Raw genomic sequence first — 72,089 nt, 5'->3', positions numbered from 1 at the left:
AAGATTTATTTCTGGAATTATCTATCAGGGTAAAAGGGAAAACCACACAGTTTGGAGATATTGCTGTAGGCTGAAGTAGACAGCCCTGGCTGTGTTCCTCACTGAAATGAAGAAAATTTTATGTCTATCTGAACTCTTTTTTGCCAAAACTATTATTCACATTGGGCACAACAGTACAAAACGCCACTACCTCTGCCCTCTGTTACCAAGTGAACATAATCACCTCTTAGAAACAACTGGGAAAAAATAACATGCACACATATCTATACCACTACCTATATGTATGCCTATAGGCCTGTATTTATTCCTAGCTCTTTATGTATCTCTATACCCACTTCCTGGGTTAGTGCAAACAAACCTCACATCACAGCTGACACAGATCCGTGCCGTAAATCAAATCTCTCCTGATGGGAGAGAGTTTTTAAAGTCCTTGCCAGGAGTTAGTTCGAGAGACAAACGGAGACTTTCAGCCTTCACTGCTGCTAGATAGTTGTTTATTAAGTCTTATCAGAGAAACAGAGTCACTAGCGTGACCCAGAGCACAGAGCAGAGAATGCAGGAGAAAGCATAATTATCAAGATTTACACAGCTTTTTAAAGATAATTTAACCAATAGTTACTAAAAATGTATATTATTTTCACTTTTCTACCAATTATTCAGTAACACAGCCAGGAACTGCAGAATTTTTGTCCAATCATCCCAAATTACTTTTACTGCAGAATATGGAGTAGTAGAAGAAGAAGGTTTAGAGAGCAACAACAATCCTCCATTTTGATGGGTTTTGCTCTTATCTATTTACTACAAAGAGAAGCCCAAAACCTCTAAGTTTTTCACCCTGTGGCAATCTTACATAGTAGTCTATCACCTAATTCACACCACTGTATTTTCTAGTTCTTGTCCAATAGTTGGCAATTTTTTCCATGGTCGAAGGTCAAAACAGTGTTGTTCAGGGGGGTAAAAACCCTTCAAAACAGGCAGAGAAATATTCTCTGCACTCTGGGTTCCTACAACAGCTGTACTTGTAAGTCCAGTGGAGGGCCTGTACGGAAGGTAGCAGTTGGAAACAGCAGAGCTGCATCCAGGGTAAACAGACTCAAGCTGGAGGGAACAGCAGCAGCAATGCTCTTGCAAGAGCTGCTCATAAGCTGAGGCAGGAAACTGTGAAGGGACAACTTGTTGCTGATTCATGGAATGACCTGAGTTGGTACTGAAAGGGAGGGATCCGTTCTAGAAGTAAAAGCTCAAGAAATAGTGACCTCCTTACTCAGGAAAAGAGGCAGGTCATGAGGAAGAAGAGGCATCTCTTTTCTGTGTTAGAGAAACTTGTGGTGTGTGGCATAGGCTGCCTTTCAGAGAACTTTTCAGGCATCATCTCTTTTCCTGACCATGTAAACCACCTCTCTTCTTGCTATGCCTCCCAACATCTCTGTTAACATTGATGCCACACACCGATATATGCTGATAATGCGTTGAATTGCTACAAATCGTTCCCATTATGCTTGATTGTAAATCACTGGTTTTACTTGTCAAGCTAGTGAGAAATTGGGATACAAATATTTTCTCTGCCTATGTTCTTCCACAAAAAAACCTCTCCAGCAAGACCTGAACCATAAGCTTTAAGCATATAAATGCGGAAGGAAAATCACAAGCTTGTCAGTATTTGAGCATATTAAGAACAATCGGCTCTCTTGCTCCTTAGAGACTTTGTACTTGGAGAAATTCTGTGTACAGTGGCCAAACCCAATTCTGATGAGAGAGAAACTAATTTGCCTGCAAGATAATATGTCCTGTGAAGCATCTAAAAAGGATCAAGTGAAGGAAAGTGAGCCTTGAAAGGTCTGCAATTTCAGCCTGAGAAAGCTTGCAGGAAGGACAAACTTTAGTTTTGAATCTGCTGAGTGTGAAAAATAGAGCTGTGACTCACAGAAGCGTGCTCCTGTGAGACTTCTCTTCCTTATTCTCCCCCCTTCAGGTAGAAACATTGTGAGAGAAAATTTCACAAGATAAGGTAGAGAAGCAGTGTTCCTGTATAAAAAATACTCATTCAGCACATCAGTTTGTTTCAATAGACATGCTGTGGACTCTATAAACCTCATCACATAATCTCACAGCACTGCAGAAAACGACAACAAAAGGATTACACTTCTACTAAGCATCCATTAAGCTTATAATTCTGCTTCCTTAGGAGCAGGTTAGCTGGTGCTCAAAATGAAAATGGAAATAATAAGGAGGACAACCAAGGTTGTCTTTCAGCCTGTGAAAATCCCAACAAAGAAAGAGCTCTAAGTAAAACTGAGGCTGTGTGATGGATCTCAGGCTCAAGAGAAACCTTCAGTCCAATGAAGCAGAGGATGGAAAAAGACAAGTCAGTGGCTCTATGCATAATTTCCCACAACACACAGCAGAAACATTAGCAGAAAGCAGAAAGAAACCATTTCTGACTGAAAGCATTTATTCTAGAAATGATGGAGAAGGAAAAATAAAGATCACCACCATCATCTTTTCATCACAACTTCACAGAACAGATGTGCCTTTAAAAGTGTAAACAAATATTCTCAGTTCTGGAATTGGGAATAAGGTGGAGATTTGGTCATCTACAGAGAGGCATAATTCATCTTCCTGGGGTCAGTTCCATTTAATACTTTTAACCAATGATCTGGACTCTTTCCCAAGATTGCAAAATTGGGTGACTTCAGCAGCCACAGCCCAAAGGAAGGCTAAAGTGTAACCAGAGCCATAGACTAGGAAGGACAGTGACAATAGATCACCATGGAAATAACATCAGCTTTGAAAAACAAGGGGACATAGTTTACGCTGGTGTAATGGAACGGCTAGTCATTTTCAGATCCAGTGTGGGATAATAATGGAAGATTGATGTAGAGGATTATAGACATGCTCCAGTGACATGCAGCTGGGGTGTAGAAAAAGATGTGTATCATACAAATCTTTCTTTAGCTTCCTATATTTGACAAGTAGAACATCTCTGTTTAGATAACACAGGCCTTTGGTAGATTCAGTGGTGCTCTGCTGCACATGATTGAGATTACTATATTACCACAGGCCTGGGCCCTAGGGTATATCACCGTGTCCCGCAGCCATAGGGAGGAGGAGGAGAGAAGATCCAACATGCAGGAATTGTGCACCAAGATTTATTCATTTAATTATTTCACAAACTCTTTTACAGACTTTTTTCTTCATAGTCTAATTGGACAAAGGATCAGCCACCCCTTGGGGTGATTGGCTAAAATCCTAAAACATCCATTGTCAAAATATTTTTCTACTATACCATAAACAAGACTTTTTCAAGGTTGCAGGTGGCTTGGTTGTTTACATACTCTGCTACCTCTTCTGTGAGAGAGAGAAGTCTCTCATGGACTTAGAAAATAGCAAGAAAATCCTTGCTAGCAGCATTTTTGTATCCACATTACTGCCCTGCTCCAGAGAAGCTCAAAGCACAGTAATAAAATACGCCTGCACAAATCGCTGACAAAGAGATGAAAACAGCAGGGTTGGTGATCCCCTAGCATGAACTGAACTCAGAGGTACCTGTATCCCTGGATGTCTCTTGTCTGGGTGTTGTTTTGGGGATGTCCCAGATGGTAATAAAAACGGATTCACTCTTTGCATTCCATCTGAGGTTTTCTGGTGGTTCCAGTGTCCTGCCTGTGCTGACTCATGCAGCCATTATAACTATCCCAGCTATCACTTCACAAACCCTCTGCTCAAGGGAGAGGCAGCAGCCCTGCAGTGAGTCCATCCAGCATTACATCTCTGCTCTGCAAAGGACTCCTGTGTGGAGTCCAGTGGGGCAGCAATATCTGCTGATTTCAGAAGCTGCATTTTACTTGGGAAGGTCCAGGTGTTAGGAGATACTTAGCACAGCAACTTAGCACTTAGCAACTAATCAAATTTAAGAACTGAGTTAGCAGCCCTGTGATACCGCCAGCTGTTCATCCTTGAAAAAGTATGTTACACCTCTGGAGGCAGCACCACATTCCTCCTAAGAGAGATGCTTCAGTCCCCTAATCATTCTTGTAGATCTTTGCATGGAGCTTCAGGAGCTCCATGTCTCTTTTGTACTGAGGAGCCCAGAACTGGACACAATAATCCAGATGTGGCTCACCAGGGCTGAGCAGAGGGTCAGGATCACCTCCGTCGGCCTCCTGGCAGAGCTCTTCCTAATGTACCCCAGGACACCATTGGCCTTCTTGGCCACAAGGACACACTGCTGGCTCATGGGTAGTTTTTTGTCCACCAGGACCCCTAGGTCCTTTTCTCAGAGCTGCTTTCCAGCAGGTCAGCACCCAGCCTGTACTAGTGTTTGGGTTATTCCTCCTCAGGTGCAGGACCCTGCATTTGCCCTTGTTGAAATTCAGAAGGTTCTTCTCTGCCATCTCTCCAACATGTCGAGGTCCCTCTGAAGGCCCACACACCCCTTTGAGGTGTCATCCACTTCTCAGTTTTGTATCATCAGCGAACTTGCTGAGGAGGTATCTGCCCCCTCATCCAAGTCATTGATGAACAAGTTAAACAATACTAGACCCAGTATAGAACCCTAGGTGACAGGCCTCCAACCAGACTGTGCAATGGATCATGACCATCTAGGATTTGCCATTCAACCAGTTCCCAGTCCACCTCACTGTCCACTCCAACCCACACTTCTTGACTTTGCCCATGAGGATGTTGTGAGACACAGTGTTGAAAGTCTTGCTGAAACTGAGGCAGACAATATCCGCTGCTCTCCTTTCATCCAGCCAGGTGGTTGTTTCATTGTAGAAGGTCATCAGGTTGGTCAAACATGACTTACATTTAGTGAACCCATGCTGACTACTCCCTGATCACCTTCTTGTCATCCACATAGATGAAGATGGCCTTCAGAATGAGGCACTCCATCACCTTTGCAGGGATCAAGGCAAGGCTGGCTGGCCGGTCAGCTGACTGGTCCTGGGTCCTCCTTCTGGCCCTTTTTGAAGACAGGGGTGACATTTGCTATCACTGAACGTTTCCAGTCCACAGGCACCTCTCCTAATCGTCATGACCTTTCAAAGATGATCATGAGCAGCCTGGCTATGATGTCCACCAGCTCTCTTAGCGCTCAAGGATGCATCCTGTCAGGGCCCAAGGACTTGTGGATGTTGACTTTGTTTAGGTATTCTCTGACCCAATCCTCCTTAACCAAGGGAAGGTGCTTCTCCCAAAATTCATTTACCCTGGGTCTCCTGGGTCAGAGATTCCTGAGGGCTGCTCTTATCAGTGAATATTGATGCAAAGAAAACATTCAATACCTCTTCCTTCTCTGCATCCTCTGTTACCAGGGTCCCCTTCCCATTAAATAATGGGCCCACATGATCCTTTGTTTTCCTTTTGTTATTGATGTATTTGAAAAAGACTCTGGGCATCCTTGGCCAGATTTACTTCCAGGTGGGCCTTGGCCTTTCTAGCCTCATTTCTACTTACTCTGACCATTGCCCTATATCCACTGCAAGTAGCCTGACCCCCCTTCCATCTCCTGTGTATTTCTTTCTTGTACTTTAGTCATGACAGTAGTTCTTTATACATCCACAGAGATTTCGTGTGCCCTTAGACTGATTTCTTCCTCACTGGGATTGTCATTGAGCCTGAAGAAAGAGAACCTTGAATATCAATCAGCTCTCTTGATACTTCTTCCCTGCAGGGGCTGCTCCCATGGAATTCTTCCAAGATCCCTAAAGATGCTAAAGTTAGCTCTCCTGAAGTCTGTGGTCATAATCTTGCTCTCTCTCCTGCTACTTTGTTCAGTACTGAACTCTACAATCCCATGGTCACTACAGCAAAGGCTGCCTGCAAACTTCATGTCATCAAGGCCTTCCTTGTTGGTTAGTATAAGGTCAAGCAGCACACCATTCCTTCTGGGAATCTCCACTACTTGTGACAAGAAGTTATCAGTGCTTTCCAGGAACCTCCTAAACTGTTCATGCTTGTCTATGTTGCTTCTCCAGCAGATGTCAGAGTAGTTAAAGTCCCCCACAAGAACCAGGGCTTGAGACTTTGAGGCTGCCCCAAGCTGCCACACACTTCCTGCTTAGGTGGCCTGTAGCAAACATCCACAACAGCATCACCCTTACTATTCTAACCCTTTTATCCTAATTCTCTGTTCTGGGTTTGTTTCTTTCAGTGATTTTTTTCCCCATCTGCTACCTGGAAGAAGGACAATGGAGTGGGGGTGTGGGGGTGTGATGGTATTGCCTAAGAGACAAATGGGGCAATTAGGAAAAAATTATGTAGCTAGGTGTCACAACATTCCATTGAAATGGCTCTGGCTGGGGGCAAGAAAAAGGTGAGGGGGGTACCCCGCAGGTTTTGGCCAGGGTTTTGCTGAGTGTGGTTTCTGAGTTCAGGGGAGGAAGGGGCTGTTTGCCTGCTTCCCTGCCACCTGACTACTCAGCGCTCAGAACCAGCGTGTGTGGTGCCGAAACATTGGAACCGGCTCTTGCCAAACCCTCTGCCCACGATACATTGCCGCAGCCACTCCTGTGTGTTGGACTCCAAGATCCCGGTCTGCTGTGGTTTTCCTGCACTGCAAGTCTGCTTAATTTTTTGTTTGTTTGGTTGGTTGGTTTTTTGTTTTCCAGCTGTTGGGAGAGGGTCCAGAGCCAACGTGTGGGGTGACCCCTTATGGGCCACCTCTGCAGGGTAACCCTGCAATCATGACCAACTGGCACCCATGACTTCCCAGCTCAGCCAAGCTGCCATTTAACCTCGTGGTCTCCTATCGTGCACCGGAGCACCCCCTGCAGCTGCAGGGGAATCATCGCACCTGCCCTGCCCAGACGGGAGCCAACAGCGCCCCTGCCAGCTGTGGCCGCAACTATAGCAAAGGGGAAATGGCTTAAAGAACAGGAAGAGACTGTTTATTGGGGTTTCTGGTTTTCTTGGTTTGTTGTTGCTGCCACTGTTGTTGTTTGCTTGCCTTGTTATACACATACATACTAGTAAAGAACTGTTATTCCTTTTCCCATATCTTTGCCTGAAAGCCCCTTAATTTCAAAGTTACAATAATTTGGAGGAAAGGGGTCACATTTTCCATTCCAAGGGAGGTTCCCACCTTCCTTGGCAGACACCTGTCTTTTAAACCAAGACACTCTCTCAACCTGCTAATCATCCAACCCAAGACAGAGGTCAATACATTCTGTAGGAACCCAGGGTGCTGAGAATATTTCTCTGCCTATTTTTAAGGGGTTTTACCCCCCTGGACACCACTGGTATAGCTTTAAACCTTGGAAAAAATTACCAACAGTCAGACAACAGCTAGAAAAACACAGTGGTGTGAATTAGGTTATAGACTACTATGTAAGATTGTCACAGGGTGAAAAATTTATAGAGGTTTTGGGCTTCTCTTTGTAGTAAATAGATAAGAGTAAAAAATATCAAAATGGAGGATTGTTGTTCTCTAAATCTTCTCCTTCTTTTGCAGTAAAAGTAGTTTGGATTGATTGGATAGAAAATTCGCAGTTCCTAGTCATGTTACTGAATAACTGGTAAGAAAGTAAAAATAATGTACGTTTTTAGTAACTATTGGTTAAAATGTCTTTAAAAGGCTGTGTAAATCTTGATAATTGCTCTCACTTCTACTTTTCCTCCTTCCATGCTGTACCTGGGTCATGCTAGTGGCTCAGTTTCTCTGATAAGACTTAATAAATAACTATCTAGAAGCATTGAAACTACAGAAGACGTCTCGTTTTATCTTTTAAGCGCCTTGCAAGGACTCTCAGCAAATTCTCTCCCATCAGGAGAGACTCGACTTATGGCACAATAAAGTGTCACATTCTAAGTGTTGCCTGATGTAAAAAGCAACTCCATGACCACACCTTCCTGGTTTGAAGTTTGAGTTTATTCAGATTCAATTCTTCTGGATTCTGCCGTGTTACAAAATGTACATCGACACAAGAAATTGATATAACAGTTTTATTTAATGCTGCAGCATTAAGCAAGCAAAGCATGTTTGAACAGCCAGTGTTTTTTCAGCTCCAAGCCAGCTGTCTGTGCAAAAAGGCTTCCAAAGAGCCTTCATGCAACAGCACTCTTGTGAACAAATAAGAAAACCCGGGGGGTGGAAATCCACACAGGAAATAGCTATGACATACAGCGAATAAAATACTTCCACATCACAAAAACGGTGACTTACATGACGGGATGATTAACACTGGTGCTGCTGGGCTGTTCCACTACTGGTTGTACTGGCTAGAGGAGAACAGGGAGGAAAAAAGGAAGAAAAACTGAGCCGGCAGAGGGCATTGGTGGGGCAGGGGTGGGGCTAGAGGGTAGAGGCGGAAGAGGAGGAGCAACAGCTCTGATACTGCTTGTCAGGCCTGCTGGGGAGCGCAGCAATTGGATGGGACTGGATATAGTATGGTGGCCAACATGACCACCAACACCTCTCAGCTCCTGCCGCTTGGTAACCAGTGTCACCGCGATGTTCCCACACTCACTCAGTGTCTGGTGGGCAGGGAAGAGAAGGGGGAAGAAAAAACAAAGAGGCTGTGTGTGGGTACCTTTGGGTGGTGTGAACGGTGCTGAAGCTCAGTGGGAGGTTCCTCGCCTGGCCCCTGCCATAGGGCAGGGGCAGTGGACAGGAAGGTGGCTTTGGCCATGGCTGGGGCTGAGTGCTGGTACTTGGCCATGTGGTCATTAGCCACAAACTGGCAACAGTAAGTGCTCTCACTGAAGTGTACATGATCCTTTCATGTTAAAATCATTGTCCGAGAAATTTGTCTACGTACTAGCAGCAGCAGAGTGTGCAAAGAAACTTCTTCCTTAACATATATCTTTTTGTGTCTTTTTGATTTTATTTTTTTTACCCGTGACTGTGGGAGTTACTTTTTGTCATCACAATGTCAAGGTTTTTGTTCTAAAAATAGGTACACTCTATAAAAAGCATCTTTTGGTTTTGTTTACAGAGCTTGTGGACAAATGCATGAGTTCATGCATTCATATTGTGATGAGTGATAAAAAAATTTTTGGAACACTCCTAGGATCTGATGATTTTGTCAGTAACCTTTGATGGAAAGAGTTAAAGCCATCCACTTTATGCTTTGGCTCAATTCACTAAATGCCTTTGACATATTTGAGTACATTAGCTAGAAGCTTTTTGTATGGCTTAGTTGTAATTTTCTGATATTTTTATTTTATGGAAAAATTCACAGTGCAGTGTAAAACTAAAATAACTAAATGTTTTTACTTTAAAGTGCTGGGCCTTATTTTCCCCGGAACTGGATTTTCAGATATTGTATTAGAAGATGTTACAGAATTTTAAGTATTACTTCTGCCTCTTGATGCTATTTAATGCTTGGTTTGCTGAGGAAAATGATTGTGTAAGACCTATAAGAAAGGTGGACTTATATTTTTTGAATACTTACTAGCTGAATAGTTTATGCTTTGGACATAAATTACAGAGGGGGATCTCTTCAGCCATGCCACAGAGTACTTGTTGCATGATTTATATGTGTAATCAGGTTCCTAATTTGTAGCCTTGATTTTGCATGGGTTATGTGTTGAATTTTCCAGCAGTTTGTTTGCTTTTGAAACTTCCCTTAAAGTCTAGGCAAAGATTTAAAAGGTAGCAGACTTAAAGAGTATTACCTTGGTAAGACGTGTTGCTATTGAAAACATATTTTGTGTACCACTGGTATTCAAGAAATTTCCAGGATTTAGCGGGTGAATCTGTATGTTTGCGTACTGAGACAAAAAGTGCTTTTTAGTTGCTAGGTAAGCTTTTTTTTACTCAGGTGGTCCATTTATCAAGATTATGCTGCAGTATGGCTAATTTATTTGTTAGTTCCAATAGCTGTGATCTTAGAGATTTGTTTTACTTCTGTAATACAAACTGGGATCATTGTACCTGATTATGTGTTCTTACTTTTTCTAATGCTACTTCAGTGAATATCACCTGAGGGCAGAAGAATAACAAAGCTAGTCAAGATTTTACTAAATGGAAATAACATAACAAAGTTAAGTCATCACTGTTAAAAGACTGTGCATTCATTTTCTGTACCTGTAAATTGAACAGTAACTGAGTTCAACTACTTCAAGATGAGCTTTCCAGACAGTTTTGTTACATAAGCTATTTTCAAGTAGCTTCCAGGGCATATGATTCTATGAATTATCCTGAAAACTGACCTTGTTGCCTTACTTGGTAGATTTTACAGTTAAAAAAAAAAAAAAAAAAAAAAAAAGGGAAAAAAGAAAGGAGCATAGCCCTAATTTCATTTTATTGAATGTTTTTCAGGTTTTCAGATGTGCAGGGAATCACTGATCTCACCCACTCGGGTGCTTCATACAGCAGCTTCTAACTGCTGTTTGCCTGCATAAGTATGTAGATGGAATACATCTACATTTCATTTGTTATCTTATGTATAAATGTGTTTGTAGCAGTTTGGGTGCTTACAAGCTTGTCAAGTCATTTGGTGATTATGATACCATGTGATACCCAGAGAGCTGAATCTCTACATACTCTGAAAAAATAAAAAAACTAAAGTTCTGTTGATTATACCAAATCAGAAGCATTATGATTTTTAGTTTATCATGTGCTGCTGTATGTAGATCAATACTGAAATAGTAATTAAATATTGCAATTTTGCAATTGCTGAATTCTGCAATTTCCTAAATGCCACAGAAGCAAAACCACAGTAGTTTTTTTCTTGTTTGCATAGATGGCTTAAAGTCTGGACTTCCTAAATAACAGCATTCCTGATTTGTGGGCAGAAGAAAACTGTCTTGAGTCAAAGTCAGCTCTGTGCAAATGATTTTGTTCTCTTACCTATCTTGTACCTCTACACAGTGTGTCTGAGCAAGTGCCATCTTGACTTAATTTCTGAGCCATTTTCTGCTTTGTTTATTGTTCCCCATCCATGAAGGATAGTGCATGTTCCGGTTTCTTGTGTGGGGTAAAATTGCATTAGACTTTTTCTTACTTTGGTCCCAAAAGTAGCAAATCTTTGCCTCAAAATGTTCAGCTGATTATTAAAAACGTATCAGTAAAAGGAATGGTTATCTTTTTTTCCCTTATTCATTGTTTTTCTTTTGTATTTCTGTTCAGTTCTTTACTTTCTTCACTGGAAAAGTTTGTGCTTACTGCCTGCTGCCTGTAGAAGGGTTCAGGCTCTTAGTTTTTGGGCCCTGCTTTACAACAGAAGTTGGAAAGAGGAAACCAGCTTCTCAGTATAGCAAGTTTGGGGAAGAATCAGCAGTAGGAGAAATTCTTTGTGAAAGGAAATGTGTTCTTTGTTGTTTTGAAAATTATCTGTGGTATTTCCAGATATAATTGTATCCTTGGAGTGAATAGCAAAGAGAAAAACAAAAATGTGTGTTTCCTAGGATCTCCTTTGTGTTTTGTTAAACTTCCTCTGTATTTTGAAGATTCTTTTTGGTATGTGCTTCTCTGGAAGTGGCTGACTTCCTCTGTTGTGATAAGAAGATAATGCTGAATCTAAAACCCAGTTCTGTGGTCCACTCTAGTCTTCATCTCCTAAAGTGTTGTAAAGCAAGAATGTATGGAGTTTGTAAAGCTCAAATCTATGGCACTAATGTAAAATTGTCTTATTCTTTTATAGCTGGTTCCTGGAGGAGAAGCACCTGAAGTATAAACTGATAGAGTTGTCATCTATGAAGATGTGGTTTTTAATATGTAAATCTAAATAGAGCTTCTGTGGTGTGGGTTTTGGCGTGGATTGTTTGTTTATTTTATTTACACATTTTGCAGTTGACATTTGATAAACAACAAGGATTTCCTCTTCAGGAAAGGTGAATTGGTAATGCTGACTTTTTAAGTTGAAATTGTGACTCTCTTGGAAAGACACATTAATCTGTTCTGAATAAAAGACTTTATTACTTACTTACTGTGTTCTGTTGTGTAAGTGCACAAGTTGAATAGTTTTATAACTGGTGGATGAAAAGGAAAAATAATAGTTATGTTTCAGTTGCTGTCAGTTTTCAATTTTTCTACATCTGTTGCATTTGATTATAGCCCAAGTCTATATAAATGAGCCAAGAGATCACTGTTCTCTGGGGGGCAGACAGATAATCTGAATCATTTGTTTAAATGCAGCTCCAAGCTATGTCAGCTCTGGTTCTGCCAGCCGAGAGATTGAGCCGTCTTGGGCTTCTTTTGCTTGGTAGAGGTACTTTCTAATAGTAAAGGCACTTCAGTGGTATTTGGCAAGTGAGGACAAACAGGCTAGACCTAGTTCTTGTTCAGAAGGTTAAAAACTACAAAAGGCTGGTATTCAAATTTCTCATTTCTGTCAGTGGTGACTCAGCTTTCACCACTAAGTGGTGTTGGGTATACTTAATTAAATTGGGAGATGCCTGTGCCCACTTGCCTAGTTTGGAGTACTCCTTTTAGTGTGAACTTTTTTCCCGCTGTGTCCTCCTGTGATATAAATTGGACATACCAACTACTATTTTAGGAGAATTTCAATAAAGTGAGGAATGGCCGTTTTTACTTTGTCATGATTGACAAAAAATAACAGGTTCTAAATCACATCCATTGGAGCTTATGCTTCCACAATACACTGCTCAAGTGATTTCTGTATGTAAATACCTTTGCAGAGGAATCCCAGCTGCCTGCTGGCAAGGGGAGTAACAGCATGGACTCAGAGACAGGATGTTCTATCTCTTGCCTTCCCATCAGCAGCAGAAGAAAGAAGAGTGGTCCATTACAGAGCACACACTGAAGCTATGCACTTTGATTCCTGTCTGAGTGTACCATCATATTCTTTCACTGTCACAGAGTCCACTTGCAAATCTTAAGATGCTCAGCATTTGCTGCAGAAAAATAAGAACTTATTACAAAAAAAGATTGTGCTGGGTATCACCTTTTTCCAGGCAGCCTGTAAAAACCCATATTAGTGCTAAGGCTTTTTTCTTTTAAAGCTGTGTGCAGCCTCATTTTTTTGCACACTCCCAGCAACCATTGCCTTTATTACAATCCCTCCACAAAACACAGCAAAGAGAAATCAGTTGCTAGATTTTACATTCAGAGAGGAGGATAGCAACTGCCCCATGCACACCAGGGCAATGAGCTTTCCTTTCAAACTCTATGTACCTTCATATTCTTTCAATCTCGCAGACATCTTGTGCCCTTCCTAAAAATATCCTGTAAAAATCTCCATCACAATTGACGTCAACTGAGAAAACTCATTCTGTCTGTATTTTTAACTCACACCCCTTGAATTGCACCACACACCCTGTTCTCTGCCTTCCTTCTCATTTGCAGCTGTGTGTTCTGTAGATAACAGGCTGTGAGGAAAAAGAGTAGTCCAGCCACTGTCAACAGTCCTGAAATAATTTCTTTGTGAGCTGTACCTGCACACTCTTCTGTTTAGCTTTTACTCTCTGTGAGATTGAAAGAATGTGATCATACATGTATTTTAGAACTCTGGCAGTGCTTTGGAGCTATGCACTTCTCAGCTGAGTGTACCATCATAATCTCACTGTCATACAGTCCACCTAGCAAAACTGAAAATGCTCAGCAACTGCAGTAGAAAAAAGCACCTTGTATAGTCTCAAGTAAGGACAGTAAATGGTCATGATTTGCAGCTGAAAAAATTCTTACTTGCAAAATTTAGTGTCTTAAATATGAGTGAATGGTATAATTTGAACAGTTTCATTTATACAAGAGGAATTTGACAGATAAATTTTATCTTCTGCTAAGATTAAGGTAACATTTCCTGAAGACAATGAGTCTCTCCTTCATTGAGGAAATGAAACACATTGATTTTGTATACAATATTAAAACTTCTGTAAAACTTTCAAAATCATAATGGCTTGTCAGTTTATGGTTGTTGAGCCTGACACATTAGGTGATGTCCTGTGCATTTTGCATGCTTTAAAGTCACGCACAAGTAATTTTATTGTTTCCTTTTTATTTCTAAAACACCTGTTCATCAAACCATATAAGCACAGAACTAAATCTCATCTTCTGTCTTGTTGCTATAAACTATTGTGTTGCTGTAAAATATTTTAGCTGACAGAAACTCAAGCCAACAGCTTTGTACTCCTACTTGTATATGTGATTATTATGCAGTTGCTCAGAACAAGTTAACAGGCAAATGCATGCTCTAGCTACACAGAAGGCACAAAGCACCTGGCATTTTCCTATCAGTCACTGGAAGAGGACAGATTCTCCCAAGTAACTCTGTCTAATATAGAGATAAGAGAACTTGGACCCCTCTCCCAGTAGGAGCAACACTCTGTGTTTCTGCAGTGAGTGAAAACTGCTTTAACAAGATCCTTTTCTTTCTACAATACTTGAAAAAAAACTCAAAACACAATTTTAAAGCTAATAAAATTGATACCTTGCATTCGGACCGCATTCAGGTAGCAGTCACACTCCTCTTGCAGCCCACGACCTGTACTCACACCATGGTGCTCTACACGCTCATTGTCTGTCAGCTCTCTGTACTGTTCCTGCACTTTCAGTCCAGCAGTGGTTACAGTGTCCCTGTGTCACAGAGAAAGGCTCCAGGAGAGAAGAACTTCTTCTGTTACCCCTTCTCACAGCAGCCTTTTGTTTGAAGGCACGTTCCTTCCAAGCGGTATGGACCGTCCCATTTTTTCACTCTCGCAGAGACCAGTTCCAAACCTTAGAACCACTGCCAGCTGCTCCCAAGCAACAGGGCTAAGAACAGAAGCCCACCGACGGCATTCACCTTGCCCTTCGTAGCCTGTATTCTGCACTCACCCTGGGTGAGTTCTGCACTTCACTTTTCCCCTCGGCTATGTATGAGAACCCAATACCCTTTCAGTCTCACGCAGTCCGAAGTGGCCGTCTGGCTCTCACTTAGAGAAACGCGCCAGCACAGAAACGGTCACTGCACTAGTGCTCTTGTCTCCAAACTTTCCAGCAAAGCGCCACAAGCTGGACCTCTGCAAGACTGAGGTTAAAAACTGAGTGCTTTAAAGTCCAGACCATCACACTACGTGTGAGGTTTCCAGATTGTTAAAAGGACAGTGAGTGGCACCTCTTTGTGGTGCCAATGGAAGTTTTTAAATGTCAGGAAGAGAGTAAGGTCAGTGAACACACTCTCTCTCTCTCCCTCTCTCCATTTCTCTGTGTGAGCCGTGGCTGGAAACTCTTCAGTTTAGATTCAGGCTGCCAGAGTGCCCAAAGGCCATAGTAGGTAGAGCTGTGACGGAAAGCGCATAGCACCAGTCTCTCGTAGGACTGGCGGTGCTGTCAGCTGAGAATGATTTTCCTTGCTCAAGCCTTACCTGGCACCTGCTGAGCGGCTTCACCCAGCCTGGAAACCAGTGCCTTCCCTTGTTACAGTGGGGATACTGCAACACGCCTATATCAAACCAGGAGTCCCGTGGAAAAGAAACATATATATGGACAGATTCTTGCTAGATGTTTCAGAGATGTTTATTTCCCCAGCCGCATGGCCGGGCTCTGCCGAGGAACTGCTACAGTCAGGACCCGAGCTCCTTTTGCCCGCGCAGGGAAACACAAACCAACCACTGGGGAACGAGGCTGACCAGGGGCAGGGAAACCCCGTGTGTCTGTGCCCTCAGGGCCCCTCTTCCCAGGGCTACATGGCGGGGGAGGGACCCCGACATTCCCTCAAGCTCTAGTTCCCTCAAGCTCTAGTGCAGTCTCTCACTCTCGCAAATCCCCAAAAGCTTAAAACATTCAGCAGCTGCATCCACGCAATAAGTCCTACGGACTCTGCAAGGCGCGCAGGTGATTCTCCCTTTTCTGCTGCACCACACGTCATCTCAATGCCGCAGAGACCACAGCAAAATGGCACATTTCCACTTGGAAAAGCAAAACACGCCAAGGCAGAAAGCATTAGCTAACAAGCCTCCTTGGGTTTTCCTCTCAGCTTTTCATCTTTGGAGCAAGCCCTGAATCTACGAACTTTGATTCTAAGCCAAATGCCTTGGCATATTCTCAGAGCCTGATATGGTCACCGCTTCACAAAAAAAAATGTGTCAGAAAAAACAAAATGTGTCTGTCGAAACATGCCGATGCACTGCGCATTCCTTCACAGTCCATCGTACCACACTATACTCTGTCGCACTTTCTGACACTATCTATACCGAAGTTTCCTGACATGTCTCGGACAGAGAACCGTGCCGAACACTCGTGGCAACTTGCCCTTGCACCACCTACCAGGGCCAGTCCTCTTTCCTTTACGAAGCTGCAAAGCGCTGTCAGATGGCGGTGCTGTCTGCCCAGTCCTGGCGGCAGCTCCAAGCACCACGGCGTGCACTGCAAGTCTCGCAAGGAGCAAAGATCCCAATGGACGTCTCGCACAGAAGAAGGTGCCAGCACAAAAGCATGCTCTTCACCACCCCTGCTCGTGGCCCAGCCTGTGGCTGCTGCGTTAAACGTCTTGCACTTTGAAAGACTCCTCCAAGCAAGGGCTTCTCCCCGGGCAAAGTTCGCTGAGCAAGAGCTACACGGACAGCGTGCACTCTGCGAAACCAAAAGGCTTTATCCCTGGACCTTGAGCTGAGGAAAAACCATGCACAGCACACGGTGGCTCTGTGTGCAGTGTGCACGCTGAGAAGCGGCAAAGTGGATTGCCGTGGCTGGGCTTCTCTTGCGTCCACACAAAGCAAGGCAAAGAACGAAGCCGCAGAGCACCGGGCTTGTGTGTGCAGCGCACCGAATTGCAGAAGTCCAGCGAAAAGGAAAGGGTGTCCTTGTAGCTCGAGCTGAGCAAAGAAACCGTGCACGGTGCACCGTGGGTGGGTGCAGCATACATGCGGAAAGGCAGCAAAGTTCACTGCCGTCGCTGGGCTTCTCTTCAGTCCAGACTACTTAAGGCAAAGAATGAAGCCGCAGAGCACCGGGCTTGCGTGTGCAGTGCACCGAATTGCCCAAGTCCAGCAAGGGCTCGTTCACAATCCGAGTCAGCTGAGAGCATTCTCACTGCTCCAGAAAGGAAGGCACAGCCGTAACTCTTCATCCCACAGCATGGACATAGGCACTTTCCTAGTTGTTCAGCATTGCAGAGTCCCTGCAGCTAGAGCTCACCCAGGAGCAGGCGTCAAAGCAGAAGGCTTTCCTAAAGCACGCCTCTCCAAGCAGCCTTCGGAAATCTCAAATCACACTGTGGCTCCGTGACTTTCTTCTAAGACAGACACCCGCCTTGCTTTCACTCTCGCAGCTCCCTTGGCAGCCTCCAGCAGCTGCTGTCCTGGAGAACGGCCTGAGAAGTAGAAGCCAGTGCTGGGCTGCACCTTCGCCTTCCGCACGTAAGCACCCCCAGACTCACCGGTACACTCTGTTCTTCCCTCCTCCACTGCACGCTACCATCGTGTTCTCCGAAACTCGGAGACTGAAGGGAAGTGCAATTGCTTCCACAGAGAGCTGCAAGAGGACTGGACAGCAGCAGCAGCACGGGTAACTGCCGTGGAACTTCCTCCTTCCCAAGGCTATAACGTGAATTCTGCAGGCAGGAGAGTGGCAGCCACGCTTACCTTGCAGCCTGTACGACGAGCACGCGAGCCTGGCGCTCTGCAGCTTCGTTCTTTGCCTTTTCGAACACGCTGTACCTTCATTCTCCCGGAGGCGGATGGTCATCTGCTTCTCGCCCCAAGCACTGTGCCCAGCAGCGAAGGGCTGCAGTGCACTGCTTCTGTCGAAACTTGCGTGGGCCATGCCCCTTTGCTTCTAAGCGCTACGTACCACTGCATTGTCAGTTTCTTAACATTTGTAATTTAAGAATTTATACATATTTGAAATCATACAAATATGTTCTAACCTTCCCAGTTCTGCCTCAGAAGACTTCAAAATTATTATAATTCAGCTATTTTTTTTATTTACTATTTAGTGAATTAAAGAATGTTGACAAAACACAAGCAAATGCTACATAAGGAATTATTAAATCCCCCTTCCTAAACCAGGAGGGGTTTTTGCAGCCATAGACTGCAAATAGGACATGAATAAAATGCAGAAAAGCCCTCTACCAGCTCTCAAACTAAAGTGCTGCTCAATCTCATGCCATATGTCTTAAGAAGGTATTTTATCTTTGCCTCACTCCACCTATTTATAGCACATTCTGCAATCTCAGACGGGGGTGCAGAATGTGATGAAGGCAATTTAGTCACTAAAATTCAAAGAAAAAAAAAAGGCTACTTGGATTAATGGAACTAATTTTGAAAGAGAATTAATTTCTTTTTAATCCCACCAACAGTAAAGCCCCAGTTTCTAGTGTGTGTCAAGATTACATTACAACAGTGCTGTAATCTGTCTCCTAGAAAACAGAGCATAGCCCTGATGTAAAGATATGTTTGCATGAGAACATTTTGTATGGAAATGTTTTGTGTGTTGATTTGTATCCTAAAAACTAATCCTTCATAATGGATAAAATTATCCAGCAGAGTAAAAATATTAATGTAACAAAAACTGTCTAAAGGAGCTACAACCAAAGAAGCCTCCCCGAAGATACCTGACTAAGACTTGAAAGTTTAAGTTAAACCACTAAGATTGGATAAAAAGAAAACCCATTCCTTAATCATCTCAGGCCTAGGAAAACAAACAAACAAACAAACAAGGCTGAAAGAGGAGAAATACCCATAGGTAATGAAATAACAGATCAAGTAGGAGATGTTGAAATTCCAAAGAAATCAAAATGGGCTTCCCCACTGATTATTGAACGCCTGGAAGGGGCACAACCAGAGTCAGTTAAGCAATATCCTCTCAAGCATGAAGCACCAGTAGAAATAAAACCAGTAATTGCCACATTTATTGATCAAGAGTTGTTAAGAGAGTCTAGGTCTCCCTACAATACCCCAATTCTACCAATACAAAAGCCAAATGGAAATTATCAATTAGCTCAAGACCTGAGAATGATAAATACAATATCAAGAACACTGTGTCCTGTACTAGCCAATCTTTGCACTTTACTTACAAAATTACAAAGTGACTGGGTGTGGTTTTCAGTTCTAGATTTAAAAGGTGCTTTCTTTTGTCTGCCATTAGTTGAAAGCAGTCAGGAAATTTATGCCTTTGAATGGGAAAAACCCCAAAACAGGGAAAAAAGCCAGCTTACATGGACCCTATTGCCACAAGGATTCCAAAAATAGCCCCACAAGAATTGGAGATCATTAGCTAAAGAACTGGAAGCCTGGACACCGCCACTCTGGGAAGGTACACTTCTGCAGTACATTGATGACCTACTAATAACAACAAGAACCCATGAAGACTGCAAAGAATGAGCTGTAAGTCTTTTAAATGTTCTGGGACTAAGTGGATATAGGCTCTCCCCTGAAAAGGCTCAGCTAGTCCTCCAAAAAGTAAAATATGAACTGGCAGGAGGAGAGAGAGCCTTGGAAAATAACAAGAAAGAGACAATTTGTCAGATGCCCCAGACAACTACAATAAAAAAAACCAAAACTAAGAACTTTTCTGGGAATGACAAGACAGTGTAAGTTATGGATCTACAGCTATGGACTAATTGTGAAACTCCCCTAAAAGAAACTGAGGGGACCCACCTATACTGGACACCAGAGACTAATAATGCATTTGTAACTCTGAAACGTGAGTTAATGCAAGCTCTGACATTGGGCATACTGGATGTCATTAAATCTTTTCTGTTGTTTTCACATGAAAGGCAAGGACCGGTGTTGGGACTTTTGGCACAGAAGCTAGGACCGTACAAAAGGCCAGTGGCTTATTTCTCCAAGCAGCTGGATGTGGTCAGCCAAAGACAGTCCGCCTGCCTGTGTGCAGTGGCAGCTGGGACCCTGAACATAGAGGAAGCCCTCAAGTTCACAATGGGCCAGCAGATAACCGTTTTTGTCTCACATACAAAGTCAGCAGTGCTCACACAGAAAGGAAATCACTGGTTGACCCCATCTCACTTTCTCAAACACCAAGCTGTCCTAACAGAAACAGAGGATGTGAGTATCCAAGTAACTAACATCTTCAATCCAGCAGCTTAACTCCAAGGCAAGGCCGCTGAGGAGCCTGTACAGCATGACTGCATTGAAACCATGGAGGCAGTTTAGCTGCCCAGACTTGAAGGACTCTCCACTAGAAAACACAGACAACTGGTTCACTGATGAAAGCAGCTATGTCAAGAATGGTAAGCCGTTTGCTGGCCATGCAATTACAAGCACAGACGTTGTCATTGAAGCAAATCTGTTACCTGTGCGGACATCAGCTCATAAGGCTGAAATAATAGCCCTAACTGGAGCCTTAGTATCAGCTGAAGGAAAACCTATCAACATTTGGACTGATTCAAAATATGCTTTTGGAGTAGTACACACTCCCGGAGCTATTTGCTGTCGAGAAGGGCCCCGGCCCTGGCCGCGCTGGTGGCGAGGTGGCTCTGCAGCCCGCAGGCAGCCCCAGGGCTGTGCAGCCATCTGTAACGTGCGCTGGGAGCCGCCGGGAACTATTTTACACCTCCCGGGGGGCTGGGGAGGCGCACGGAGACCACGCAGCAGGTCGCTGCCGTTAGGAAAAATTAATCCACAATGCCTCAGGTTTATGTCCGAAAAGGAGACAGAAGAGTCCTGCAACATTCTTCGACTACAGGGAGAGTCCATGGGGCTTTTCCCATGGGGTCTCTCAAACAGTTGTGGGATACAGCCCCCTTTTGATGCCAAGTACCTGGCCAAAACGCCCTCTTCCTTTTTCCCACTGGCTGAGGTATTCGGGAGGTACAGACTTCCCGAACTGCCTACTCTATGCCCGCCTCTAATATGCACCCCTCTTTTGGCATCAAAAAGAAAGAAAAAGAAACCATTCCTAATTCTATTAAGTCTTTGTTGCCTTGCTCTAGGTTCAGGAATTTAACACGGCCTTGATTAATCAACAGTCTCTGATGATTAGTAACAGTTCTAGAGAACTAATAGTTTCTTCTGTTACTTCACTACCCATAAGTTCCTAGCCTTGTCTACAGGCAGATTCATACAGTCTGTTTGCAAAGACTCATCCATCTCATTCCTTTTAATCCCTCCTCTTTTTATTTGATCTGTATAGGAGAAAGTTTCACGAAGCATGTCTGGACGTCAGGCGGCTCTCTTGAAAGCTGCTTATTGCATAGGCGAAGTTACAGCATTTCAGGGAGTGGGTATCCAGAGCCAGCCATAGACTTCCTTCTTTGGCCCAAAGTCCCGTCCTATTATGGACGTCACGTCGGGTGTTGACCCACCACTTAGGTTCAGCTGGGCTAGCCAACCATAGCCACTCTTCAGATCCTCCTGGCCCTCCACAGAGCCAGCAATTGCTAAGGTTAAAAACTTTTGCTACTTCTTCTCCTAAGGCCGCAAATTGATTCTCCCACTCCTGGCCTAAACTTAGCTGACCATATAAAAGTAGAACTATTAAGGAAAATATTTTAATAATGTGATCTAATTAGCTAGTCTAATTTTCCCATTGTCTTCTGCACCACCTGTGGCAATTGAAGACACAGAAACTACTTAACATAAAATAATCCAGCAAGTATTAGCCCCCCAGTGAGTGGAGATTCTAGAGGAGGGATGCCCACAGAGACTATTTCAGCAGATGGTTTGTGGGTAGGCACGCAGGGCTTCCATGGATGTCGAAGCACTGGCTACTGCTCCGGCCCACTCTTGCAGAGTGTCAGTTACAGCCTCCCAGCCTTCTCCTCCAGCTGAGATGTCCAAATCTCCGAGGCTTCAGAGACCTTGACCCAAGTGTTCAGCTGTCTTGATGGCTGTTTCTGTCGTCAGTGACGCTTGGAATGGGCCACGCCATTTCACTGCCACTGGCGCTTCTTTCTACTCCTTAACTAGGACTCAATCTCCTGGTTGGATGTTACAAGCAGCAAAGTCCAAAGGCGGGGCTTGTGCCAGCTGAGCTTCCTGTTGAAGGGGTTTCACAAGAAGCAGCATCCTGGCCACAGATGGTTTTAAATATACATCACTTACCTCTACCCCCCAACTAGGTTGAGATTTACCAGGGTAATTCATAACAACAACTGCAAAGGAGATAACCGAATCTCTCTTCTAAGTCGGGCCCTCATACTCGCCAAAGCCAATGGCCAAAGCCCTACCCATGGCATCTTGGTTTCTATTACCAGCTTCAAAAGGTGTTTATTTCTCTCTTCATTGTTTTCTACCCGAGCCGAGCTCTGGGGGTGCCAGGGCCTATGGAGGTTCCATTGTATTCCTAAAGAAGCCAAAACCCCTTGAAGGATCTTTCCTGTAAAATGAGTTCCCCTATCTGAGTCTATTGCTTCTACAATGCCGTATCGTGGAATTATTTGTTCCAAAAATGCCTTAATAACTGATCCTGTCCTTGCTGAAGCAGTTGGAAATGCTTCTGGCCACCTTGCTAGCTGACTTACCGGAAGATATTAAGCCTTCCCACTTGAGGCATCTCAGGAAAATCCTCCTGGCATCTTTGGAAGGGACATGCAGCCCAAGGCCTCCCTCCCCTGGCAAGTTACTTTGTAACTTGGCTGTTTGCTCTAGCACAGATCAAGCAACCTTCGAAGCTCATTTTGCCAGTCTAAAAAGACCCACAGCAACATGTATCATGAGGAAGGCTTCTGCCAATACTCAGGAAGTGAAAGGACTCTCTTCACGGAGTTGTTTTAATATTGGTATGGCCAAAGGTTCTGGTATCTCTTGTTTGCCATCCTTTGTAAACCAATTATTGCCTTTTTTCTCTGCCACATGACTTCTAACTGTATCTCAAACTCCTCTTGTAGAAAAGACAGCTTCCCGGGCAGTGATGGAGTCACTGGGAGCAAAGGGGGCATCGTGGAGAGTTCTGGCAAAAGTGTTGCTTTCTGAGTTTCTTCATCCACCAAAAAGGAGACAGAGGCGTCCTGTAACATTCTTCAACTCCAGGGAGAGGCCATGGGGCTTTTGCCATGGAGTCTCTCAAGTGATTGCGGGATGCAGCCCCCTTTTTATGCTAAGTTCCTGGCTACAGCACCCTCTGAGGTACTCGGGAATTACAGACTTCCGGAACTGCCTACTCTATGCTCCCCTCTAATATGCACCCCCCTTTTGGTATGGAAAAGGAAGAAAATGAAGCTATTCCTAATGCTATGAAGTCTTTGCTGCCTTGCTCTGGGTTCAGGAATTTAGTAGGGCCTTGGCTGAGCAACAGTCTCTGTTGATTAGTAACAGTTTCTAGAACTAATACTTTCTTCTGTTACTTCCCTCCCTGTAAATTCCTAGCCTTGTCTAAGGACAGATTCCCACGGTCTCTTTGTAAAGACACATCTATCTTACTCCTTTCACTCCCACACCTTCTTGGTGGTGGGACGGCTCCCCCCGGCACAGCACCTGGCACAAAACCCCCGTATGCACACACACCTCACACACACACACACCTGCACTTACCCTGCACTCCGCTGCACACACGCTCCCCCGCACACTAACACCCCCCTCCACATCCCCACCATGCTATTTGCAGTGGCCCCGCCCCTGCCATCCAGGCCGGCTGGCAGCACCCACTCCTCGCATGCTTCCCCATGCCTTGCATTTCCTTGCTGCCCCTCTGTAGCCTTCCCTCAACCTGCCTTTTCTCCCCTGCCTTGCATTGACCATCTCACCCATCCCCCATCTGACTTCCTTTCACATTCATCTAGGCCTGGCCTCACCTTTCCTTTTCCTTCTAGGACCCTCATTGCCTTGCTTTGCCTTGCCTCGCAAAGCCACCACTTGCCTTGCCTTGCCCTTGAACCCCTCCCTTGCCTTGCATGACCTTGCTCACCTCTCCCCCACCTGGAATGCAAGACCCCTTTTCAATGACATTTCCTGGCCTTGCCCTGCCCTTTCTGCTCCTCCTAGGAATCTCAACGCTCTCAAGCAATCTCCGGTGTTTCAGGATCCCATGAGAGGAAGACCAGGGGAGGACGCATGTTGCCACACTCATCTCTATAGGCAGCCTTTGTCTGGGAGCAATCCTTGCATGTCTTGAATCTTGGAAGGGCAATTCACATTTTGCCCTTGAGCTCCAGGATCAGAATGAGAGTTCTTTTGCATACAAAGGAAAGCAGGTAGCTCAAGTCTTTTAGGTGCAGAGGAGAGATGACCCACGCGGGATCAAGGCCACACAGAGCACTTGGTCCGGGCCACTTTTGTGTACCAGCAGTCCTTGAATGTACTTCTCACCTGCCTTGCCTGGCCTTGGCAACGTAACAGTTTCCTTGCCTTGCCCTGCTGGCTCTCTGTAGCCTTGCATTCCTTTGCACGGCCATGCCCCGCCCTTGACCTGCCTGCTGCTTTCCTCCAGGGCCTTGGCTTGCCGAGCCCTTCTTGTTCTGCCTGGCCTAACCATCAGTGGACTTTCCTTCCCACGGCCAGCCTTGCCTCTAACTTCTGGACCTTCTCTTGCCTACCACTCCATTTGCTTTCCCCTCGCTGCCCTGGCCTTGCCTACCTCTCCCTTGACTTACCCACAATTGCATGCACTTGGTTTGCAGCACCTTGCCTGCATAGAAGGCAAGGGAAAGAGTGGTAGGCAGGGCAAAGCAAAGCCAGCAAGTTGGAGGTAGTGTGAGGCAAGGCAGACGTAGGCAAAGGAAGCAGAGCAAGGATAGCTTAAGAAGAACTAGACAAGGTACTGAAGGCAAGGCAAAGCCAAGAGACTCAGAGTGCCTTTCCTTGGGAAGGCAAGGACATAGTGCCAGTGTTGCTGGAGCAGATGTTAAGGTACCATGGGGAGGAACAGTCCAGCAAGACATTTCTCTTCTGGCCCCTGTGCGTGTAGGGGCAATTGTTGGACATACTCAATACTGGAGGTGGATCAGTCGCTGGATGTGTTGTATTTTGGAGGAGGGGATGCCGTTTCTTTGGAGATGGGCTTTTAGTTGCTCTCTTTGGCAAGGAAAGCAGGTTTGCATGTGCACATCAGGTGCTCTTAGGGATTTTAAAGGCTTTTCCCAACAGGCAGAGCTCTCTCTGGGTTAGAGCTGTTGAGCTGTCGGTGGGAATGCAAAGGCCAAGCTCGTGAGCCTTTTGTCCTGGTGCCTTCAGTGTGTGAGCAGTCCCTGGTGCCGGTGTCTTTGGATCCTGACTCTGGGAGAGGGAAGGCTTAGGATGGTACCTAGAGCTGAGAAGGAAAGTGCTGAGAACAGCGTGTGTGCTGCTAGTTTGAGGGGTGCAGGTGAAGTTGTAGGCAGCAAGAGCTTCCTCAAGCTGGCACTGTTTTGAGCTCTGTTTTTGCCAGATGGTTTCAAGTTGGTGGGCAGAATCTGCGAGAGGGAAAAGATTTGTTTAGGCCAAAGAGGTTTGTCTGCCTCTTGGAGTGTGGTGTAAAGAAGAGTGTGCTCTTGGAAGGGGAAGATGAGGGCAATCTTTTTGTCCTGACACCGTTGATTTGTGTGCAGGGCCGTTTGCAAGTTGCCTCTGCCCTTGGGGTGGTTTCGAGCTGCGCCAGGTGCTTGGCCTTCTTTTGCAAGTCGTCAGCGCCATCGTGTGGTTGTTTCGATGAGCGCTGACAGTGCCCGGCAAAAAGCCAAGCGCTTGGCTGGCGCGGCCCCAGTCGTGTGGGAGCAGTTGGTGGAAGAGCTTCGCTGTGCATCCTGCCTCTTGGAGACATAAAAGAATGTGATCCCGGGCGTAGCGGGGAAGCAAGAGGAATCTTTTCACTGTTGGCCGTGCAGTTTCTAAGCGGCAAAAGTAAAGGCAGTTCCAGCACGGCCTCTTTCTTTCAGAACCTTTTCTGGGCCATCATGAACATGCCCAACATGTAACTCGCACCCACTGAACTGCATCAAAGGCCCTGGAGATAGGCACTTTCCTTCAAGCTCTATGTAGCATCCTACCCTCCACCTCTCGCGGATCCCAAAGCCCTTCCAAACATTCAGCAGCAGCACACAAAGAACAAGTGCTAGAACAAGGTGTTGGCATTCATACTCCTTTTAAAGTCCGTAAACTAGGCGAAACATTCCAGTGACCAGCACTTTCCTTCGCAACTATATATAGAGCATCATCACAATCTCTCCAAGTGGGTAAGTCCACCCTTGCAGCACAGAGTTTCCAGCCAAAGTTCGGACTGAGAGATGGGCCAGGTGACAAAGCATTTGTTGACTATCTCTCTTCTCCGGAACACTTGATACTCACAGCGCAATCAAGTCCACACACCTTCAGTGTGGCCAAGTTCAAGCAGCTAGAGCTCACAGAGATGGGAGAGTGAGGACAGAACACGTTCCAAAAGTACCGTGTACTTACAGAAGCATTAAAACTGTGCACAGCAGTCTGCAGCACTGTAGCTTCCTTCTCCGACAGATGTGCCATCCCATTGTTGGCTCTCGCATCCCAGTTGCTAGCTGCTCTCCTGAAGAAAAGAACTAGAAGAAAAAGCCAATCCTGGGCTGCGTCTTCCCCTTGCCTCACGTAATGCCACCTAAACAAACCGTGGCACGCTCGACTTCCCCACTCCTTGGCATAGACTCCTTGGCATGTGTTCTGTGCATCTCGGAACCTAAATGAAAGCGCCAGTGCTTCCAGGGGTGGTTGGAAGAAGAGAAAGCAGAAGCACAAGTAAGTAGCAGTCGTTGAACTCCCTCCTTCTCAATGCTATGGTGAATTTGGCAGAGGTGAGTGCCACCTACTCTCCTTTCTCAGTTTGTATGCTGCGGACAAGAGCCCAGCGCTCTGCTCCTTCGTTCGGCCTCTTAAGTAACCATGTGGCACATTCATTCTGCCGGAGTCGAGCCGTCGTCTCACTTGTCGCACAGAGCACATTGCCGGCAGCGAAATGCTCCAGCCGACTGCTTCTGCCGTAACACGCCTGGCCTATGCACTTTCCCTCGCAGCGACGTACACCAGCACATGGGGTCTTTCCTGTCGTCCAAATGTAAAGGGTCTCAGCTGCGTCTGGCACAGAGAACAGCTTTAGGTCAACAAGCTCAGCCGGAGCTTGCCCTGGACGCGTGGAAAGCTGTAGATTTGCACCACCTTCCGGCGGCAGCCCTCTCTCTTTTACAGCCCGCACAGCGCCGTCAGATCGCGGTGCTCTCTGCACCTTCCTTCTCGGGTCCAAGTAGCACGGCGAACCTTACAGCCTTGCAGGGAGGGAAGACGCGGATAGGCGTCTCGCAAAGAAGAAGGTGCCAGGACGCAAAGATGTTCTGCCTTTCTCCTCCTCCTTGCCCGAATTGCCGTGCTGCGTGGAAAGTCTCGGCCAGCGAAAAGCTAATCCAGCAAGTGTTTCTCTCCTGACGCATTTCGCTGAGCGAGAGCTCCACGGACACTTTCGACGCTGGGAAACGGCAAGACAACGACTGTACGTGGAGCTGAGGGAAATCCGTGCACAGCACACTGTGGCTGCGTTGCAGTGTTCACGCTGAAGAGCGGCAAAGCTCCAAGCCATCGCGGCGCTTCAGTTCTGTCCGGACCACAGAAGGCGAAGAACGAAGCAGCTGGGCACCGGGCTAATGTACTCAGTGGAGCGAATTTCAAATGTCCAGCCAAGAGCTGCTTCACAAGCCGATTCAGCTGAGAATGCTCTGCCTGCTTCACAAAGTAAGGCGCAGCCCTTGCACTCCAGCACACAACCTGGCCAGAAACAGGTTCTTCAGCCTTCAGGGCTGCAACGTCCGTGCAGCTTGAGCACGCCCAGAAGGACGCGTCCAGAAAGAAGGCTTTCTTCTGGGACCCCCCTCCTCCAAGCAGCCTCGAAACTGAGCACAACACACTGCGGCTCGCCGGCTTCCTTCTCAGATAGACGTACCGTCACGCTATGTACACTCTCGCAGCTCCGTCGCCCACTTGCAGCAGCTGCTGCTACCAAAGCAAAAGGCTTCAGAAGTAACAGCCACTGCTGGGCTGCACTTTCGCCTTGCCTCACGTGAAGCAGCAGAAACTGTCCGCTGCACTCGGTATTTCCAGTCTCTGCCGCATCTACCACTCGTCACCTCTGCATCTCCAAGCACGAAGCTGGGCACGACTCTTTCCAGGGAAAGCTGGAAGAGAAATGGGTAGCAGCACCAGTAGCTGCAAGTTGAACTTTCTGTTTCCAGCTGCTAACGTGAATCCGCAAAGAAGCGAGTGCCAGCCACGCTTCCTCTGGCAGCCTGTGCGATGCGCACAGCAGCTCGGTGCCCTGCCGTCATTCTTATGCTCTTCGTACCACGATGTCGCGCTTTCCTTTCTGCCGGAGTCGAGCCGTCGTCTCACTTGTCGCACAGAGCACTGCGCCGGCAGCCAAACGCTGCAGCCGACTGCTTCTGCCGTAACACGCCTGGCCTATGCACTTTCCCTCGCAGCGACGTACACCAGCACATGGGGTCTTTCCTGTCGTCCAAATGTAAAGGGTCTCAGCTGCGTCTGGCACAGAGAACAGCTTTAGGTCAACAAGCTCAGCCGGAGCTTGCCCTGGACGCGTGGAAAGCTGTAGATTTGCACCACCTTCCGGCGGCAGCCCTCTCTCTTTTACAGCCCGCACAGCGCCGTCAGATCGCGGTGCTCTCTGCACCTTCCTTCTCGGGTCCAAGTAGCACGGCGAACCTTACAGCCTTGCAGGGAGGGAAGACGCGGATAGGCGTCTCGCAAAGAAGAAGGTGCCAGGACGCAAAGATGTTCTGCCTTTCTCCTCCTCCTTGCCCGAATTGCCGTGCTGCGTGGAAAGTCTCGGCCAGCGAAAAGCTAATCCAGCAAGTGTTTCTCTCCTGACGCATTTCGCTGAGCGAGAGCTCCACGGACACTTTCGACGCTGGGAAACGGCAAGACAACGACTGTACGTGGAGCTGAGGGAAATCCGTGCACAGCACACTGTGGCTGCGTTGCAGTGTTCACGCTGAAGAGCGGCAAAGCTCCAAGCCATCGCGGCGCTTCAGTTCTGTCCGGACCACAGAAGGCGAAGAACGAAGCAGCTGGGCACCGGGCTAATGTACTCAGTGGAGCGAATTTCAAATGTCCAGCCAAGAGCTGCTTCACAAGCCGATTCAGCTGAGAATGCTCTGCCTGCTTCACAAAGTAAGGCGCAGCCCTTGCACTCCAGCACACAACCTGGCCAGAAACAGGTTCTTCAGCCTTCAGGGCTGCAACGTCCGTGCAGCTTGAGCACGCCCAGAAGGACGCGTCCAGAAAGAAGGCTTTCTTCTGGGACCCCCCTCCTCCAAGCAGCCTCGAAACTGAGCACAACACACTGCGGCTCGCCGGCTTCCTTCTCAGATAGACGTACCGTCACGCTATGTACACTCTCGCAGCTCCGTCGCCCACTTGCAGCAGCTGCTGCTACCAAAGCAAAAGGCTTCAGAAGTAACAGCCACTGCTGGGCTGCACTTTCGCCTTGCCTCACGTGAAGCAGCAGAAACTGTCCGCTGCACTCGGTATTTCCAGTCTCTGCCGCATCTACCACTCGTCACCTCTGCATCTCCAAGCACGAAGCTGGGCACGACTCTTTCCAGGGAAAGCTGGAAGAGAAATGGGTAGCAGCACCAGTAGCTGCAAGTTGAACTTTCTGTTTCCAGCTGCTAACGTGAATCCGCAAAGAAGCGAGTGCCAGCCACGCTTCCTCTGGCAGCCTGTGCGATGCGCACAGCAGCTCGGTGCCCTGCCGTCATTCTTATGCTCTTCGTACCACGATGTCGCGCTTTCCTTTCTGCCGGAGTCGAGCCGTCGTCTCACTTGTCGCACAGAGCACTGCGCCGGCAGCCAAACGCTGCAGCCGACTGCTTCTGCCGTAACACGCCTGGCCTATGCACTTTCCCTCGCAGCGACGTACACCAGCACATGGGGTCTTTCCTGTCGTCCAAATGTAAAGGGTCTCAGCTGCGTCTGGCACAGAGAACAGCTTTAGGTCAACAAGCTCAGCCGGAGCTTGCCCTGGACGCGTGGAAAGCTGTAGATTTGCACCACCTTCCGGCGGCAGCCCTCTCTCTTTTACAGCCCGCACAGCGCCGTCAGATCGCGGTGCTCTCTGCACCTTCCTTCTCGGGTCCAAGTAGCACGGCGAACCTTACAGCCTTGCAGGGAGGGAAGACGCGGATAGGCGTCTCGCAAAGAAGAAGGTGCCAGGACGCAAAGATGTTCTGCCTTTCTCCTCCTCCTTGCCCGAATTGCCGTGCTGCGTGGAAAGTCTCGGCCAGCGAAAAGCTAATCCAGCAAGTGTTTCTCTCCTGACGCATTTCGCTGAGCGAGAGCTCCACGGACACTTTCGACGCTGGGAAACGGCAAGACAACGACTGTACGTGGAGCTGAGGGAAATCCGTGCACAGCACACTGTGGCTGCGTTGCAGTGTTCACGCTGAAGAGCGGCAAAGCTCCAAGCCATCGCGGCGCTTCAGTTCTGTCCGGACCACAGAAGGCGAAGAACGAAGCAGCTGGGCACCGGGCTAATGTACTCAGTGGAGCGAATTTCAAATGTCCAGCCAAGAGCTGCTTCACAAGCCGATTCAGCTGAGAATGCTCTGCCTGCTTCACAAAGTAAGGCGCAGCCCTTGCACTCCAGCACACAACCTGGCCAGAAACAGGTTCTTCAGCCTTCAGGGCTGCAACGTCCGTGCAGCTTGAGCACGCCCAGAAGGACGCGTCCAGAAAGAAGGCTTTCTTCTGGGACCCCCCTCCTCCAAGCAGCCTCGAAACTGAGCACAACACACTGCGGCTCGCCGGCTTCCTTCTCAGATAGACGTACCGTCACGCTATGTACACTCTCGCAGCTCCGTCGCCCACTTGCAGCAGCTGCTGCTACCAAAGCAAAAGGCTTCAGAAGTAACAGCCACTGCTGGGCTGCACTTTCGCCTTGCCTCACGTGAAGCAGCAGAAACTGTCCGCTGCACTCGGTATTTCCAGTCTCTGCCGCATCTACCACTCGTCACCTCTGCATCTCCAAGCACGAAGCTGGGCACGACTCTTTCCAGGGAAAGCTGGAAGAGAAATGGGTAGCAGCACCAGTAGCTGCAAGTTGAACTTTCTGTTTCCAGCTGCTAACGTGAATCCGCAAAGAAGCGAGTGCCAGCCACGCTTCCTCTGGCAGCCTGTGCGATGCGCACAGCAGCTCGGTGCCCTGCCGTCATTCTTATGCTCTTCGTACCACGATGTCGCGCTTTCCTTTCTGCCGGAGTCGAGCCGTCGTCTCACTTGTCGCACAGAGCACTGCGCCGGCAGCCAAACGCTGCAGCCGACTGCTTCTGCCGTAACACGCCTGGCCTATGCACTTTCCCTCGCAGCGACGTACACCAGCACATGGGGTCTTTCCTGTCGTCCAAATGTAAAGGGTCTCAGCTGCGTCTGGCACAGAGAACAGCTTTAGGTCAACAAGCTCAGCCGGAGCTTGCCCTGGACGCGTGGAAAGCTGTAGATTTGCACCACCTTCCGGCGGCAGCCCTCTCTCTTTTACAGCCCGCACAGCGCCGTCAGATCGCGGTGCTCTCTGCACCTTCCTTCTCGGGTCCAAGTAGCACGGCGAACCTTACAGCCTTGCAGGGAGGGAAGACGCGGATAGGCGTCTCGCAAAGAAGAAGGTGCCAGGACGCAAAGATGTTCTGCCTTTCTCCTCCTCCTTGCCCGAATTGCCGTGCTGCGTGGAAAGTCTCGGCCAGCGAAAAGCTAATCCAGCAAGTGTTTCTCTCCTGACGCATTTCGCTGAGCGAGAGCTCCACGGACACTTTCGACGCTGGGAAACGGCAAGACAACGACTGTACGTGGAGCTGAGGGAAATCCGTGCACAGCACACTGTGGCTGCGTTGCAGTGTTCACGCTGAAGAGCGGCAAAGCTCCAAGCCATCGCGGCGCTTCAGTTCTGTCCGGACCACAGAAGGCGAAGAACGAAGCAGCTGGGCACCGGGCTAATGTACTCAGTGGAGCGAATTTCAAATGTCCAGCCAAGAGCTGCTTCACAAGCCGATTCAGCTGAGAATGCTCTGCCTGCTTCACAAAGTAAGGCGCAGCCCTTGCACTCCAGCACACAACCTGGCCAGAAACAGGTTCTTCAGCCTTCAGGGCTGCAACGTCCGTGCAGCTTGAGCACGCCCAGAAGGACGCGTCCAGAAAGAAGGCTTTCTTCTGGGACCCCCCTCCTCCAAGCAGCCTCGAAACTGAGCACAACACACTGCGGCTCGCCGGCTTCCTTCTCAGATAGACGTACCGTCACGCTATGTACACTCTCGCAGCTCCGTCGCCCACTTGCAGCAGCTGCTGCTACCAAAGCAAAAGGCTTCAGAAGTAACAGCCACTGCTGGGCTGCACTTTCGCCTTGCCTCACGTGAAGCAGCAGAAACTGTCCGCTGCACTCGGTATTTCCAGTCTCTGCCGCATCTACCACTCGTCACCTCTGCATCTCCAAGCACGAAGCTGGGCACGACTCTTTCCAGGGAAAGCTGGAAGAGAAATGGGTAGCAGCACCAGTAGCTGCAAGTTGAACTTTCTGTTTCCAGCTGCTAACGTGAATCCGCAAAGAAGCGAGTGCCAGCCACGCTTCCTCTGGCAGCCTGTGCGATGCGCACAGCAGCTCGGTGCCCTGCCGTCATTCTTATGCTCTTCGTACCACGATGTCGCGCTTTCCTTTCTGCCGGAGTCGAGCCGTCGTCTCACTTGTCGCACAGAGCACTGCGCCGGCAGCCAAACGCTGCAGCCGACTGCTTCTGCCGTAACACGCCTGGCCTATGCACTTTCCCTCGCAGCGACGTACACCAGCACATGGGGTCTTTCCTGTCGTCCAAATGTAAAGGGTCTCAGCTGCGTCTGGCACAGAGAACAGCTTTAGGTCAACAAGCTCAGCCGGAGCTTGCCCTGGACGCGTGGAAAGCTGTAGATTTGCACCACCTTCCGGCGGCAGCCCTCTCTCTTTTACAGCCCGCACAGCGCCGTCAGATCGCGGTGCTCTCTGCACCTTCCTTCTCGGGTCCAAGTAGCACGGCGAACCTTACAGCCTTGCAGGGAGGGAAGACGCGGATAGGCGTCTCGCAAAGAAGAAGGTGCCAGGACGCAAAGATGTTCTGCCTTTCTCCTCCTCCTTGCCCGAATTGCCGTGCTGCGTGGAAAGTCTCGGCCAGCGAAAAGCTAATCCAGCAAGTGTTTCTCTCCTGACGCATTTCGCTGAGCGAGAGCTCCACGGACACTTTCGACGCTGGGAAACGGCAAGACAACGACTGTACGTGGAGCTGAGGGAAATCCGTGCACAGCACACTGTGGCTGCGTTGCAGTGTTCACGCTGAAGAGCGGCAAAGCTCCAAGCCATCGCGGCGCTTCAGTTCTGTCCGGACCACAGAAGGCGAAGAACGAAGCAGCTGGGCACCGGGCTAATGTACTCAGTGGAGCGAATTTCAAATGTCCAGCCAAGAGCTGCTTCACAAGCCGATTCAGCTGAGAATGCTCTGCCTGCTTCACAAAGTAAGGCGCAGCCCTTGCACTCCAGCACACAACCTGGCCAGAAACAGGTTCTTCAGCCTTCAGGGCTGCAACGTCCGTGCAGCTTGAGCACGCCCAGAAGGACGCGTCCAGAAAGAAGGCTTTCTTCTGGGACCCCCCTCCTCCAAGCAGCCTCGAAACTGAGCACAACACACTGCGGCTCGCCGGCTTCCTTCTCAGATAGACGTACCGTCACGCTATGTACACTCTCGCAGCTCCGTCGCCCACTTGCAGCAGCTGCTGCTACCAAAGCAAAAGGCTTCAGAAGTAACAGCCACTGCTGGGCTGCACTTTCGCCTTGCCTCACGTGAAGCAGCAGAAACTGTCCGCTGCACTCGGTATTTCCAGTCTCTGCCGCATCTACCACTCGTCACCTCTGCATCTCCAAGCACGAAGCTGGGCACGACTCTTTCCAGGGAAAGCTGGAAGAGAAATGGGTAGCAGCACCAGTAGCTGCAAGTTGAACTTTCTGTTTCCAGCTGCTAACGTGAATCCGCAAAGAAGCGAGTGCCAGCCACGCTTCCTCTGGCAGCCTGTGCGATGCGCACAGCAGCTCGGTGCCCTGCCGTCATTCTTATGCTCTTCGTACCACGATGTCGCGCTTTCCTTTCTGCCGGAGTCGAGCCGTCGTCTCACTTGTCGCACAGAGCACTGCGCCGGCAGCCAAACGCTGCAGCCGACTGCTTCTGCCGTAACACGCCTGGCCTATGCACTTTCCCTCGCAGCGACGTACACCAGCACATGGGGTCTTTCCTGTCGTCCAAATGTAAAGGGTCTCAGCTGCGTCTGGCACAGAGAACAGCTTTAGGTCAACAAGCTCAGCCGGAGCTTGCCCTGGACGCGTGGAAAGCTGTAGATTTGCACCACCTTCCGGCGGCAGCCCTCTCTCTTTTACAGCCCGCACAGCGCCGTCAGATCGCGGTGCTCTCTGCACCTTCCTTCTCGGGTCCAAGTAGCACGGCGAACCTTACAGCCTTGCAGGGAGGGAAGACGCGGATAGGCGTCTCGCAAAGAAGAAGGTGCCAGGACGCAAAGATGTTCTGCCTTTCTCCTCCTCCTTGCCCGAATTGCCGTGCTGCGTGGAAAGTCTCGGCCAGCGAAAAGCTAATCCAGCAAGTGTTTCTCTCCTGACGCATTTCGCTGAGCGAGAGCTCCACGGACACTTTCGACGCTGGGAAACGGCAAGACAACGACTGTACGTGGAGCTGAGGGAAATCCGTGCACAGCACACTGTGGCTGCGTTGCAGTGTTCACGCTGAAGAGCGGCAAAGCTCCAAGCCATCGCGGCGCTTCAGTTCTGTCCGGACCACAGAAGGCGAAGAACGAAGCAGCTGGGCACCGGGCTAATGTACTCAGTGGAGCGAATTTCAAATGTCCAGCCAAGAGCTGCTTCACAAGCCGATTCAGCTGAGAATGCTCTGCCTGCTTCACAAAGTAAGGCGCAGCCCTTGCACTCCAGCACACAACCTGGCCAGAAACAGGTTCTTCAGCCTTCAGGGCTGCAACGTCCGTGCAGCTTGAGCACGCCCAGAAGGACGCGTCCAGAAAGAAGGCTTTCTTCTGGGACCCCCCTCCTCCAAGCAGCCTCGAAACTGAGCACAACACACTGCGGCTCGCCGGCTTCCTTCTCAGGTAGACGTACCGTCACGCTATGTACACTCTCGCAGCTCCGTCGCCCACTTGCAGCAGCTGCTGCTACCAAAGCAAAAGGCTTCAGAAGTAACAGCCACTGCTGGGCTGCACTTTCGCCTTGCCTCACGTGAAGCAGCAGAAACTGTCCGCTGCACTCGGTATTTCCAGTCTCTGCCGCATCTACCACTCGTCACCTCTGCATCTCCAAGCACGAAGCTGGGCACGACTCTTTCCAGGGAAAGCTGGAAGAGAAATGGGTAGCAGCACCAGTAGCTGCAAGTTGAACTTTCTGTTTCCAGCTGCTAACGTGAATCCGCAAAGAAGCGAGTGCCAGCCACGCTTCCTCTGGCAGCCTGTGCGATGCGCACAGCAGCTCGGTGCCCTGCCGTCATTCTTATGCTCTTCGTACCACGATGTCGCGCTTTCCTTTCTGCCGGAGTCGAGCCGTCGTCTCACTTGTCGCACAGAGCACTGCGCCGGCAGCCAAACGCTGCAGCCGACTGCTTCTGCCGTAACACGCCTGGCCTATGCACTTTCCCTCGCAGCGACGTACACCAGCACATGGGGTCTTTCCTGTCGTCCAAATGTAAAGGGTCTCAGCTGCGTCTGGCACAGAGAACAGCTTTAGGTCAACAAGCTCAGCCGGAGCTTGCCCTGGACGCGTGGAAAGCTGTAGATTTGCACCACCTTCCGGCGGCAGCCCTCTCTCTTTTACAGCCCGCACAGCGCCGTCAGATCGCGGTGCTCTCTGCACCTTCCTTCTCGGGTCCAAGTAGCACGGCGAACCTTACAGCCTTGCAGGGAGGGAAGACGCGGATAGGCGTCTCGCAAAGAAGAAGGTGCCAGGACGCAAAGATGTTCTGCCTTTCTCCTCCTCCTTGCCCGAATTGCCGTGCTGCGTGGAAAGTCTCGGCCAGCGAAAAGCTAATCCAGCAAGTGTTTCTCTCCTGACGCATTTCGCTGAGCGAGAGCTCCACGGACACTTTCGACGCTGGGAAACGGCAAGACAACGACTGTACGTGGAGCTGAGGGAAATCCGTGCACAGCACACTGTGGCTGCGTTGCAGTGTTCACGCTGAAGAGCGGCAAAGCTCCAAGCCATCGCGGCGCTTCAGTTCTGTCCGGACCACAGAAGGCGAAGAACGAAGCAGCTGGGCACCGGGCTAATGTACTCAGTGGAGCGAATTTCAAATGTCCAGCCAAGAGCTGCTTCACAAGCCGATTCAGCTGAGAATGCTCTGCCTGCTTCACAAAGTAAGGCGCAGCCCTTGCACTCCAGCACACAACCTGGCCAGAAACAGGTTCTTCAGCCTTCAGGGCTGCAACGTCCGTGCAGCTTGAGCACGCCCAGAAGGACGCGTCCAGAAAGAAGGCTTTCTTCTGGGACCCCCCTCCTCCAAGCAGCCTCGAAACTGAGCACAACACACTGCGGCTCGCCGGCTTCCTTCTCAGATAGACGTACCGTCACGCTATGTACACTCTCGCAGCTCCGTCGCCCACTTGCAGCAGCTGCTGCTACCAAAGCAAAAGGCTTCAGAAGTAACAGCCACTGCTGGGCTGCACTTTCGCCTTGCCTCACGTGAAGCAGCAGAAACTGTCCGCTGCACTCGGTATTTCCAGTCTCTGCCGCATCTACCACTCGTCACCTCTGCATCTCCAAGCACGAAGCTGGGCACGACTCTTTCCAGGGAAAGCTGGAAGAGAAATGGGTAGCAGCACCAGTAGCTGCAAGTTGAACTTTCTGTTTCCAGCTGCTAACGTGAATCCGCAAAGAAGCGAGTGCCAGCCACGCTTCCTCTGGCAGCCTGTGCGATGCGCACAGCAGCTCGGTGCCCTGCCGTCATTCTTATGCTCTTCGTACCACGATGTCGCGCTTTCCTTTCTGCCGGAGTCGAGCCGTCGTCTCACTTGTCGCACAGAGCACTGCGCCGGCAGCCAAACGCTGCAGCCGACTGCTTCTGCCGTAACACGCCTGGCCTATGCACTTTCCCTCGCAGCGACGTACACCAGCACATGGGGTCTTTCCTGTCGTCCAAATGTAAAGGGTCTCAGCTGCGTCTGGCACAGAGAACAGCTTTAGGTCAACAAGCTCAGCCGGAGCTTGCCCTGGACGCGTGGAAAGCTGTAGATTTGCACCACCTTCCGGCGGCAGCCCTCTCTCTTTTACAGCCCGCACAGCGCCGTCAGATCGCGGTGCTCTCTGCACCTTCCTTCTCGGGTCCAAGTAGCACGGCGAACCTTACAGCCTTGCAGGGAGGGAAGACGCGGATAGGCGTCTCGCAAAGAAGAAGGTGCCAGGACGCAAAGATGTTCTGCCTTTCTCCTCCTCCTTGCCCGAATTGCCGTGCTGCGTGGAAAGTCTCGGCCAGCGAAAAGCTAATCCAGCAAGTGTTTCTCTCCTGACGCATTTCGCTGAGCGAGAGCTCCACGGACACTTTCGACGCTGGGAAACGGCAAGACAACGACTGTACGTCGAGCTGAGGGAAATCCGTGCACAGCACACTGTGGCTGCGTTGCAGTGTTCACGCTGAAGAGCGGCAAAGCTCCAAGCCATCGCGGCGCTTCAGTTCTGTCCGGACCACAGAAGGCGAAGAACGAAGCAGCTGGGCACCGGGCTAATGTACTCAGTGGAGCGAATTTCAAATGTCCAGCCAAGAGCTGCTTCACAAGCCGATTCAGCTGAGAATGCTCTGCCTGCTTCACAAAGTAAGGCGCAGCCCTTGCACTCCAGCACACAACCTGGCCAGAAACAGGTTCTTCAGCCTTCAGGGCTGCAACGTCCGTGCAGCTTGAGCACGCCCAGAAGGACGCGTCCAGAAAGAAGGCTTTCTTCTGGGACCCCCCTCCTCCAAGCAGCCTCGAAACTGAGCACAACACACTGCGGCTCGCCGGCTTCCTTCTCAGATAGACGTACCGTCACGCTATGTACACTCTCGCAGCTCCGTCGCCCACTTGCAGCAGCTGCTGCTACCAAAGCAAAAGGCTTCAGAAGTAACAGCCACTGCTGGGCTGCACTTTCGCCTTGCCTCACGTGAAGCAGCAGAAACTGTCCGCTGCACTCGGTATTTCCAGTCTCTGCCGCATCTACCACTCGTCACCTCTGCATCTCCAAGCACGAAGCTGGGCACGACTCTTTCCAGGGAAAGCTGGAAGAGAAATGGGTAGCAGCACCAGTAGCTGCAAGTTGAACTTTCTGTTTCCAGCTGCTAACGTGAATCCGCAAAGAAGCGAGTGCCAGCCACGCTTCCTCTGGCAGCCTGTGCGATGCGCACAGCAGCTCGCTGCCCTGCTCAAGCTTGGAGCTTTGCCGCTCTTCAGCGTGAACACTGCAACGCAGCCACAGTGTGCTGTGCACGGATTTCCCTCAGCTCCACGTACAGTCGTTGTCTTGCCGTTTCCCAGCGTCGAAAGTGTCCGTGGAGCTCTCGCTCAGCGAAATGCGTCAGGAGAGAAACACTTGCTGGATTAGCTTTTCGCTGGCCGAGACTTTCCACGCAGCACGGCAATTCGGGCAAGGAGGAGGAGAAAGGCAGAACATCTTTGCGTCCTGGCACCTTCTTCTTTGCGAGACGCCTATCCGCGTCTTCCCTCCCTGCAAGGCTGTAAGGTTCGCCGTGCTACTTGGACCCGAGAAGGAAGGTGCAGAGAGCACCGCGATCTGACGGCGCTGTGCGGGCTGTAAAAGAGAGAGGGCTGCCGCCGGAAGGTGGTGCAAATCTACAGCTTTCCACGCGTCCAGGGCAAGCTCCGGCTGAGCTTGTTGACCTAAAGCTGTTCTCTGTGCCAGACGCAGCTGAGACCCTTTACATTTGGACGACAGGAAAGACCCCATGTGCTGGTGTACGTCGCTGCGAGGGAAAGTGCATAGGCCAGGCGTGTTACGGCAGAAGCAGTCGGCTGCAGCGTTTGGCTGCCGGCGCAGTGCTCTGTGCGACAAGTGAGACGACGGCTCGACTCCGGCAGAAAGGAAAGCGCGACATCGTGGTACGAAGAGCATAAGAATGACGGCAGGGCACCGAGCTGCTGTGCGCATCGCACAGGCTGCCAGAGGAAGCGTGGCTGGCACTCGCTTCTTTGCGGATACACGTTAGCAGCTGGAAACAGAAAGTTCAACTTGCAGCTACTGGTGCTGCTACCCATTTCTCTTCCAGCTTTCCCTGGAAAGAGTCGTGCCCAGCTTCGTGCTTGGAGATGCAGAGGTGACGAGTGGTAGATGCGGCAGAGACTGGAAATACCGAGTGCAGCGGACAGTTTCTGCTGCTTCACGTGAGGCAAGGCGAAAGTGCAGCCCAGCAGTGGCTGTTACTTCTGAAGCCTTTTGCTTTGGTAGCAGCAGCTGCTGCAAGTGGGCGACGGAGCTGCGAGAGTGTACATAGCGTGACGGTACGTCTATCTGAGAAGGAAGCCGGCGAGCCGCAGTGTGTTGTGCTCAGTTTCGAGGCTGCTTGGAGGAGGGGGGTCCCAGAAGAAAGCCTTCTTTCTGGACGCGTCCTTCTGGGCGTGCTCAAGCTGCACGGACGTTGCAGCCCTGAAGGCTGAAGAACCTGTTTCTGGCCAGGTTGTGTGCTGGAGTGCAAGGGCTGCGCCTTACTTTGTGAAGCAGGCAGAGCATTCTCAGCTGAATCGGCTTGTGAAGCAGCTCTTGGCTGGACATTTGAAATTCGCTCCACTGAGTACATTAGCCCGGTGCCCAGCTGCTTCGTTCTTCGCCTTCTGTGGTCCGGACAGAACTGAAGCGCCGCGATGGCTTGGAGCTTTGCCGCTCTTCAGCGTGAGCACTGCAACGCAGCCACAGTGTGCTGTGCACGGATTTCCCTCAGCTCCACGTACAGTCGTTGTCTTGCCGTTTCCCAGCGTCGAAAGTGTCCGTGGAGCTCTCGCTCAGCGAAATGCGTCAGGAGAGAAACACTTGCTGGATTAGCTTTTCGCTGGCCGAGACTTTCCACGCAGCACGGCAATTCGGGCAAGGAGGAGGAGAAAGGCAGAACATCTTTGCGTCCTGGCACCTTCTTCTTTGCGAGACGCCTATCCGCGTCTTCCCTCCCTGCAAGGCTGTAAGGTTCGCCGTGCTACTTGGACCCGAGAAGGAAGGTGCAGAGAGCACCGCGATCTGACGGCGCTGTGCGGGCTGTAAAAGAGAGAGGGCTGCCGCCGGAAGGTGGTGCAAATCTACAGCTTTCCACGCGTCCAGGGCAAGCTCCGGCTGAGCTTGTTGACCTAAAGCTGTTCTCTGTGCCAGACGCAGCTGAGACCCTTTACATTTGGACGACAGGAAAGACCCCATGTGCTGGTGTACGTCGCTGCGAGGGAAAGTGCATAGGCCAGGCGTGTTACGGCAGAAGCAGTCGGCTGGAGCATTTCGCTGCCGGCAATGTGCTCTGTGGAAGTCGTGGACGACGGCTCGACTCCGGCAGAATGAATGTGCCACATGGTTACTTAAGAGGCCGAACGAAGGAGCAGAGCGCTGGGCTCTTGTCCGCAGCATACAAACTGAGAAAGGAGAGTAGGTGGCACTCACCTCTGCCAAATTCACCATAGCATTGAGAAGGAGGGAGTTCAACGACTGCTACTTACTTGTGCTTCTGCTTTCTCTTCTTCCAACCACCCCTGGAAGCACTGGCGCTTTCATTTAGGTTCCGAGATGCACAGAACACATGCCAAGGAGTCTATGCCAAGGAGTGGGGAAGTCGAGCGTGCCACGGTTTGTTTAGGTGGCATTACGTGAGGCAAGGGGAAGACGCAGCCCAGGATTGGCTTTTTCTTCTAGTTCTTTTCTTCAGGAGAGCAGCTAGCAACTGGGATGCGAGAGCCAACAATGGGATGGCACATCTGTCGGAGAAGGAAGCTACAGTGCTGCAGACTGCTGTGCACAGTTTTAATGCTTCTGTAAGTACACGGTACTTTTGGAACGTGTTCTGTCCTCACTCTCCCATCTCTGTGAGCTCTAGCTGCTTGAACTTGGCCACACTGAAGGTGTGTGGACTTGATTGCGCTGTGAGTATCAAGTGTTCCGGAGAAGAGAGATAGTCAACAAATGCTTTGTCACCTGGCCCATCTCTCAGTCCGAACTTTGGCTGGAAACTCTGTGCTGCAAGGGTGGACTTACCCACTTGGAGAGATTGTGATGATGCTCTATATATAGTTGCGAAGGAAAGTGCTGGTCACTGGAATGTTTCGCCTAGTTTACGGACTTTAAAAGGAGTATGAATGCCAACACCTTGTTCTAGCACTTGTTCTTTGTGTGCTGCTGCTGAATGTTTGGAAGGGCTTTGGGATCCGCGAGAGGTGGAGGGTAGGATGCTACATAGAGCTTGAAGGAAAGTGCCTATCTCCAGGGCCTTTGATGCAGTTCAGTGGGTGCGAGTTACATGTTGGGCATGTTCATGATGGCCCAGAAAAGGTTCTGAAAGAAAGAGGCCGTGCTGGAACTGCCTTTACTTTTGCCGCTTAGAAACTGCACGGCCAACAGTGAAAAGATTCCTCTTGCTTCCCCGCTACGCCCGGGATCACATTCTTTTATGTCTCCAAGAGGCAGGATGCACAGCGAAGCTCTTCCACCAACTGCTCCCACACGACTGGGGCCGCGCCAGCCAAGCGCTTGGCTTTTTGCCGGGCACTGTCAGCGCTCATCGAAACAACCACACGATGGCGCTGACGACTTGCAAAAGAAGGCCAAGCACCTGGCGCAGCTCGAAACCACCCCAAGGGCAGAGGCAACTTGCAAACGGCCCTGCACACAAATCAACGGTGTCAGGACAAAAAGATTGCCCTCATCTTCCCCTTCCAAGAGCACACTCTTCTTTACACCACACTCCAAGAGGCAGACAAACCTCTTTGGCCTAAACAAATCTTTTCCCTCTCGCAGATTCTGCCCACCAACTTGAAACCATCTGGCAAAAACAGAGCTCAAAACAGTGCCAGCTTGAGGAAGCTCTTGCTGCCTACAACTTCACCTGCACCCCTCAAACTAGCAGCACACACGCTGTTCTCAGCACTTTCCTTCTCAGCTCTAGGTACCATCCTAAGCCTTCCCTCTCCCAGAGTCAGGATCCAAAGACACCGGCACCAGGGACTGCTCACACACTGAAGGCACCAGGACAAAAGGCTCACGAGCTTGGCCTTTGCATTCCCACCGACAGCTCAACAGCTCTAACCCAGAGAGAGCTCTGCCTGTTGGGAAAAGCCTTTAAAATCCCTAAGAGCACCTGATGTGCACATGCAAACCTGCTTTCCTTGCCAAAGAGAGCAACTAAAAGCCCATCTCCAAAGAAACGGCATCCCCTCCTCCAAAATACAACACATCCAGCGACTGATCCACCTCCAGTATTGAGTATGTCCAACAATTGCCCCTACACGCACAGGGGCCAGAAGAGAAATGTCTTGCTGGACTGTTCCTCCCCATGGTACCTTAACATCTGCTCCAGCAACACTGGCACTATGTCCTTGCCTTCCCAAGGAAAGGCACTCTGAGTCTCTTGGCTTTGCCTTGCCTTCAGTACCTTGTCTAGTTCTTCTTAAGCTATCCTTGCTCTGCTTCCTTTGCCTACGTCTGCCTTGCCTCACACTACCTCCAACTTGCTGGCTTTGCTTTGCCCTGCCTACCACTCTTTCCCTTGCCTTCTATGCAGGCAAGGTGCTGCAAACCAAGTGCATGCAATTGTGGGTAAGTCAAGGGAGAGGTAGGCAAGGCCAGGGCAGCGAGGGGAAAGCAAATGGAGTGGTAGGCAAGAGAAGGTCCAGAAGTTAGAGGCAAGGCTGGCCGTGGGAAGGAAAGTCCACTGATGGTTAGGCCAGGCAGAACAAGAAGGGCTCGGCAAGCCAAGGCCCTGGAGGAAAGCAGCAGGCAGGTCAAGGGCGGGGCATGGCCGTGCAAAGGAATGCAAGGCTACAGAGAGCCAGCAGGGCAAGGCAAGGAAACTGTTACGTTGCCAAGGCCAGGCAAGGCAGGTGAGAAGTACATTCAAGGACTGCTGGTACACAAAAGTGGCCCGGACCAAGTGCTCTGTGTGGCCTTGATCCCGCGTGGGTCATCTCTCCTCTGCACCTAAAAGACTTGAGCTACCTGCTTTCCTTTGTATGCAAAAGAACTCTCATTCTGATCCTGGAGCTCAAGGGCAAAATGTGAATTGCCCTTCCAAGATTCAAGACATGCAAGGATTGCTCCCAGACAAAGGCTGCCTATAGAGATGAGTGTGGCAACATGCGTCCTCCCCTGGTCTTCCTCTCATGGGATCCTGAAACACCGGAGATTGCTTGAGAGCGTTGAGATTCCTAGGAGGAGCAGAAAGGGCAGGGCAAGGCCAGGAAATGTCATTGAAAAGGGGTCTTGCATTCCAGGTGGGGGAGAGGTGAGCAAGGTCATGCAAGGCAAGGGAGGGGTTCAAGGGCAAGGCAAGGCAAGTGGTGGCTTTGCGAGGCAAGGCAAAGCAAGGCAATGAGGGTCCTAGAAGGAAAAGGAAAGGTGAGGCCAGGCCTAGATGAATGTGAAAGGAAGTCAGATGGGGGATGGGTGAGATGGTCAATGCAAGGCAGGGGAGAAAAGGCAGGTTGAGGGAAGGCTACAGAGGGGGCAGCAAGGAAATGCAAGGCATGGGGAAGCATGCGAGGAGTGGGTGCTGCCAGCCGGCCTGGATGGCAGGGGCGGGGCCACTGCAAATAGCATGGTGGGGATGTGGAGGGGGGTGTTAGTGTGCGGGGGAGTGTGTGTGCAGCGGAGTGCAGGGTAAGTGCAGGTGTGTGTGTGTGTGAGGTGTGTGTGCATACGGGGGTTTTGTGCCAGGTGCTGTGCCGGGGGGAGCCGTCCCACCACCAAGAAGGTGTGGGAGTGAAAGGAGTAAGATAGATGTGTCTTTACAAAGAGACCGTGGGAATCTGTCCTTAGACAAGGCTAGGAATTTACAGGGAGGGAAGTAACAGAAGAAAGTATTAGTTCTAGAAACTGTTACTAATCAACAGAGACTGTTGCTCAGCCAAGGCCCTACTAAATTCCTGAACCCAGAGCAAGGCAGCAAAGACTTCATAGCATTAGGAATAGCTTCATTTTCTTCCTTTTCCATACCAAAAGGGGGGTGCATATTAGAGGGGAGCATAGAGTAGGCAGTTCCGGAAGTCTGTAATTCCCGAGTACCTCAGAGGGTGCTGTAGCCAGGAACTTAGCATAAAAAGGGGGCTGCATCCCGCAATCACTTGAGAGACTCCATGGCAAAAGCCCCATGGCCTCTCCCTGGAGTTGAAGAATGTTACAGGACGCCTCTGTCTCCTTTTTGGTGGATGAAGAAACTCAGAAAGCAACACTTTTGCCAGAACTCTCCACGATGCCCCCTTTGCTCCCAGTGACTCCATCACTGCCCGGGAAGCTGTCTTTTCTACAAGAGGAGTTTGAGATACAGTTAGAAGTCATGTGGCAGAGAAAAAAGGCAATAATTGGTTTACAAAGGATGGCAAACAAGAGATACCAGAACCTTTGGCCATACCAATATTAAAACAACTCCGTGAAGAGAGTCCTTTCACTTCCTGAGTATTGGCAGAAGCCTTCCTCATGATACATGTTGCTGTGGGTCTTTTTAGACTGGCAAAATGAGCTTCGAAGGTTGCTTGATCTGTGCTAGAGCAAACAGCCAAGTTACAAAGTAACTTGCCAGGGGAGGGAGGCCTTGGGCTGCATGTCCCTTCCAAAGATGCCAGGAGGATTTTCCTGAGATGCCTCAAGTGGGAAGGCTTAATATCTTCCGGTAAGTCAGCTAGCAAGGTGGCCAGAAGCATTTCCAACTGCTTCAGCAAGGACAGGATCAGTTATTAAGGCATTTTTGGAACAAATAATTCCACGATACGGCATTGTAGAAGCAATAGACTCAGATAGGGGAACTCATTTTACAGGAAAGATCCTTCAAGGGGTTTTGGCTTCTTTAGGAATACAATGGAACCTCCATAGGCCCTGGCACCCCCAGAGCTCGGCTCGGGTAGAAAACAATGAAGAGAGAAATAAACACCTTTTGAAGCTGGTAATAGAAACCAAGATGCCATGGGTAGGGCTTTGGCCATTGGCTTTGGCGAGTATGAGGGCCCGACTTAGAAGAGAGATTCGGTTATCTCCTTTGCAGTTGTTGTTATGAATTACCCTGGTAAATCTCAACCTAGTTGGGGGGTAGAGGTAAGTGATGTATATTTAAAACCATCTGTGGCCAGGATGCTGCTTCTTGTGAAACCCCTTCAACAGGAAGCTCAGCTGGCACAAGCCCCGCCTTTGGACTTTGCTGCTTGTAACATCCAACCAGGAGATTGAGTCCTAGTTAAGGAGTAGAAAGAAGCGCCAGTGGCAGTGAAATGGCGTGGCCCATTCCAAGCGTCACTGACGACAGAAACAGCCATCAAGACAGCTGAACACCTGGGTCAAGGTCTCTGAAGCCTCGGAGATTTGGACATCTCAGCTGGAGGAGAAGGCTGGGAGGCTGTAACTGACACTCTGCAAGAGTGGGCCGGAGCAGTAGCCAGTGCTTCGACATCCATGGAAGCCCTGCGTGCCTACCCACAAACCATCTGCTGAAATAGTCTCTGTGGGCATCCCTCCTCTAGAATCTCCACTCACTGGGGGGCTAATACTTGCTGGATTATTTTATGTTAAGTAGTTTCTGTGTCTTCAATTGCCACAGGTGGTGCAGAAGACAATGGGAAAATTAGACTAGCTAATTAGATCACATTATTAAAATATTTTCCTTAATAGTTCTACTTTTATATGGTCAGCTAAGTTTAGGCCAGGAGTGGGAGAATCAATTTGCGGCCTTAGGAGAAGAAGTAGCAAAAGTTTTTAACCTTAGCAATTGCTGGCTCTGTGGAGGGCCAGGAGGATCTGAAGAGTGGCTATGGTTGGCTAGCCCAGCTGAACCTAAGTGGTGGGTCAACACCCGACGTGAGGTCCATAATAGGACGGGATTTTGGGCCAAAGAAGGAAGTCTATGGCTGGCTCTGGATACCCACTCCCTGAAATGCTGTAACTTCTCCTATGCAATAAGCAGCTTTCAAGAGAGCCGCCTGAAGTCCAGACATGCTTCGTGAAACTTTCTCCTATACAGATCAAATAAAAAGAGGAGGGATTAAAAGGAATGAGATGGATGAGTCTTTGCAAACAGACTGTATGAATCTGCCTGTAGACAAGGCTAGGAACTTATGGGTAGTGAAGTAACAGAAGAAACTATTAGTTCTCTAGAACTGTTACTAATCATCAGAGACTGTTGATTAATCAAGGCCGTGTTAAATTCCTGAGCCTAGAGCAAGGCAACAAAGACTTAATAGAATTAGGAATGGTTTCTTTTTCTTTCTTTTTGATGCCAAAAGAGGGGTGCATATTAGAGGCGGGCATAGAGTAGGCAGTTCGGGAAGTCTGTACCTCCCGAATACCTCAGCCAGTGGGAAAAGGAAGAGGGCGTTTTGGCCAGGTACTTGGCATCAAAAGGGGGCTGTATCCCACAACTGTTTGAGAGACCCCATGGGAAAAGCCCCATGGACTCTCCCTGTAGTCGAAGAATGTTGCAGGACTCTTCTGTCTCCTTTTCGGACATAAACCTGAGGCATTGTGGATTAATTTTTCGTAACGGCAGCGACCTGCTGCGTGGTCTCCGTGCGCCTCCCCAGCCCCCCGGGAGGTGTAAAATAGTTCCCGGCGGCTCCCAGCGCACGTTACAGATGGCTGCACAGCCCTGGGGCTGCCTGCGGGCTGCAGAGCCACCTCGCCACCAGCGCGGCCAGGGCCGGGGCCCTTCTCGACAGCAAATAGCTCCGGGAGTGTGTACTACTCCAAAAGCATATTTTGAATCAGTCCAAATGTTGATAGGTTTTCCTTCAGCTGATACTAAGGCTCCAGTTAGGGCTATTATTTCAGCCTTATGAGCTGATGTCCGCACAGGTAACAGATTTGCTTCAATGACAACGTCTGTGCTTGTAATTGCATGGCCAGCAAACGGCTTACCATTCTTGACATAGCTGCTTTCATCAGTGAACCAGTTGTCTGTGTTTTCTAGTGGAGAGTCCTTCAAGTCTGGGCAGCTAAACTGCCTCCATGGTTTCAATGCAGTCATGCTGTACAGGCTCCTCAGCGGCCTTGCCTTGGAGTTAAGCTGCTGGATTGAAGATGTTAGTTACTTGGATACTCACATCCTCTGTTTCTGTTAGGACAGCTTGGTGTTTGAGAAAGTGAGATGGGGTCAACCAGTGATTTCCTTTCTGTGTGAGCACTGCTGACATTGTATGTGAGACAAAAACGGTTATCTGCTGGCCCATTGTGAACTTGAGGGCTTCCTCTATGTTCAGGGTCCCAGCTGCCACTGCACACAGGCAGGCAGACTGTCTTTGGCTGACCACATCCAGCTGCTTGGAGAAATAAGCCACTGGCCTTTTGTACGGTCCTAGCTTCTGTGCCAAAAGTCCCAACACCGGTCCTTGCCTTTCATGTGAAAACAACAGAAAAGATTTAATGACATCCAGTATGCCCAATGTCAGAGCTTGCATTAACTCACGTTTCAGAGTTACAAATGCATTATTAGTCTCTGGTGTCCAGCATAGGTGGGTCCCCTCAGTTTCTTTTAGGGGAGTTTCACAATTAGTCCATAGCTGTAGATCCATAACTTACACTGTCTTGTCATTCCCAGAAAAGTTCTTAGTTTTGGTTTTTTTTATTGTAGTTGTCTGGGGCATCTGACAAATTGTCTCTTTCTTGTTATTTTCCAAGGCTCTCTCTCCTCCTGCCAGTTCATATTTTACTTTTTGGAGGACTAGCTGAGCCTTTTCAGGGGAGAGCCTATATCCACTTAGTCCCAGAACATTTAAAAGACTTACAGCTCATTCTTTGCAGTCTTCATGGGTTCTTGTTGTTATTAGTAGGTCATCAATGTACTGCAGAAGTGTACCTTCCCAGAGTGGCGGTGTCCAGGCTTCCAGTTCTTTAGCTAATGATCTCCAATTCTTGTGGGGCTATTTTTGGAATCCTTGTGGCAATAGGGTCCATGTAAGCTGGCTTTTTTCCCTGTTTTGGGGTTTTTCCCATTCAAAGGCATAAATTTCCTGACTGCTTTCAACTAATGGCAGACAAAAGAAAGCACCTTTTAAATCTAGAACTGAAAACCACACCCAGTCACTTTGTAATTTTGTAAGTAAAGTGCAAAGATTGGCTAGTACAGGATACAGTGTTCTTGATATTGTATTTATCATTCTCAGGTCTTGAGCTAATTGATAATTTCCATTTGGCTTTTGTATTGGTAGAATTGGGGTATTGTAGGGAGACCTAGACTCTCTTAACAACTCTTGATCAATAAATGTGGCAATTACTGGTTTTATTTCTACTGGTGCTTCATGCTTGAGAGGATATTGCTTAACTGACTCTGGTTGTGCCCCTTCCAGGCGTTCAATAATCAGTGGGGAAGCCCATTTTGATTTCTTTGGAATTTCAACATCTCCTACTTGATCTGTTATTTCATTACCTATGGGTATTTCTCCTCTTTCAGCCTTGTTTGTTTGTTTGTTTGTTTTCCTAGGCCTGAGATGATTAAGGAATGGGTTTTCTTTTTATCCAATCTTAGTGGTTTAACTTAAACTTTCAAGTCTTAGTCAGGTATCTTCGGGGAGGCTTCTTTGGTTGTAGCTCCTTTAGACAGTTTTTGTTACATTAATATTTTTACTCTGCTGGATAATTTTATCCATTATGAAGGATTAGTTTTTAGGATACAAATCAACACACAAAACATTTCCATACAAAATGTTCTCATGCAAACATATCTTTACATCAGGGCTATGCTCTGTTTTCTAGGAGACAGATTACAGCACTGTTGTAATGTAATCTTGACACACACTAGAAACTGGGGCTTTACTGTTGGTGGGATTAAAAAGAAATTAATTCTCTTTCAAAATTAGTTCCATTAATCCAAGTAGCCTTTTTTTTTTCTTTGAATTTTAGTGACTAAATTGCCTTCATCACATTCTGCACCCCCGTCTGAGATTGCAGAATGTGCTATAAATAGGTGGAGTGAGGCAAAGATAAAATACCTTCTTAAGACATATGGCATGAGATTGAGCAGCACTTTAGTTTGAGAGCTGGTAGAGGGCTTTTCTGCATTTTATTCATGTCCTATTTGCAGTCTATGGCTGCAAAAACCCCTCCTGGTTTAGGAAGGGGGATTTAATAATTCCTTATGTAGCATTTGCTTGTGTTTTGTCAACATTCTTTAATTCACTAAATAGTAAATTAAAAAAATAGCTGAATTATAATAATTTTGAAGTCTTCTGAGGCAGAACTGGGAAGGTTAGAACATATTTGTATGATTTCAAATATGTATAAATTCTTAAATTACAAATGTTAAGAAACTGACAATGCAGTGGTACGTAGCGCTTAGAAGCAAAGGGGCATGGCCCACGCAAGTTTCGACAGAAGCAGTGCACTGCAGCCCTTCGCTGCTGGGCACAGTGCTTGGGGCGAGAAGCAGATGACCATCCGCCTCCGGGAGAATGAAGGTACAGCGTGTTCGAAAAGGCAAAGAACGAAGCTGCAGAGCGCCAGGCTCGCGTGCTCGTCGTACAGGCTGCAAGGTAAGCGTGGCTGCCACTCTCCTGCCTGCAGAATTCACGTTATAGCCTTGGGAAGGAGGAAGTTCCACGGCAGTTACCCGTGCTGCTGCTGCTGTCCAGTCCTCTTGCAGCTCTCTGTGGAAGCAATTGCACTTCCCTTCAGTCTCCGAGTTTCGGAGAACACGATGGTAGCGTGCAGTGGAGGAGGGAAGAACAGAGTGTACCGGTGAGTCTGGGGGTGCTTACGTGCGGAAGGCGAAGGTGCAGCCCAGCACTGGCTTCTACTTCTCAGGCCGTTCTCCAGGACAGCAGCTGCTGGAGGCTGCCAAGGGAGCTGCGAGAGTGAAAGCAAGGCGGGTGTCTGTCTTAGAAGAAAGTCACGGAGCCACAGTGTGATTTGAGATTTCCGAAGGCTGCTTGGAGAGGCGTGCTTTAGGAAAGCCTTCTGCTTTGACGCCTGCTCCTGGGTGAGCTCTAGCTGCAGGGACTCTGCAATGCTGAACAACTAGGAAAGTGCCTATGTCCATGCTGTGGGATGAAGAGTTACGGCTGTGCCTTCCTTTCTGGAGCAGTGAGAATGCTCTCAGCTGACTCGGATTGTGAACAAGCCCTTGCTGGACTTGGGCAATTCGGTGCACTGCACACGCAAGCCCGGTGCTCTGCGGCTTCATTCTTTGCCTTAAGTAGTCTGGACTGAAGAGAAGCCCAGCGACGGCAGTGAACTTTGCTGCCTTTCCGCATGTATGCTGCACCCACCCACGGTGCACCGTGCACGGTTTCTTTGCTCAGCTCGAGCTACAAGGACACCCTTTCCTTTTCGCTGGACTTCTGCAATTCGGTGCGCTGCACACACAAGCCCGGTGCTCTGCGGCTTCGTTCTTTGCCTTGCTTTGTGTGGACGCAAGAGAAGCCCAGCCACGGCAATCCACTTTGCCGCTTCTCAGCGTGCACACTGCACACAGAGCCACCGTGTGCTGTGCATGGTTTTTCCTCAGCTCAAGGTCCAGGGATAAAGCCTTTTGGTTTCGCAGAGTGCACGCTGTCCGTGTAGCTCTTGCTCAGCGAACTTTGCCCGGGGAGAAGCCCTTGCTTGGAGGAGTCTTTCAAAGTGCAAGACGTTTAACGCAGCAGCCACAGGCTGGGCCACGAGCAGGGGTGGTGAAGAGCATGCTTTTGTGCTGGCACCTTCTTCTGTGCGAGACGTCCATTGGGATCTTTGCTCCTTGCGAGACTTGCAGTGCACGCCGTGGTGCTTGGAGCTGCCGCCAGGACTGGGCAGACAGCACCGCCATCTGACAGCGCTTTGCAGCTTCGTAAAGGAAAGAGGACTGGCCCTGGCAGGTGGTGCAAGGGCAAGTTGCCACGAGTGTTCGGCACGGTTCTCTGTCCGAGACATGTCAGGAAACTTCGGTATAGATAGTGTCAGAAAGTGCGACAGAGTATAGTGTGGTACGATGGACTGTGAAGGAATGCGCAGTGCATCGGCATGTTTCGACAGACACATTTTGTTTTTTCTGACACATTTTTTTTTGTGAAGCGGTGACCATATCAGGCTCTGAGAATATGCCAAGGCATTTGGCTTAGAATCAAAGTTCGTAGATTCAGGGCTTGCTCCAAAGATGAAAAGCTGAGAGGAAAACCCAAGGAGGCTTGTTAGCTAATGCTTTCTGCCTTGGCGTGTTTTGCTTTTCCAAGTGGAAATGTGCCATTTTGCTGTGGTCTCTGCGGCATTGAGATGACGTGTGGTGCAGCAGAAAAGGGAGAATCACCTGCGCGCCTTGCAGAGTCCGTAGGACTTATTGCGTGGATGCAGCTGCTGAATGTTTTAAGCTTTTGGGGATTTGCGAGAGTGAGAGACTGCACTGGTAACTAGAGCTTGAGGGAATGTCGGGGTCCCTCCCCCGCCATGTAGCCCTGGGAAGAGGGGCCCTGAGGGCACAGACACACGGGGTTTCCCTGCCCCTGGTCAGCCTCGTTCCCCAGTGGTTGGTTTGTGTTTCCCTGCGCGGGCAAAAGGAGCTCGGGTCCTGACTGTAGCAGTTCCTCGGCAGAGCCCGGCCATGCGGCTGGGGAAATAAACATCTCTGAAACATCTAGCAAGAATCTGTCCATATATATGTTTCTTTTCCACGGGACTCCTGGTTTGATATAGGCGTGTTGCAGTATCCCCACTGTAACAAGGGAAGGCACTGGTTTCCAGGCTGGGTGAAGCCGCTCAGCAGGTGCCAGGTAAGGCTTGAGCAAGGAAAATCATTCTCAGCTGACAGCACCGCCAGTCCTACGAGAGACTGGTGCTATGCGCTTTCCGTCACAGCTCTACCTACTATGGCCTTTGGGCACTCTGGCAGCCTGAATCTAAACTGAAGAGTTTCCAGCCACGGCTCACACAGAGAAATGGAGAGAGGGAGAGAGAGAGAGTGTGTTCACTGACCTTACTCTCTTCCTGACATTTAAAAACTTCCATTGGCACCACAAAGAGGTGCCACTCACTGTCCTTTTAACAATCTGGAAACCTCACACGTAGTGTGATGGTCTGGACTTTAAAGCACTCAGTTTTTAACCTCAGTCTTGCAGAGGTCCAGCTTGTGGCGCTTTGCTGGAAAGTTTGGAGACAAGAGCACTAGTGCAGTGACCGTTTCTGTGCTGGCGCGTTTCTCTAAGTGAGAGCCAGACGGCCACTTCGGACTGCGTGAGACTGAAAGGGTATTGGGTTCTCATACATAGCCGAGGGGAAAAGTGAAGTGCAGAACTCACCCAGGGTGAGTGCAGAATACAGGCTACGAAGGGCAAGGTGAATGCCGTCGGTGGGCTTCTGTTCTTAGCCCTGTTGCTTGGGAGCAGCTGGCAGTGGTTCTAAGGTTTGGAACTGGTCTCTGCGAGAGTGAAAAAATGGGACGGTCCATACCGCTTGGAGGGAACGTGCCTTCAAACAAAAGGCTGCTGTGAGAAGGGGTAACAGAAGAAGTTCTTCTCTCCTGGAGCCTTTCTCTGTGACACAGGGACACTGTAACCACTGCTGGACTGAAAGTGCAGGAACAGTACAGAGAGCTGACAGACAATGAGCGTGTAGAGCACCATGGTGTGAGTACAGGTCGTGGGCTGCAAGAGGAGTGTGACTGCTACCTGAATGCGGTCCGAATGCAAGGTATCAATTTTATTAGCTTTAAAATTGTGTTTTGAGTTTTTTTTCAAGTATTGTAGAAAGAAAAGGATCTTGTTAAAGCAGTTTTCACTCACTGCAGAAACACAGAGTGTTGCTCCTACTGGGAGAGGGGTCCAAGTTCTCTTATCTCTATATTAGACAGAGTTACCTGGGAGAATCTGTCCTCTTCCAGTGACTGATAGGAAAATGCCAGGTGCTTTGTGCCTTCTGTGTAGCTAGAGCATGCATTTGCCTGTTAACTTGTTCTGAGCAACTGCATAATAATCACATATACAAGTAGGAGTACAAAGCTGTTGGCTTGAGTTTCTGTCAGCTAAAATATTTTACAGCAACACAATAGTTTATAGCAACAAGACAGAAGATGAGATTTAGTTCTGTGCTTATATGGTTTGATGAACAGGTGTTTTAGAAATAAAAAGGAAACAATAAAATTACTTGTGCGTGACTTTAAAGCATGCAAAATGCACAGGACATCACCTAATGTGTCAGGCTCAACAACCATAAACTGACAAGCCATTATGATTTTGAAAGTTTTACAGAAGTTTTAATATTGTATACAAAATCAATGTGTTTCATTTCCTCAATGAAGGAGAGACTCATTGTCTTCAGGAAATGTTACCTTAATCTTAGCAGAAGATAAAATTTATCTGTCAAATTCCTCTTGTATAAATGAAACTGTTCAAATTATACCATTCACTCATATTTAAGACACTAAATTTTGCAAGTAAGAATTTTTTCAGCTGCAAATCATGACCATTTACTGTCCTTACTTGAGACTATACAAGGTGCTTTTTTCTACTGCAGTTGCTGAGCATTTTCAGTTTTGCTAGGTGGACTGTATGACAGTGAGATTATGATGGTACACTCAGCTGAGAAGTGCATAGCTCCAAAGCACTGCCAGAGTTCTAAAATACATGTATGATCACATTCTTTCAATCTCACAGAGAGTAAAAGCTAAACAGAAGAGTGTGCAGGTACAGCTCACAAAGAAATTATTTCAGGACTGTTGACAGTGGCTGGACTACTCTTTTTCCTCACAGCCTGTTATCTACAGAACACACAGCTGCAAATGAGAAGGAAGGCAGAGAACAGGGTGTGTGGTGCAATTCAAGGGGTGTGAGTTAAAAATACAGACAGAATGAGTTTTCTCAGTTGACGTCAATTGTGATGGAGATTTTTACAGGATATTTTTAGGAAGGGCACAAGATCTCTGCGAGATTGAAAGAATATGAAGGTACATAGAGTTTGAAAGGAAAGCTCATTGCCCTGGTGTGCATGGGGCAGTTGCTATCCTCCTCTCTGAATGTAAAATCTAGCAACTGATTTCTCTTTGCTGTGTTTTGTGGAGGGATTGTAATAAAGGCAATGGTTGCTGGGAGTGTGCAAAAAAATGAGGCTGCACACAGCTTTAAAAGAAAAAAGCCTTAGCACTAATATGGGTTTTTACAGGCTGCCTGGAAAAAGGTGATACCCAGCACAATCTTTTTTTGTAATAAGTTCTTATTTTTCTGCAGCAAATGCTGAGCATCTTAAGATTTGCAAGTGGACTCTGTGACAGTGAAAGAATATGATGGTACACTCAGACAGGAATCAAAGTGCATAGCTTCAGTGTGTGCTCTGTAATGGACCACTCTTCTTTCTTCTGCTGCTGATGGGAAGGCAAGAGATAGAACATCCTGTCTCTGAGTCCATGCTGTTACTCCCCTTGCCAGCAGGCAGCTGGGATTCCTCTGCAAAGGTATTTACATACAGAAATCACTTGAGCAGTGTATTGTGGAAGCATAAGCTCCAATGGATGTGATTTAGAACCTGTTATTTTTTGTCAATCATGACAAAGTAAAAACGGCCATTCCTCACTTTATTGAAATTCTCCTAAAATAGTAGTTGGTATGTCCAATTTATATCACAGGAGGACACAGCGGGAAAAAAGTTCACACTAAAAGGAGTACTCCAAACTAGGCAAGTGGGCACAGGCATCTCCCAATTTAATTAAGTATACCCAACACCACTTAGTGGTGAAAGCTGAGTCACCACTGACAGAAATGAGAAATTTGAATACCAGCCTTTTGTAGTTTTTAACCTTCTGAACAAGAACTAGGTCTAGCCTGTTTGTCCTCACTTGCTAAATACCACTGAAGTGCCTTTACTATTAGAAAGTACCTCTACCAAGCAAAAGAAGCCCAAGACGGCTCAATCTCTCGGCTGGCAGAACCAGAGCTGACATAGCTTGGAGCTGCATTTAAACAAATGATTCAGATTATCTGTCTGCCCTCCAGAGAACAGTGATCTCTTGGCTCATTTATATAGACTTGGGCTATAATCAAATGCAACAGATGTAGAAAAATTGAAAACTGACAGCAACTGAAACATAACTATTATTTTTCCTTTTCATCCACCAGTTATAAAACTATTCAACTTGTGCACTTACACAACAGAACACAGTAAGTAAGTAATAAAGTCTTTTATTCAGAACAGATTAATGTGTCTTTCCAAGAGAGTCACAATTTCAACTTAAAAAGTCAGCATTACCAATTCACCTTTCCTGAAGAGGAAATCCTTGTTGTTTATCAAATGTCAACTGCAAAATGTGTAAATAAAATAAACAAACAATCCACGCCAAAACCCACACCACAGAAGCTCTATTTAGATTTACATATTAAAAACCACATCTTCATAGATGACAACTCTATCAGTTTATACTTCAGGTGCTTCTCCTCCAGGAACCAGCTATAAAAGAATAAGACAATTTTACATTAGTGCCATAGATTTGAGCTTTACAAACTCCATACATTCTTGCTTTACAACACTTTAGGAGATGAAGACTAGAGTGGACCACAGAACTGGGTTTTAGATTCAGCATTATCTTCTTATCACAACAGAGGAAGTCAGCCACTTCCAGAGAAGCACATACCAAAAAGAATCTTCAAAATACAGAGGAAGTTTAACAAAACACAAAGGAGATCCTAGGAAACACACATTTTTGTTTTTCTCTTTGCTATTCACTCCAAGGATACAATTATATCTGGAAATACCACAGATAATTTTCAAAACAACAAAGAACACATTTCCTTTCACAAAGAATTTCTCCTACTGCTGATTCTTCCCCAAACTTGCTATACTGAGAAGCTGGTTTCCTCTTTCCAACTTCTGTTGTAAAGCAGGGCCCAAAAACTAAGAGCCTGAACCCTTCTACAGGCAGCAGGCAGTAAGCACAAACTTTTCCAGTGAAGAAAGTAAAGAACTGAACAGAAATACAAAAGAAAAACAATGAATAAGGGAAAAAAAGATAACCATTCCTTTTACTGATACGTTTTTAATAATCAGCTGAACATTTTGAGGCAAAGATTTGCTACTTTTGGGACCAAAGTAAGAAAAAGTCTAATGCAATTTTACCCCACACAAGAAACCGGAACATGCACTATCCTTCATGGATGGGGAACAATAAACAAAGCAGAAAATGGCTCAGAAATTAAGTCAAGATGGCACTTGCTCAGACACACTGTGTAGAGGTACAAGATAGGTAAGAGAACAAAATCATTTGCACAGAGCTGACTTTGACTCAAGACAGTTTTCTTCTGCCCACAAATCAGGAATGCTGTTATTTAGGAAGTCCAGACTTTAAGCCATCTATGCAAACAAGAAAAAAACTACTGTGGTTTTGCTTCTGTGGCATTTAGGAAATTGCAGAATTCAGCAATTGCAAAATTGCAATATTTAATTACTATTTCAGTATTGATCTACATACAGCAGCACATGATAAACTAAAAATCATAATGCTTCTGATTTGGTATAATCAACAGAACTTTAGTTTTTTTATTTTTTCAGAGTATGTAGAGATTCAGCTCTCTGGGTATCACATGGTATCATAATCACCAAATGACTTGACAAGCTTGTAAGCACCCAAACTGCTACAAACACATTTATACATAAGATAACAAATGAAATGTAGATGTATTCCATCTACATACTTATGCAGGCAAACAGCAGTTAGAAGCTGCTGTATGAAGCACCCGAGTGGGTGAGATCAGTGATTCCCTGCACATCTGAAAACCTGAAAAACATTCAATAAAATGAAATTAGGGCTATGCTCCTTTCTTTTTTCCCTTTTTTTTTTTTTTTTTTTTTTTTTTTTAACTGTAAAATCTACCAAGTAAGGCAACAAGGTCAGTTTTCAGGATAATTCATAGAATCATATGCCCTGGAAGCTACTTGAAAATAGCTTATGTAACAAAACTGTCTGGAAAGCTCATCTTGAAGTAGTTGAACTCAGTTACTGTTCAATTTACAGGTACAGAAAATGAATGCACAGTCTTTTAACAGTGATGACTTAACTTTGTTATGTTATTTCCATTTAGTAAAATCTTGACTAGCTTTGTTATTCTTCTGCCCTCAGGTGATATTCACTGAAGTAGCATTAGAAAAAGTAAGAACACATAATCAGGTACAAAGATCCCAGTTTGTATTACAGAAGTAAAACAAATCTCTAAGATCACAGCTATTGGAACTAACAAATAAATTAGCCATACTGCAGCATAATCTTGATAAATGGACCACCTGAGTAAAAAAAAGCTTACCTAGCAACTAAAAAGCACTTTTTGTCTCAGTACGCAAACATACAGATTCACCCGCTAAATCCTGGAAATTTCTTGAATACCAGTGGTACACAAAATATGTTTTCAATAGCAACACGTCTTACCAAGGTAATACTCTTTAAGTCTGCTACCTTTTAAATCTTTGCCTAGACTTTAAGGGAAGTTTCAAAAGCAAACAAACTGCTGGAAAATTCAACACATAACCCATGCAAAATCAAGGCTACAAATTAGGAACCTGATTACACATATAAATCATGCAACAAGTACTCTGTGGCATGGCTGAAGAGATCCCCCTCTGTAATTTATGTCCAAAGCATAAACTATTCAGCTAGTAAGTATTCAAAAAATATAAGTCCACCTTTCTTATAGGTCTTACACAATCATTTTCCTCAGCAAACCAAGCATTAAATAGCATCAAGAGGCAGAAGTAATACTTAAAATTCTGTAACATCTTCTAATACAATATCTGAAAATCCAGTTCCGGGGAAAATAAGGCCCAGCACTTTAAAGTAAAAACATTTAGTTATTTTAGTTTTACACTGCACTGTGATTTTTTCCATAAAATAAAAATATCAGAAAATTACAACTAAGCCATACAAAAAGCTTCTAGCTAATGTACTCAAATATGTCAAAGGCATTTAGTGAATTGAGCCAAAGCATAAAGTGGATGGCTTTAACTCTTTCCATCAAAGGTTACTGACAAAATCATCAGATCCTAGGAGTGTTCCAAAAATTTTTTTATCACTCATCACAATATGAATGCATGAACTCATGCATTTGTCCACAAGCTCTGTAAACAAAACCAAAAGATGCTTTTTATAGAGTGTACCTATTTTTAGAACAAAAACCTTGACATTGTGATGACAAAAAGTAACTCCCACAGTCACGGGTAAAAAAAATAAAATCAAAAAGACACAAAAAGATATATGTTAAGGAAGAAGTTTCTTTGCACACTCTGCTGCTGCTAGTACGTAGACAAATTTCTCGGACAATGATTTTAACATGAAAGGATCATGTACACTTCAGTGAGAGCACTTACTGTTGCCAGTTTGTGGCTAATGACCACATGGCCAAGTACCAGCACTCAGCCCCAGCCATGGCCAAAGCCACCTTCCTGTCCACTGCCCCTGCCCTATGGCAGGGGCCAGGCGAGGAACCTCCCACTGAGCTTCAGCACCGTTCACACCACCCAAAGGTACCCACACACAGCCTCTTTGTTTTTTCTTCCCCCTTCTCTTCCCTGCCCACCAGACACTGAGTGAGTGTGGGAACATCGCGGTGACACTGGTTACCAAGCGGCAGGAGCTGAGAGGTGTTGGTGGTCATGTTGGCCACCATACTATATCCAGTCCCATCCAATTGCTGCGCTCCCCAGCAGGCCTGACAAGCAGTATCAGAGCTGTTGCTCCTCCTCTTCCGCCTCTACCCTCTAGCCCCACCCCTGCCCCACCAATGCCCTCTGCCGGCTCAGTTTTTCTTCCTTTTTTCCTCCCTGTTCTCCTCTAGCCAGTACAACCAGTAGTGGAACAGCCCAGCAGCACCAGTGTTAATCATCCCGTCATGTAAGTCACCGTTTTTGTGATGTGGAAGTATTTTATTCGCTGTATGTCATAGCTATTTCCTGTGTGGATTTCCACCCCCCGGGTTTTCTTATTTGTTCACAAGAGTGCTGTTGCATGAAGGCTCTTTGGAAGCCTTTTTGCACAGACAGCTGGCTTGGAGCTGAAAAAACACTGGCTGTTCAAACATGCTTTGCTTGCTTAATGCTGCAGCATTAAATAAAACTGTTATATCAATTTCTTGTGTCGATGTACATTTTGTAACACGGCAGAATCCAGAAGAATTGAATCTGAATAAACTCAAACTTCAAACCAGGAAGGTGTGGTCATGGAGTTGCTTTTTACATCAGGCAACACTTAGAATGTGACACTTTATTGTGCCATAAGTCGAGTCTCTCCTGATGGGAGAGAATTTGCTGAGAGTCCTTGCAAGGCGCTTAAAAGATAAAACGAGACGTCTTCTGTAGTTTCAATGCTTCTAGATAGTTATTTATTAAGTCTTATCAGAGAAACTGAGCCACTAGCATGACCCAGGTACAGCATGGAAGGAGGAAAAGTAGAAGTGAGAGCAATTATCAAGATTTACACAGCCTTTTAAAGACATTTTAACCAATAGTTACTAAAAACGTACATTATTTTTACTTTCTTACCAGTTATTCAGTAACATGACTAGGAACTGCGAATTTTCTATCCAATCAATCCAAACTACTTTTACTGCAAAAGAAGGAGAAGATTTAGAGAACAACAATCCTCCATTTTGATATTTTTTACTCTTATCTATTTACTACAAAGAGAAGCCCAAAACCTCTATAAATTTTTCACCCTGTGACAATCTTACATAGTAGTCTATAACCTAATTCACACCACTGTGTTTTTCTAGCTGTTGTCTGACTGTTGGTAATTTTTTCCAAGGCTTAAAGCTATACCAGTGGTGTCCAGGGGGGTAAAACCCCTTAAAAATAGGCAGAGAAATATTCTCAGCACCCTGGGTTCCTACAGAATGTATTGACCTCTGTCTTGGGTTGGATGATTAGCAGGTTGAGAGAGTGTCTTGGTTTAAAAGACAGGTGTCTGCCAAGGAAGGTGGGAACCTCCCTTGGAATGGAAAATGTGACCCCTTTCCTCCAAATTATTGTAACTTTGAAATTAAGGGGCTTTCAGGCAAAGATATGGGAAAAGGAATAACAGTTCTTTACTAGTATGTATGTGTATAACAAGGCAAGCAAACAACAACAGTGGCAGCAACAACAAACCAAGAAAACCAGAAACCCCAATAAACAGTCTCTTCCTGTTCTTTAAGCCATTTCCCCTTTGCTATAGTTGCGGCCACAGCTGGCAGGGGCGCTGTTGGCTCCCGTCTGGGCAGGGCAGGTGCGATGATTCCCCTGCAGCTGCAGGGGGTGCTCCGGTGCACGATAGGAGACCACGAGGTTAAATGGCAGCTTGGCTGAGCTGGGAAGTCATGGGTGCCAGTTGGTCATGATTGCAGGGTTACCCTGCAGAGGTGGCCCATAAGGGGTCACCCCACACGTTGGCTCTGGACCCTCTCCCAACAGCTGGAAAACAAAAAACCAACCAACCAACCAAACAAAAAATTAAGCAGACTTGCAGTGCAGGAAAACCACAGCAGACCGGGATCTTGGAGTCCAACACACAGGAGTGGCTGCGGCAATGTATCGTGGGCAGAGGGTTTGGCAAGAGCCGGTTCCAATGTTTCGGCACCACACACGCTGGTTCTGAGCGCTGAGTAGTCAGGTGGCAGGGAAGCAGGCAAACAGCCCCTTCCTCCCCTGAACTCAGAAACCACACTCAGCAAAACCCTGGCCAAAACCTGCGGGGTACCCCCCTCACCTTTTTCTTGCCCCCAGCCAGAGCCATTTCAATGGAATGTTGTGACACCTAGCTACATAATTTTTTCCTAATTGCCCCATTTGTCTCTTAGGCAATACCATCACACCCCCACACCCCCACTCCATTGTCCTTCTTCCAGGTAGCAGATGGGGAAAAAAATCACTGAAAGAAACAAACCCAGAACAGAGAATTAGGATAAAAGGGTTAGAATAGTAAGGGTGATGCTGTTGTGGATGTTTGCTACAGGCCACCTAAGCAGGAAGTGTGTGGCAGCTTGGGGCAGCCTCAAAGTCTCAAGCCCTGGTTCTTGTGGGGGACTTTAACTACTCTGACATCTGCTGGAGAAGCAACATAGACAAGCATGAACAGTTTAGGAGGTTCCTGGAAAGCACTGATAACTTCTTGTCACAAGTAGTGGAGATTCCCAGAAGGAATGGTGTGCTGCTTGACCTTATACTAACCAACAAGGAAGGCCTTGATGACATGAAGTTTGCAGGCAGCCTTTGCTGTAGTGACCATGGGATTGTAGAGTTCAGTACTGAACAAAGTAGCAGGAGAGAGAGCAAGATTATGACCACAGACTTCAGGAGAGCTAACTTTAGCATCTTTAGGGATCTTGGAAGAATTCCATGGGAGCAGCCCCTGCAGGGAAGAAGTATCAAGAGAGCTGATTGATATTCAAGGTTCTCTTTCTTCAGGCTCAATGACAATCCCAGTGAGGAAGAAATCAGTCTAAGGGCACACGAAATCTCTGTGGATGTATAAAGAACTACTGTCATGACTAAAGTACAAGAAAGAAATACACAGGAGATGGAAGGGGGGTCAGGCTACTTGCAGTGGATATAGGGCAATGGTCAGAGTAAGTAGAAATGAGGCTAGAAAGGCCAAGGCCCACCTGGAAGTAAATCTGGCCAAGGATGCCCAGAGTCTTTTTCAAATACATCAATAACAAAAGGAAAACAAAGGATCATGTGGGCCCATTATTTAATGGGAAGGGGACCCTGGTAACAGAGGATGCAGAGAAGGAAGAGGTATTGAATGTTTTCTTTGCATCAATATTCACTGATAAGAGCAGCCCTCAGGAATCTCTGACCCAGGAGACCCAGGGTAAATGAATTTTGGGAGAAGCACCTTCCCTTGGTTAAGGAGGATTGGGTCAGAGAATACCTAAACAAAGTCAACATCCACAAGTCCTTGGGCCCTGACAGGATGCATCCTTGAGCGCTAAGAGAGCTGGTGGACATCATAGCCAGGCTGCTCATGATCATCTTTGAAAGGTCATGACGATTAGGAGAGGTGCCTGTGGACTGGAAACGTTCAGTGATAGCAAATGTCACCCCTGTCTTCAAAAAGGGCCAGAAGGAGGACCCAGGACCAGTCAGCTGACCGGCCAGCCAGCCTTGCCTTGATCCCTGCAAAGGTGATGGAGTGCCTCATTCTGAAGGCCATCTTCATCTATGTGGATGACAAGAAGGTGATCAGGGAGTAGTCAGCATGGGTTCACTAAATGTAAGTCATGTTTGACCAACCTGATGACCTTCTACAATGAAACAACCACCTGGCTGGATGAAAGGAGAGCAGCGGATATTGTCTGCCTCAGTTTCAGCAAGACTTTCAACACTGTGTCTCACAACATCCTCATGGGCAAAGTCAAGAAGTGTGGGTTGGAGTGGACAGTGAGGTGGACTGGGAACTGGTTGAATGGCAAATCCTAGATGGTCATGATCCATTGCACAGTCTGGTTGGAGGCCTGTCACCTAGGGTTCTATACTGGGTCTAGTATTGTTTAACTTGTTCATCAATGACTTGGATGAGGGGGCAGATACCTCCTCAGCAAGTTCGCTGATGATACAAAACTGAGAAGTGGATGACACCTCAAAGGGGTGTGTGGGCCTTCAGAGGGACCTCGACATGTTGGAGAGATGGCAGAGAAGAACCTTCTGAATTTCAACAAGGGCAAATGCAGGGTCCTGCACCTGAGGAGGAATAACCCAAACACTAGTACAGGCTGGGTGCTGACCTGCTGGAAAGCAGCTCTGAGAAAAGGACCTAGGGGTCCTGGTGGACAAAAAACTACCCATGAGCCAGCAGTGTGTCCTTGTGGCCAAGAAGGCCAATGGTGTCCTGGGGTACATTAGGAAGAGCTCTGCCAGGAGGCCGATGGAGGTGATCCTGACCCTCTGCTCAGCCCTGGTGAGCCACATCTGGATTATTGTGTCCAGTTCTGGGCTCCTCAGTACAAAAGAGACATGGAGCTCCTGAAGCTCCATGCAGAGATCTACAAGAATGATTAGGGGACTGAAGCATCTCTCTTAGGAGGAATGTGGTGCTGCCTCCAGAGGTGTAACATACACAGGTATCACAGGGCTGCTAACTCAGTTCTTAAATTTGGTTAGTTGCTAAGTGCTAAGTTGCTGTGCTAAGTTGTTAAGTATCTCCTAACACCTGGACCTTCCCAAGTAAAATGCAGCTTCTGAAATCAGCAGATATTGCTGCCCCACTGGACTCCACACAGGAGTCCTTTGCAGAGCAGAGATGTAATGCTGGATGGACTCACTGCAGGGCTGCTGCCACTCCCTTGAGCAGAGGGTTTGTGAAGTGATAGCTGGGATAGTTATAATGGCTGCATGAGTCAGCACAGGCAGGACACTGGAACCACCAGAAAACCTCAGATGGAATGCAAAGAGTGAATCCGTTTTTATTACCATCTGGGACATCCCCAAAACAACACCCAGACAAGAGACATCCAGGGATACAGGTACCTCTGAGTTCAGTTCATGCTAGGGGATCACCAACCCTGCTGTTTTCATCTCTTTGTCAGCGATTTGTGCAGGCGTATTTTATTACTGTGCTTTGAGCTTCTCTGGAGCAGGGCAGTAATGTAGATACAAAAATGCTGCTAGCAAGGATTTTCTTGCTATTTTCTAAGTCCATGAGAGACTTCTCTCTCTCACAGAAGAGGTAGCAGAGTATGTAAACAACCAAGCCACCTGCAACCTTGAAAAAGTCTTGTTTATGGTATAGTAGAAAAATATTTTGACAATGGATGTTTTAGGATTTTAGCCAATCACCCCAAGGGGTGGCTGATCCTTTGTCCAATTAGACTATGAAGAAAAAAGTCTGTAAAAGAGTTTGTGAAATAATTAAATGAATAAATCTTGGTGCACAATTCCTGCATGTTGGATCTTCTCTCCTCCTCCTCCCTATGGCTGCGGGACACGGTGATATACCCTAGGGCCCAGGCCTGTGGTAATATAGTAATCTCAATCATGTGCAGCAGAGCACCACTGAATCTACCAAAGGCCTGTGTTATCTAAACAGAGATGTTCTACTTGTCAAATATAGGAAGCTAAAGAAAGATTTGTATGATACACATCTTTTTCTACACCCCAGCTGCATGTCACTGGAGCATGTCTATAATCCTCTACATCAATCTTCCATTATTATCCCACACTGGATCTGAAAATGACTAGCCGTTCCATTACACCAGCGTAAACTATGTCCCCTTGTTTTTCAAAGCTGATGTTATTTCCATGGTGATCTATTGTCACTGTCCTTCCTAGTCTATGGCTCTGGTTACACTTTAGCCTTCCTTTGGGCTGTGGCTGCTGAAGTCACCCAATTTTGCAATCTTGGGAAAGAGTCCAGATCATTGATTAAAAGTATTAAATGGAACTGACCCCAGGAAGATGAATTATGCCTCTCTGTAGATGACCAAATCTCCACCTTATTCCCAATTCCAGAACTGAGAATATTTGTTTACACTTTTAAAGGCACATCTGTTCTGTGAAGTTGTGATGAAAAGATGATGGTGGTGATCTTTATTTTTCCTTCTCCATCATTTCTAGAATAAATGCTTTCAGTCAGAAATGGTTTCTTTCTGCTTTCTGCTAATGTTTCTGCTGTGTGTTGTGGGAAATTATGCATAGAGCCACTGACTTGTCTTTTTCCATCCTCTGCTTCATTGGACTGAAGGTTTCTCTTGAGCCTGAGATCCATCACACAGCCTCAGTTTTACTTAGAGCTCTTTCTTTGTTGGGATTTTCACAGGCTGAAAGACAACCTTGGTTGTCCTCCTTATTATTTCCATTTTCATTTTGAGCACCAGCTAACCTGCTCCTAAGGAAGCAGAATTATAAGCTTAATGGATGCTTAGTAGAAGTGTAATCCTTTTGTTGTCGTTTTCTGCAGTGCTGTGAGATTATGTGATGAGGTTTATAGAGTCCACAGCATGTCTATTGAAACAAACTGATGTGCTGAATGAGTATTTTTTATACAGGAACACTGCTTCTCTACCTTATCTTGTGAAATTTTCTCTCACAATGTTTCTACCTGAAGGGGGGAGAATAAGGAAGAGAAGTCTCACAGGAGCACGCTTCTGTGAGTCACAGCTCTATTTTTCACACTCAGCAGATTCAAAACTAAAGTTTGTCCTTCCTGCAAGCTTTCTCAGGCTGAAATTGCAGACCTTTCAAGGCTCACTTTCCTTCACTTGATCCTTTTTAGATGCTTCACAGGACATATTATCTTGCAGGCAAATTAGTTTCTCTCTCATCAGAATTGGGTTTGGCCACTGTACACAGAATTTCTCCAAGTACAAAGTCTCTAAGGAGCAAGAGAGCCGATTGTTCTTAATATGCTCAAATACTGACAAGCTTGTGATTTTCCTTCCGCATTTATATGCTTAAAGCTTATGGTTCAGGTCTTGCTGGAGAGGTTTTTTTGTGGAAGAACATAGGCAGAGAAAATATTTGTATCCCAATTTCTCACTAGCTTGACAAGTAAAACCAGTGATTTACAATCAAGCATAATGGGAATGATTTGTAGCAATTCAACGCATTATCAGCATATATCGGTGTGTGGCATCAATGTTAACAGAGATGTTGGGAGGCATAGCAAGAAGAGAGGTGGTTTACATGGTCAGGAAAAGAGATGATGCCTGAAAAGTTCTCTGAAAGGCAGCCTATGCCACACACCACAAGTTTCTCTAACACAGAAAAGAGATGCCTCTTCTTCCTCATGACCTGCCTCTTTTCCTGAGTAAGGAGGTCACTATTTCTTGAGCTTTTACTTCTAGAACGGATCCCTCCCTTTCAGTACCAACTCAGGTCATTCCATGAATCAGCAACAAGTTGTCCCTTCACAGTTTCCTGCCTCAGCTTATGAGCAGCTCTTGCAAGAGCATTGCTGCTGCTGTTCCCTCCAGCTTGAGTCTGTTTACCCTGGATGCAGCTCTGCTGTTTCCAACTGCTACCTTCCGTACAGGCCCTCCACTGGACTTACAAGTACAGCTGTTGTAGGAACCCAGAGTGCAGAGAATATTTCTCTGCCTGTTTTGAAGGGTTTTTACCCCCCTGAACAACACTGTTTTGACCTTCGACCATGGAAAAAATTGCCAACTATTGGACAAGAACTAGAAAATACAGTGGTGTGAATTAGGTGATAGACTACTATGTAAGATTGCCACAGGGTGAAAAACTTAGAGGTTTTGGGCTTCTCTTTGTAGTAAATAGATAAGAGCAAAACCCATCAAAATGGAGGATTGTTGTTGCTCTCTAAACCTTCTTCTTCTACTACTCCATATTCTGCAGTAAAAGTAATTTGGGATGATTGGACAAAAATTCTGCAGTTCCTGGCTGTGTTACTGAATAATTGGTAGAAAAGTGAAAATAATATACATTTTTAGTAACTATTGGTTAAATTATCTTTAAAAAGCTGTGTAAATCTTGATAATTATGCTTTCTCCTGCATTCTCTGCTCTGTGCTCTGGGTCACGCTAGTGACTCTGTTTCTCTGATAAGACTTAATAAACAACTATCTAGCAGCAGTGAAGGCTGAAAGTCTCCGTTTGTCTCTCGAACTAACTCCTGGCAAGGACTTTAAAAACTCTCTCCCATCAGGAGAGATTTGATTTACGGCACGGATCTGTGTCAGCTGTGATGTGAGGTTTGTTTGCACTAACCCAGGAAGTGGGTATAGAGATACATAAAGAGCTAGGAATAAATACAGGCCTATAGGCATACATATAGGTAGTGGTATAGATATGTGTGCATGTTATTTTTTCCCAGTTGTTTCTAAGAGGTGATTATGTTCACTTGGTAACAGAGGGCAGAGGTAGTGGCGTTTTGTACTGTTGTGCCCAATGTGAATAATAGTTTTGGCAAAAAAGAGTTCAGATAGACATAAAATTTTCTTCATTTCAGTGAGGAACACAGCCAGGGCTGTCTACTTCAGCCTACAGCAATATCTCCAAACTGTGTGGTTTTCCCTTTTACCCTGATAGATAATTCCAGAAATAAATCTTACGGGAGAGAGAAAGCCTTTGGCATTCCAAGGATACAAACAAACTTGCTGGAGTGATCTATTGACAATTTCTACACTCAATACATTACCCTTTCCTTTAGCGATATTTAATGGAGTTGGTTTTTTTTCAACTGATCGAAACAATTTTGTCATTTTGCTTGAGTGTTGCCAGGAAAACCCACTCCATGCATCTTAAAGCAAATTGGGATCCAAGCATTTTATTTATCTGTTAACAGCACAAAATTAAGCAGCAATAAGAAAAGTGTGTCATTGAGGATAAACAGTGGTAGTATCACAGGTAAACCCCCAAACTTGACATACACAAATGTTAGTAGACACCAGCAAATTTTTAAACACCCTTTGTAAAAAACGTAAAAGAGCTTTCTGAAGAGCATTCACTTTCCCTTGGCAGCCTTTCAATAGCACCACCAACACTGGTGCTGTACACTTACCTTATCAACTAAAGGTACCATCAGATTCTTGGGGGAGTCCAGCTCCAAAACTGAAAATGGCCAGTAACTCCTCCCACACAAAATGTGCCAGGATAGAGAGCTGTTGATGTTCCTCTGGCAGGGCTTTCCATAGCATAACCAATACTACTGCTATTCACTTCTCTTGCAAACTAAAGGCACCATCACTATCTCTCAGTCTCCACAGTGCCCAGCTGTGAAATTGAAAATATCCAGCAATGGACCCTACACAAAAGGAGCCAGGACAAAAAGCTGTTGCTTTTACCTCCTCCCTGTCACTGTTCAACAGCACCACTAGATAGAGCTATGTCCTTGCCTTGCCAGCTAAAGGTACCATCACACAAACGCATTTCAAATGCAACTCCAAAATTGAAAACGTCCAGCACCTGTTCTGACACAAAAGGAGTCAGGACAGAAAGCTGACCCTTATCTTCTCCTGCCAGCCTTTCAACAGAACCACCAACCCGGAGGCTATGTGCTTGTCTTACCAATGAACTGTGCCAGTGCATTCTCTCACTCTCCCCAGAGTCTTTCTCCCATACAGAAAGTGCCAGGGCAGACCTCACCTTGCTCTTGCAGGCTTTCAACAGCACCAATTCCACTGTGGATAGGCAAGTGCATGCCTGCTGCTCTTGCACTATCAAGGCACCACTTATGTCCTGTTTCTCTTGTTCAGTGGAAGTTTAGAGAGGGAGCGAGCACTGCACTACCCTTAGCTCCATTTCCTCAGGGGATCTTGCTTATGCAAAAGAGCCTGTGCTTTAAAAGGATTCCAGGTTTGCTGCACTATCTGGATCTATTGCTTCTCAGCTGTCCCTGCATGCACTTCTCATACATCCCTGGCCAAGAAGCACAGCTGGGCAAGTTTTGAAAAGTACAAGGTGTGCTTGTCATTGACTTGTGTCATACTTTTGAAAATATTCTACAGTACTACATACCTCTTCTACATTTGTGTTTGTTCAATACTGATCCTCATTCTCCACATCCTCACTCTTCAGGAAACAGGGACTGCTTGGCCTGTACTCCTGCTGCTAGTCTTAGTGGCTTTTCTTTGCCAGACCGCAAGGGTATTTTTTCAAGCTAAACTGACGAACACATCAGCCTGCTCCTGCCTACATGTGTGCATTGTGTTAATGCTTGTGAGCATTGGTTCTGAAAAAGATACAGGAAAAAAAAAGAACAAAACCCCCACCATAAAATATAATCCTGTTTCCATTTGCAACCTTTTTTGATTTGTGTCCTTAAAAGAGTTTTTAGAACTGAAAACCCCCTGGTATTTCAGGCAAATAATGGTCTCATTGTTACTCAATGTCATTGAGTTCTGAGGTAAAGAGAGAGGGAAGCTGTTTTGGAATAAACCTACATCAATGGCCTAGTTCAGCTGCTGACCAAACACTGCAACTCGGCACTTGCTCTACCACCTAAGCTTCACCAGCAGTTAACCCTGACTCTTGAGAGAGACCAGCTCCAGGAGTGAGCAGGAGTTAAAGGTGTTTCTAGCTCTAATTTTTGAAGATCCAAAAGCTTCTTGGCAGCCCATTTAGAATCCTAGCATCACAGGAACTCTGAGCTTGCTCTACTACCTAAATCTTATGCCACTGTCCTTTGCATCTCTCAAATTTACAGGACAACCTACTCTATGCTTTAACTTCACAAACTCATTAAGAAATACCACAAAAAGCAAATGACAAAGATGGGCACAATCTCTTTCTCTAGACCATTCTAGCGTGTGAATTTAACTATTCACCACTTAAGTAATGGTATTTCATAGCTTATAACACGTAAGGTTTAATATTGTGCACCTATGACCAAAATCCAAAAGAATTACGTACCCAACAGACAAGTGCACTCATACGTCCTCCTGCATCATGGGTGCATTTACTACCTGACACCAAAAAGCATGAAAGCCTCAGGAGTTCAGCAGCTGTTGGATCTGCAGTCTATGTTTACTGCCATAAGTTAATGGATTTTTACCTAACTTCCTAACATATTTAAAGGCTGCAGGAGACAGCAATTTGCAGGTGAGAACAGGTGCAAAATTGTCCTGTAGCTTTTTCTTATGAGGTCATTAAGAAATATAACAAACTATCACCAGAAATAAGGCCTCAATGGCATTTTGCCCTGACTAGTCTTGCACATGAATTCACCTATCCACCACTTTAAATCATAGTGTTTGATAACTTATAGCCCATAATTCTTAATACTGTGCACCTACAAGCAAATCTCAAAAAAATGAAGCTGACATGGAAGTGTTCGTACATCCTCCTCCATCACAGCATGGGTGGTCCCTGTAACACATAAGGATGTATAAAAGTCTCAGAAGCCCATCTGCTGTTGGATCATTGAAAGCTTCCTTTCTAAGTTGATGTTTTGTACTTTCCAGCTTGAAGGTTTGTTCTCTACCGCTTCCGTAAGTTTATCAAATACCTTCTGTTATGCCCACAGAAACCCCTGTCAGTCTTGCCTTGCACCTAAGGGCACTCATAGAGCCTTTGGTAGGTCCCTGATGGCTCTGAAAGCTTATCTCTAAATTTTTATCATTACTTTTACTATAAGCCATCTACAGTTGTCTATAAATGCCTGCTGATGGCCCTGCACAACAGCCCATGGAGTGCCTTTTAATATGTCCCATGAAAAGCCTACAGCCACCTGGAGTGCAGTAGGGGCATCTGCTGATGTTTTTCTTCTCCTCACTGGTCTGAGAATGCTTTTTAATTCAATTGATCTGCTGTGCAAATCTAGAACCTTCATATGCCTTCTCATCTGTCCACAGGGCCTCCATGTGCCTTTCATTGCACCTAAGAGCCCCTGCAGTGTCTTTGGTGCACCCCCAAGGTACCTCTGAGCGACTATGCATAAACCTATTCCAAACTCAAGGCACACAGCTGCAGTCACACTCAGTGGTATATGGGGGCATTCTGGTGTGCAGCATGCCTTTCCAAGTGCCTTTTGATGTAACCCAGCAGTGTTTTTGAGTCATCAGGAATTCACTGGGTCATCTGATTACCTTTTTGTTCCCTCTGTTCCTGTGCATCAAACCACAGGGACAGGTAATGGCTGTTTTCAGCTTTTGCTGTTTATAGCTTTGTCTTACTTCAGCTGAGAGTGTTATGATAAAAACCCTGGCCTTGAGCCTAGCCAGGTACTTGGGCACTGCATCACTGCTGTTCTAGGCTGAGCAACAGATGTCTTGATTGTATTACAAAGGAATAAGAAAAAGAAAAACCAAAATAAGTGTTTATATGTCTAAATAGACCCATTCTTTTTACAGCAGGACAATCTTCTGATACACTTTAGATCTTAAACAACATTTACAAAGCTAAAGAGTGCCTGAAAGGAACAGAATTATAAAAGAAGCAAAAAGTTTCTATTGAACACCTAAGCTAAACTGTTCAAAAATTTCAAGTGAAAAACACTTAGGAGCTAGTTCAGTTGAGAAAAGCAGATTTTATTTCAAACAGCAGCATACATACAACATTTTCAAAATATACATATCTGAAAACAAGAGACTGCATTTCATTAACCACCTTGCTGTGGTTTATCAACTGTTAAATTATATTTGGAACCGGGTGAAGTTTCTGCACCATCGCCTTCCTATGAGTTGGATGCTCTCATGTTTCATCATTGGTATAATGGTGTAAGATAATGGTTAACTGCCAGTACCTCATAGAAAAGAACCCACACAGCTTGTCTATTTGCTATCACCTGGTGGTTTCAGCTACCTAAGTATTTTAAATACAGAAATATTATTTTTAACAGGTATGGCAAATCATGAACTTCAGGGAAACACTCTATGCATGTCATAGACAAATTTGACTGGCTATATATATATCTCTCTGAAGGAAGGTTCCTGAACCAGGACTAATTCCAACAGAAGCAACACAGCAGCATTTTGGTAAAGAAAGAAGACAACCTTTCCTACAACCCTTCCCTTTTATTATGATGCAGAACAAAGATTAAAATAATCAGAAGTTGCTTATATTTCTATATCTTTAAAAATATGATTGCATTACCAATTTTTTTGTTTTACCACAGCTTAAGAAGTGTCAGAATATGCTACACACACATAAATATCCTAACCCATCCACCATTTATCAATTCCCCATAGAAATATTTTCTACATAAATTTGCTTAAAATATTATTTAAATATAACATCTTACTAGGAAAAAAAGAATACATCATCATAAGATTCAGTTTGCAGGTAATTTTCAACGCACTAGAACACAATGAAGTTGCTCAAATTATAGCAAAAAACTTTGTCTTCTTATGGTGGTGGTGTATGGTGTTTGAAAAACACATGCAAACAGATTAAGAATAAATGGTGATCACTTCACGTCCACTGCCTCGGACTAGGAGAACTCTATCCAGACCTTCTGTCAGAACTTCCAGAAATTCCATGTCTGAAATACCATCTGGTCAAGGAATTTATTCAGAAGAGAAACAAAATAGCTAGTAATCTCTCAAAAAGTCTGACATATAATGCGAAAATAGAGTTCAACAATTTCATCAAAGAGTTTTTATGTGTCACCCTTTACTGTCCCATTACTGGTTATTCAAGTGGAAGTGAGGCCTAACTTGGGGGAAATTCCTAGTTTTTCCCTAGTCACCTACAAAAAAAGATAAAAGTAGGAAATTTTAAAATTAGTTCAAAGTTAAGAAATGCTTTATACCAATAGAAAATCCCCCTCCCTCAGC

Source organism: Aphelocoma coerulescens, chromosome 2 (genome assembly GCF_041296385.1).
Source record: "Aphelocoma coerulescens isolate FSJ_1873_10779 chromosome 2, UR_Acoe_1.0, whole genome shotgun sequence".
Lineage (NCBI taxonomy): Eukaryota > Metazoa > Chordata > Aves > Passeriformes > Corvidae > Aphelocoma > Aphelocoma coerulescens.
Note: the sequence above shows the minus strand (reverse complement) of the source record.